Genomic DNA, 64,848 nt, shown 5'->3' with positions numbered 1-64,848 from the left:
AATCTAGCCTTTCGCATTGATGGTGTACCTTTGAGTTTTCTTCTTGATGGAAATGTCTAATACTTAGGGGGTGTTTGGGAAACCCCTGTTAAAGTTTAACACCTGTCACATCGGATGTTTGGATGCTAATTAGGAGTACTAAACATAAGCTAATTACAAAACTAATTGCACAGATGGAGTATAATTCGCGAGACGAATCTATTAAGCCTAATTAGTCCATGATTTGACAATGTGGTGCTACAGTAACCATTTGCTAATGATGGATTAATTAGGCTTAATAGATTCGTCTCGCGAATTAGCACAAGGTTCTGCAATTAGTTTTATAATTAGCTCATATTTAGTCCTCCTAATTAGCATCCGAACATCCGATGTGACACTGTTAAAGTTTAGCACCTCATATCCAAACAGCCCCTTAGTAGAAAGTCTTGGTGGCTAATCACCAAATGTTCTAGTACGAGTCCATCCCGTTCTAGGTTGTTCTAGTTCATTTTCTTCTACCTTATGGTACATGGCTCTTCACCATTGAATCAGATCCTTTTGATCATGCATCTAAATAAGTTCACACTAGTGTCTACGACACGTGTCTCCTACACATGGAGATTGATCGTTGGTTCGGGTGGGTGGTTGAGCCATGCAGAATGCTAGTGAGTGTGTGAGACATTTTTCATTTGATAGGAGTGTGTGGGACACTACTATTTCTTTGTGTGGTTTTTTGAGGTACTGGCCGGTTGTAATCTTGTGTGCTTCCGCTTAATCATCGATTTGAAGCCATCGATATTATATTGTTAGTTGTTGTTTTCTAATATCCATGACCTTTCACATTAGCTCCAAACAATTGCAGTGCCTTGCCCTGCTGAGAGGAAATAAAGAGTCTGATGTGTACCGCAGTTGGTCCTGGGAGATCCTAATTCAGGGCCAGGGACCTTTTTGCCCCCTCATCCTTCCACGATTGGGGGTATGCCAGGGGTGCACCACTAGATTCTAGCCCTTGACACATTATATTATTCCACAGCATTTCATTTCTGTCAGGAAGGCAACTCATTCAAGACACAGATTTATACTACAATTACATCCTCAGTACATATATGATTCAAGTGCTGGCTGAGCATTAATTACAGATTATTGAAGGACCTAATATTACACGGTCCGCATACACTCAAGGGGCACCCCCTTCATCTCCGGCAGGAACGCCGCCGCACAGATCGTCCCCACGAGGAACCAGCCGGCGTGGAACAGGAACACCCCGTACCTCATGGCGCAGAGCATCCTGATGAACACCTGCAGCTCCGTGAAGGTGAGGCAGAGCCAGACGGAGACGCTCATGGCCTGCCCGGCCGACTTCACCTCCACGGGGTAGATCTCACTCTGCACCACCCACCGCAGCGGCGCCCATGAGACGCCCATGCAGAACGTGCTTACCAGGATCAGGACCAGCACGGCGATCGCGTAGCTCCGTGGCATCGTTGCCGCCGCCGCCTTATGCCCGAGGTGAGCCGCCATGATCCATGAAATGGCCACCTTTGTCATGGATTTGTTTTGACAAGAAAGGCATGTCATATTGCATAATATGCGAGCACAAAATCACATGCACATAGATTTATATTAGGGTGTGCTTGATCGATCACCTGGCAGAGCGTGACGCACAAGCCGCTGACGACGAGCAGAGACCTGCGGCCGGTATGGTCCATGACAAAGGTGGACAGCAATGTCGCCGCCAGGTTCACCGCGAAGTTGATGACGGAGCCAAGAATAGCTTTCTGGCTGCTGAACCCGACCGTCTGGAACACCACCGGCAAGAAGACGCCGAGGACGCTTACACCGGTGAGCTCGTACAGCACGGGCACGGCCATCCCGACCAACAGGTACTGCCTGCACTGCCTGCTGAAGAGCCTCTGGAACGCGCCCTCATCGTTCCGGTTCGCCTCCTCGACAGCGCGGATGATGTCCTTCAGCTCGCTCTTGACGTCGGCGTCTGCCCCGCGGATGCGCTGCAATGCGGCTCAAGCTTGGTCATGGCGACCTCGCAGGACGAGGCTACTGGGCGCGTCGGAGACGAAGAAGGCCCCCAATGAAAGGAGGGTGCCCGGGACGCCCCCCAAGCCAAGGGAGACGCGCCAGCCCCAGCCGGGGATTGTCGCAAAAAGCGCGCCGAGGATGATGAAGGGGGTGTTTGGGAGACAGGGCTAAACTTTAGCCCCTGTCACATCGGATGTTTGGACACTAATTAGGACTATTAAACATAAGCTAATTACAAAACTAATTGTACAACCCCTAGGCTAAATCGCGAAACGAATCTATTAAGCCTAATTAATCCATGATTTGACAATGTGGTGCTACAGTAACCATTCACTAATGATGGATTAATTAGGCTTAATAGATTCGTCTCGAGATTTAGCCTAGGGGTTCTGCTATTAGTTTTGTAATTAGCTCATATTTAGTCTTCCTAATTAGTATCCGAACATCCGACGTGACAGGACTAAAGTTTAGCCCCTGGTATCCAAACACCCCCGAATGCATTGTAGGGCTGAGGCGAATGCCCCCCGCCAATTTGCTGGTGCTACCTCGGAGAGGTACACTGGAGCTGACTGTAGTAAAAGGAAAAAACACAATATCACTGATGTACAGGACATTTATCACTATTGGTTGTTGGATGTAAAAATACTACGTAGTCAATTTAAACATGGAACACTGTATTGCACTATTGCTCTATGAAAATCAATAGAAACATTTCGTTTTTGAGGCTAGAAGACCCCATAAATTTCTTTATTTGTATGATTGTATCATCCTACCTGAAAGGTGAACCCGATACCAAAGCCGAGCAACATGCGGCCAATGATGAGCATGGCAATGTTTACAGCACCACCATTGATGACGGCACCTGCAAAGAACAGCGCACCACCGAACAGCGTAAGGGCACATTCAACAGTTAGACGGCTGCCATCTGTAAGTCATACATAGATAGTGAAACTGACAGCTTGTACAATGATTTGTCTTTTAAGTTGTCTGCAAGTTATTTAATTCACTCAAATCAAGGTGATTAGGTATAAATATGATCTATGCATACCATTTTGTTGCTTGTTCACTCAATGCAATGCATGTTGCCTCGTTATGGACACATGAATTTGACATAGAAGCATTAATATAATATATATTTATAATAATTGATCTTTGCAATACATAATATGATAATATAATAAAGACTCAATATATTAGTCATAAAGACTCAATAGATTACTCATGTAGGTCTAGTTTTCCTTGCAGCCATAACGCTGCCAAATATGCTCAACCAAATCGTTCTTGAGCTGCTTATGTGTAGAGCGAGTACGGATAACCTTGTTTCTCCGAAGTACCTCTACGAAGTATGGGTTAGGATCATCACTTGTCCTCACTTCCGGTGGTAGCACAATTGTTGCACTCGGATTGTCATTCAAATCTAATGGAATTTTGACCAACTCCTTCTCATCTTCGACTATCATATTATGGAGGATAATACAAGCTTGCATGATGTTAACAACATCATCCCATTTCCATAACCATGCTGGACATTTAATAATATCAAAACGAGATTGCAAGACACCAAATGTGCACTCGACATCCTTCCTTGCCCCTTCTTGATGTTGTGCATATAATTTGTGGTTCTCCGTTTGAGGTTTTGATATTGTCTTCACGAAAGTAGTCCACTCTGGATAAATCCCGTCAGCAAGATAGTATCCTATGTCATATTGCGTTCCATTTACAATATATTGTACTCTAGGGGCTTCTCCTTTTATCGCCTCAATGAATAGGCGGTGACTTATTCAGCACATTGATATCATTATAGGCCCCAGCAGTACCAAAATATGCATGCCATATGCGAAGATCTCGTGATGCAACAACTTCAAGGATCATAGTAGGAACACGTTTGTCACCACGAGTAAACATGCCGGCCCAACCTTTAGGGTAATTCTTCCACATCTAGTGCATACAGTCAATGCTTCCTATCATACCCGGAAAACCATGGGACTCATTATCTTGTAGAATTTTTTCTAGTTCATCACTTCTCGAAGGTCACATGTACTCTACACCAAAGCACTCTATCACTCCTTGGGCATATTTTTCTACGCACAGTAAAGATGTGCTCGCTGCAATCTTCAATACCTCATCAAGTTGGTCAGCCAGTGAGCCATATGCTAGCATTCGAATAGCTGTAGTACACTTTTGAAGGGGTGAGTGTCCATCTCTACCAGTTGCATCCACTCTTCGGGTGAAAAAAGGATCCCAATTACTGAGCTCTGGCACAATTCGGAGGAATAAAGGTTTCGACATCCAGAATCTCCTACGGAACATTTCATCGGTGTAGATAGGATTTGCAGAGAAATAATTTGCAACAAGATCATCGTGACCAGCTTCTCGATTACGTGGTATGTACCTTCTCGGCCCACTTTGGCGACGGCGATGGCGAGGTGGTTCAGATGATTACTCTTGAAACTTAGCCTTAATCTTGTCCCCTATTTTCCTCCAAAATTCTTCTAATCTTGCGTCCTCAGCAATGAAATCTTCAAGCGCGTATACCTCTGCTGGATCAAAACCTTCATGTTTAGCGGACAGGCCCTCATCATCTTCTTCAATGGCTGCATCAGGTGCTTCATCACCGGATAGGGCTTCAGGTTCCAGTTCTTCATCAATGGATTCAGTCAACATTGATAGGAATGTGGAGAAAACAAGCATCTATGCACAATGCCACCGATGGCCATGTTTTTATACTGGAATATGTCACAATAAGCACAGGTTCACACCTCAAGCACAAGTTCACACCTCAAGCATAGGTTCACACCTAACGTTACAAATTTCACACAGCAAAGCACAACTTGGGTAGCCTGGTGGCCTCTGTCTCTGGTGCATATCGCCATAGGCAGGCAATGCAGATGACATGATCACAGTTGTCAGGTTTCCATGATGCTTCCAGCCATGGGATCACCAATTTGCAAACGGAGCAGAACCTTTCTGGGTGAGTTGAGAACCGGAGAACCTCTTCAGCCTGCGGATGCTCGGCCAGCACCAAATTGCGACGCCTAAATCAAAGAATAGACAGTGCAATTAGGCATGGGAAGACAACAGAAAGAGGGGACTGAAAACTCGTTGCAGGCATATCATCAAGCACTCGGTGTGCGCTGCATCAGCGCACCTACGTACTCACAACAAGAACGCGTCTACATTCAGCAACAACCAGGGAAGACGAGGTTCCTTGAACCGAATTTCCATCAGAACCACGCCATAGAGCCAGTAGAGAGTGGAAGCCAGAAGATCAAAGATCAAGCGCACTAGCTCCTTGCGCGGTGTGCGGCGGTGGCACCTCGCACCCGACCAGTAGCCAGCAGCCCTAGCGCGGCCATCGCGCACGAGAGGGGGCCGATTCGACAGCTGCGGAGGTCGATTTAGCGCCTGCGGAGGTTGATTCGGCGTCGGCGGAGCTCGAATCGACAGCGGTGGATGTCGATTCGGCAGCTGCAAAGCTGCACCTGCGGAGGTCGAATCGGCGACGGTGGAGCTCCTCCTGGCGGCCCGCGTGAGCATGCAAGCAGCTTGCTCGACGTAGGAGAGCAGCCTGGTGGCTAGTTGGGCAAGCTTGCCGGGCAAAGAGGCGAGGCGAGCAGTACCAAGCATGCGCCCAAATCAGCTGCTATCCGTGCAGGATCTGAGCGTGCGGTCGATAGAGACGAGGGTTGTACAACGGTGCTGCGGCGTCTATTCCCGCCTTGGAGCATGGGACGTCGCCGTCGTCTCGCAAGGCGATAGCGCGCCTGTCGCCTGGGTGAGAGGAGGTTGTTTTTATTAAAAGTGACGGCTCATAGTCACCCTTTGTACGTGCCCTAATGGCCTGGTGGCCCACCCTCCTGGTGACGTGGCTAGCCACAATTGAAGATAACGAGCAAGCAATGAATAAGGATGATGTGAACGCGGTTAAGCCAGTAGCCACTAGTTGTCCTATTTGCAGTAGAGACTGTGACAGAACCGCCAAATTAAAACTCTAATTAAGTATAATGGGCATCATTTGAACACATCCGGCTCATTAACTTAATGGTTTAATTTGACAACCTGCATTCCCTAGTATGCTGATCAAAACAAACACCTGTAATCTCACACGAAGGTGAGTGCAGACAGTACAAACATGACAGCTTTTTACATAAATATAAGAGATACAACACAAGGATGATACAAAAGTTTAAAAAAGAGTTTAAATACATGAATATTACATAGATTTAAGAGGTACAACAGATTTACAGTTGAAAACACAACTACCGACCAACTAACTCTAGAGCAATAATGGCGACGAGGAGACATCACATCAAGCCCACCGATATGACATCAAAGAGAATGACACCTCCTGAAAAGGGATCAAAATAACAACCCTGAGTATACTAATACTCAGCAAGACTTATCCGACTATGGTATATACATAGCCGACTCCTAGCATGCAAAGCTTTTGGCTCTAGGGTTTGTTATGCCAAAAAGCGACTAAGAGTGAATCCTTACTTTCAATATTTTAGCTAAGTTTAAATGTGAGAGTAGCTATTTTCTAAGTTTGGAGGACTACAACACATCAGTGTGGAAGAATAATTAATTGTACAAGCCACGGAAATCATCATCATATTCCACTTCTTTACTACGATGAGACTGAGAGATCAAGGGTCTCTTATCCGAGAGGTGCGGCGAATCGATTCGATTTAATCCTTGGAAGGAAAACCTAATCACACGACACATGCACACCCCGTCGAGCCGCACGTGGCAACAATTCTCTTAGAGAGCGCTGAATACTTGACCTGCCCCGTGACCCTCAAGTACTAGTCCCAACCAATACCTCGACGGGTCAGACATGAGTTTCTAACTAGCACCCGATGGAGAAGACGGTATCAGCTCATACCTACCAGCGCGCACCAAGGTACATAGGTTTACCGGTTTCTACTACCTCCTTCTCCTAGCATGTGATTAGTACTGTTCAAAACTTGATCAACTGTGCCACAACGAACAGGCCTTAATCGACATAGGTGAAGGTACACTTTCAATCCACAAGTCATATCCTTAACCAATCTCATCTCTGCCTGATCTCTCATTTTACCATGCAAACCACTTGTCCATAGTACAAGTATAAGTATCCAGGGATCCTATATCTCACGAGTGACAGGAAATCACCCGACTTCTACCGAACTTATTAGGCATGACAGAGCTAATGGGATACACATACTAGTACAATCATGAGAACCTATTGTAACATCCTGAAAAAATTCACCAATCGAAATCACTCGCTAAAACTCGTTTTCAAAATTTTTCACCGTGTTGAGCTCCCAAATCTCACTTCCCAGCAAATTCGCCATCGCGGCACCAAAGCCGACTGCCGTCCGTTCCTTTCTCCTTTTCCTCTCCGCGAGTCACACTACGTGCCGAACAGAAGACCGTCGTGTGTGCCCGCAACCGTTTCCTGCAATCGCCGCCGTCTCTCCCTCTCTTTTTCTTCTCTTTTTCCTCCCTCTTTTCCCCTTTTTTTCTTTTCCCTTTTTCCCCTTTTTCTTCTCCTTCTTTTCCCTTCCTTTTCCCTTCCTTCTTGTTCCTGCCGCGCATCGTGCCTGGCGCCTGGCCGCGCTCACCACCGTGGGCCCACGCTAGTGCCCCTCCCAGTGCGCACGCCACCCACTCCATGCCAGCACCCCGCGCACTCGCCCCACACCGTGGCCCCGCCTAGCCCCCCTGCACACTGCGCTCGCGCTCACCCCAGCACTCGCCGCGCTCACCCCGCTGCACTCGTCATGCCCCCACGCACCTACTCGCCCGCGCGCACCAACGCGCCACTCCCTACCTGCCTCACCGTGCGTGCCAAGCCCCACCACACCGCGCACGCGCATCACCAGCCCTGCACGCCACCGCCTGCTTGCCTCACCGCGCGAGCCCAGCCCCGCCACACCGCGCACGTGCATCTCCACCTCGCCACGCCACCACCCTACTGCCAGTGCGCCGCTCGCTACAGCGTTGCCCTGTGTGCCTCCTGTGCCCGCGTATCCCGACCTCCATTAACGCCGCATGTCGCCTCCCCATGTGCCGCCCGTTGGCTGCCCCCTCCCCCTCACCTCCAGCCTATAAAAGGGGCTTCCTCCACCCTTCACTCCACCACCAAGCTTCCCTGGCAAACTCCCTCTCGCTCCCGTGCTCCTAATACCGCCTCCCAGCCGCCTCCACGCGCCGCCCCAGCCCAAGGTGAGGAGGGGAATGGAACCCCCTCGGCCTCCTCTATGTTCTCCCCCACTTCTTGGACGCCATTGTGCCCCGAGGCGCCGCAATCGCCGACCAGCCGCCCCTCCCTTCCTCCTCCCGTTCCTGTTCTGTCCCGAGGAAGAAGAAAAGGGCAGCTTTGCATTTTTGCCCCTCCGCTTATCCCTTTTTATACCAAAGCCCTTCCACCTCTCTCTTTCCCTTTTTAACCGATAGCCCTCCCCCTCCCAAAAATAATTACAAAAAGGTCCCTAAATCCTTTCAAAACAGCCCTTAAACACCGTCTCACCAACATTTTATGCGCCAAATCCCCTCCAATGAACCCCAAATTCGACCACGTCATTCTCAAATATATTTCCACCGAGTCATCTACAAATTCCTCAAAAATACTCCTCCTTTTATATTTTTAGTTCACTCTCTCTCTCTCTCTTCAAGCTCAACGGGTAAAACTTATTTTCTTTTATTTATTGTGTGCCTGCTTGTGTGTGTCGTAGATCGCGCAGTGACCGAGGAGGAGCCCGAAGAAGAGCTTGAAGGCCAGTACCGCAAGCCGGAGCCCAAAGACCAGTACCGTGAACAGGAACTCCTAGGCGACTTTGAGGACGGTAAGTCCAATCTGACCCTTTGATGCATATTTATCCTAGGTCTCAAACACAACCTATTGGCCTATTTTGAAAATTGCATATTGTTTTACTACTAAAACATAGTTGGATAGCCACCCCTTGATTGTTATGATTATTCCTTGATGTCCTAGAATTATCTCTAAACATTATTTGCTCTGTTGGGATGATAATTACTGCTAGAATGCTTAGAGCCTTGTTACTTATTTTATTACAATTCAAATATGACTACAATGTGTTTTATCAAAGAATAAAGGTGTGAGTGTTTTAAAGGAGAAAAATAGGTTTTCGGAAAATAAAAGGAAAGGAAATTCTTAGATGAGATGGATGGGTGTTTCTTGTCTGAAATGCCAAGTTGGGCTCGTACCTTTGTGGTTGAGCAGGTTGGGAGATATCAATCTTGTCATCGTTAAGGACCGAGTTGATGTGTCATCTTGCCTAATCCAATTTATCGTGCAACCACTCGACCGTTGTATGCGGCAACGGCTTAGCATAAATCCCACTAGCTAGTCTGCTAGTCATCAGGAGAGCTGGTGAGCAACGGGAGATCATGGAGAAGGAGTAAGTCTATGTGACTTAGGTCCCGGTTAAGACCTCGTCGATAGGTCATTAACCCCTTGCTTGCTTCCATGTTGGCTAGGCAGGTTTAGCTAAGGTGGGTAATGGCTTTGATAGGATGCGCACTGACACCAAGGTGATCCTTCACAAGCTTCATCCCGACTAGTTGTTGGTGCTCTTCTGAGTACTCCGTCGAAGTTGAGCCTTCAAGTAACTTGAGTACTGCCATGCGGCTAGAATGTGCTCAAGCCTCATCTGATGCTATCTTGAATATCTATCCTTGAACTTATATATTGGAGTGCGATGAAAATTGCACTCCATATGGAGTAGCCCCCGAGCCTTAGATTGAATTGAAGAGTTAGGCTAAGGGTCAATCTACATTTGTGTTGTTTTCGCCTTAAATCCCGCCGAAAAAACTCTTTAGCCAACGGGCACGTGGCACGCAGCCCCCGAGCCGTTACCTGACTAGTTTCAGGAGGTATAAGAACCACCTATCATCCTGACCGTCACCAACAATAACCTTTTCTTTTGCAGTAACTTCGAAAATTGATCGCCAGATGCAAAATTAATGGCCAGAGGTGAAAACATCGGGCCATTCCCTCCATTTACTCTGCTTCTGTTATAAATAGACAAGGAAAGTTACCCTTGTTTACTCCGCCATTAGCATCTGCTATTTGCGCTTCCAGAAACCCTACTGCTCATCACCACCGCAATCCAATCTTAGAGTGTCGACGCCACCTCCCTCCTGTGAGCCCCCGAGCTTGTGCGCAAGAAGACGCTCGTGACATCCGAGATGGGGAGGAAAGCATCTACTTCTAGGGGTGCTTAGAATTCTAGGAAGAGTTCTGGAAAGGGGAAGGAGCCGCAGTTGTCTTCGCCCAAATAGGGGAAGATGAAACTGACCGCGCCGCCAACTCCTGCCTGTGCCTGGAAGAGATCAACCCTGAAGGAAGAAGAGATCCTGGCATTGGAGAAGGTGAAGCTGCTGCAGGACAAGGCAACCATAGGCTGGAGGTGTGCCTTCGGTAATGCGTGGCCATTTGAAGAGTACCCCGAGGAGACGGTAACCTTCGCCCACTTTGTTGAGCGGAATTTTGCCATCCCCTCCTCTGATTTTCTGTGGGCTCATTTGGATTATTACAAGCTTCAGCTAGATCACCTCAATCCTAATAGTATCCTCCACATCTGATAGAGTCGGAGTGCCCGATCTTTCGGTGAGTGGAGATAAATTCGACTTGGTGGAAGTAGACCCTCACGATTCGACTACGACGAGCGAACCCGAAGCGCCAATGCAATCGCTGAACCAACTCCCGATGGTTACCAACCTCGCCGGTGCGAGATCAGCCTGATCACGAAGATCGATTCCTGTCCGCAATCGAAGAACGAACAAGAAAAAGAGGCGAGCAATCTAAATATCACTCGAAGGTGGAGTTCTGAATCAACAAGGACAGCGTGTATTTGCGCGTGTTCAAGAGTAGCTAAAGCTAGATGTAAAACAAAACTCAAGTCGTAAACAAAAAGGACTCGGACTAAATAAAGGGGGCGCAGCCCCTGGAGTCCGAAGGGGTCACGTGCGCCCCACCTGGGCTGCCTTGTTGGGCCATCTTCTTATTCCGATGGGCCTTCGTTCCTTAACACCATGATGAAGTTTAATTCTCTCGCACGGGCCCGAGTGATTAGCCCAACTGGATGATCAACTGTAGGCGCCTGAGGTGGAGGAACAACTGGAGGCGCCTGAGGTGCTGCTGGTGTAGATGTACTTGTGGTGTCCTCATCATCCTCCCCTTCTTGAACTGAAGTCGTCCTCGACGGCAACTCCTCATCTTCGCCCACATACGGTTTCAAATCTACAACATTAAAACTCGTGGAAACACCAAACTCCGCAGGCAGGTCAAGGATATAAGCATTATCATTAATCTTGGTTAGCACTTTAAAAGGACCAGCAGCACGTGGCATCAATTTAGAACGACGTAAGGTAGGAAAACGATCCTTTCTCAAATGCAACCAAATCAGATCACCCGGTGCAAAAGTAACATGTTTTCTCCCTTTACTACCCGCAACCTGATATTTAGCATTAGCAGCAGCAATGTTTTGTTGAGTTTGCTCATGCAAGCTAATCATTTGATCAACATGTGCAGCGGCATCTATGTGTGGGGCATCCTCGGCATCAAGTGCAAACAAATCAATAGGCGCCCGAGGAATATAACCATAAACAACTTGAAAAGGACACATCTTTGTAGAAGAATGTGTTGCACGATTATAAGCAAACTCAACATGAGGCAAGCAATCTTCCCAACGTTTCAAGTGTTTATCTAAAACAGCCCTAAGCATTGTGGACAAGGTTCGATTAACCACCTCAGTTTGTCCATCAGTCTGAGGGTGACAAGTGGTGCTAAACAGCAATTTAGTTCCCATTTTATTCCACAGTGATCTCCAAAAATGACTGAGAAACTTAGCATCACGATCAGAGACTATTGTATTTGGAATACCATGCAAACGAATAATCTCGCGAAAGAACAATTCAGCAACATTGCTAGCATCATCAGTCTTATGACAAGGTATAAAATGAGCCATTTTGGAGAAACGATCAACAACCACAAAAATACTGTCCCTCCCCTTCTTAGTTCTAGGCAATCCCAAAACAAAGTCCATAGAAATATCAAGCCAGGGAGAAGTAGGAACAGGCAAAGGCATGTACAAACCATGGTTGTTCAATCGTGACTTAGCTTTCTGGCAAGTAGTGCAACGTGCAACAAGGCGCTCAACATCAGCGCGCATCCGGGGCCAAAAGAAGTGGGCAGCCAGCACTTCACGCGTCTTGTAGACGCCAAAGTGCCCCATGAGACCGCCTCCATGCGCTTCCTGTAACAACAAACGACGAACCGAGCTAGCTGGAACACACAGCTTGTTAGCGCGAAACAGGAACCCGTCCTGTATGTGAAATTTGCCCCATGGTCTGCTATGAATACAGTGGGCGAAAGCATCTTTAAAATCAGCATCATCCACATATTGATCCTTCATAGTTTGCAAGCCAAAGATTTTAAAATCTAACTGTGACAGCATGGTATAGCGACGAGACAAAGCATCAGCAATGACATTTTCCTTCCCGCTCTTGTGTTTAATAATGTAAGGGAAAGACTCAATGAATTCTACCCATTTAGCATGATGACGGTTCAGGTTTGTTTGGGTACGAATATGTTTTAAAGCCTCATGATCAGAATGAATTATAAACTCGCGATGCCAAAGGTAGTGCTGCCAAGTATGCAAAGTGCGCACTAAAGCATAAAGCTCCTTATCATAAGTAGAATAATTCAAGCTAGCACCACTTAATTTCTCGCTAAAGTAAGCAACAGGTTTTCCTTCTTGTAACAAAACAGCACCAAGCCCAATACCGCTAGCATCGCATTCAAGCTCAAACACTTTAGTAAAATCAGGCAACTGCAAGAGAGGAGCATTGGTTAACTTATCTTTCAAGGTGCTGAACGCAACCTCTTGCGAATCACTCCAAGCAAAGGGAACATCCTTCTTTGTAAGCTCATGTAGAGGCGCTGCAATGGAGCTAAAATCACGAACAAACCGGCGGTAGAAACCTGCAAGGCCAAGAAAGCTTCGAATTTGTGTGACCGTCGTCGGTGTAGGCCACTCCCGAATGGCATCAATCTTGCTGCTATCCACCTCAATGCCCTGTGGAGTAACAACATAGCCAAGAAACGAGACACGTTGTGTGCAAAACATGCATTTTTCAAGGTTAGCAAATAAATGGGCTGCACGCAACGCATCAAAAACAGCACGCAAATGTTCTAAATGCTCTTCCATAGACTTGCTGTAAATGAGGATATCATCAAAATAGACAACTACAAACAATCCTATGAAGGGCCTCAGAACTTCATTCATCAAACGCATAAATGTGCTGGGCGCATTAGTCAAACCAAACGGCATAACCAACCATTCATATAACCCAAATTTCGTTTTAAAAGCCGTTTTCCATTCATCACCTAACTTCATGCGAATCTGATGGTAGCCACTACGCAAATCAATCTTAGTGAAAATAATGGCACCACTAAGTTCATCTAGCATATCATCAAGGCGTGGTATAGGGTATCGGTAGCGAATGGTAATGTTATTAATAGCACGACTGTCTACACACATACGCCATGAGCCATCTTTCTTTGGAACAAGTAACACGGGAACGGAGCAAGGGCTAAGAGACTCACGAATATAACCCTTGTCAAGCAACGCCTGTACCTGGCGCTGGATTTCCTTTGTCTCATCCGGATTTGTACGGTACGGTGCGCGGTTCGGAAGCTGTGCGCCGGGAATGAGGTCGATCTGGTGCTCAATGCCACGAAGTGGTGGGAGTCCTGGTGGCAAATCTTTTGGAAAGATATCAGCGTACTCCTGCAAAATGTTAGCAACCGCAGGGGGAATATCCAAAGATGGTGCATCATCAAGTGAAACGAGCACACTAGAGCATATAAGGGCATAGCATGGCAAAGGAGCATCGCGTAACTCATCAAAATCAGCACGTGTGGCAAGCAAAACAGGAGCATTCAACTTGATTTCAGAATTAATAGATGTCGATGGTTCAAGTTGTGTAGCAGTTTTAGCAGCTCTAGCAAGATCATCTTTAAGAATTTGTTCAGGTGTCATTGGATGTATAATTATTTTCTGACCCTTAAACATGAAAGAATAGTGATTTGAACGACCATGATGCAAGCTATCAGTATCATATTGCCAAGGTCGCCCAAGTAACAGAGAGCATCCTTCCATGGGAATAACATCATAATCGACAAAATCAGAATAAGCACCCATGGAGAAAGGAACACGGACTGATCGAGTAATTCTAATTTTCCCACCATCATTAAGCCATTGAATGTGATATGGATGTGGATGCTTACGAGTGGGTAAAGACAACTTTTCAACCAGCGTGGTACTCGCCAAATTGTTGCAGCTGCCGCTGTCGATGATGATGCGAATCGACCGCTCCTGCACAACGCCCTTGGTATGGAAAAGAGTGTGTCGCTGATTCTTCTCGGATGGGGCGACCTGTGTACTAAGAACACGCTGCACAACAAGACTTTCATACCTATCGGCGTCACCCGGGTTGACATGTACCTCCATAGCTGCATGGTCAGTGGCAAGCATCGCATGTCGAGTATCTTCAGAATCACTAGCGGAAGAGTACTCACCATCGTCACGAAGAAGCAAAGTGCGCTTGTTCGGACAGTCCCGAATCACATGGCCAAATCCTTTGCAACGATGACACTGAATATCCCGTGTACGGCCTGTGGGAGGGGCGGCGCCTGTGGAAGGGGCAGCGCTGGCAGGTTTGGCCGTTCGCTCGCGCGGTGTAGTGGTGGGCGTGGGTGGCGCAGGGAGAGTGGGTGCGGAGTTGGATGTCGAGCTTCTTCCTGCAAAAGAGTTAGAATATGTCTTCGAGCGGCGTCCCTGCACTTCACGTTCAGCTTTGCAAGCATATTCAAATAATGTTGTCATATCTGTGTAGTCCTTATAATCAAGTATATCCTGAATTTCGCGGTTCAAACCACCACGAAAACGTGCCATAGCAGCGTCGTTTTCCTCCAATAACCCACAACGAATCATGCCTATTTGTAATTCCTGGAAATATTCCTCAACAGATTTGGAACCTTGCTGAAAACGTTGCATTTTATTAAGCAAATCGCGAGCATAATAAGAAGGCACAAATCTGTGGCGCATAGCAGTTTTTAATTGCTCCCAAGTGGTTGGAATGGTATTGGGATGTTTGTGTTTATATTCACGCCACCAAATTAAAGCAAAATCAGTAAATTCACTAATAGCAGCTTTAACTTGAGAATTAGCAAGAATATCATGGCATGAAAATTTCTGTTCAACTTCTAATTCCCAATCAAGATATGCAGCAGGATCATATTTGCCATTAAAAGGTGGAATTTTAAATTTAATCTTGGAAAAGGAATCATTACCACCGGGACGGCGTGGCACGCGGCGGGCACGGCCTTGGCGGTCGCCATCGTCCTGGTCCGAGTCACCACCATAACCCTGCTGCAACTCTGCGACTGTTGTGTGCAATGCATCGAGTCGTGCCACAACTGAGTCGAGTGTGGCCTTAGCGGCCGTCTGCGCAAGGTCGAGCTGATCACACCGCTCGGTCGTCGAGGAGATCGTCGAGTCCAGCCGTTCATGAATCGTCTGAATGTCGGTGACAAGCCCTTCAACTTGCGCCCGTATGCCCTGCATCTGGTTAGCCCCCGCGTCGACATCATCTGCCATGGTTAGCGCAAATACAAGAACAAAAGCGACGACAAAACATGGGTGTAACGGCTCACAAGGCGCTCACACTAGTGCTATTATCAAATTCTTATCCGTTCTTACCACGCACACAGGGGCGAACTGCAACCAACCGGTGGAACTCGCGAAAGATTGGAGGAGCGATTGCTAGGAGAAACAAAATATGATCGTCGTAGAACTATGTGGAGTTCTGGGAAGGCTGCACTCAAATGAAGGATTAGCACAATCAAACAATAATGCAAAGTTGAATTATAGTGCCAAACACGTAACAAGAGTTGCTGGTAACAAGGGAAAGCGAAAGAACAGAGGCAAAGGTGGAGAGGGCGCACCTCTTTTGTTTTTTTTTCTTTTTCTTTTTTTTTTACAGAGGGTGCCCCAAAACTGATAATATGAACACAGAGGATCTCAAACAGCAAATTGTGGCACACACTTTTTCCGAAAGGACAGGGGTATTCCGGTAAAAAAAAGAGTAAACCAAATCACCTTCCTTCTCCCTGTTTTTTTTTCTTCTTTCCTTTTTTTTTGGCACTTTCCTTTCTGTTTTGTGATTGCTTTCTACCCTTTTTTTTTTGGACAGGGGAGGGGCGATCGGAGGGGTGGGATGGCGCGGCGCGGGTGTCGCGAGGGGGGGGGCGGCGTGGTAGGGTTGGCGAGCAGCGGAACGGCGGCGGCGGCGGCGGCGAAAACTAGGGTTAGGGGGAAAACGAGAAACAAGAGATTAAACACAAGTAACCAGCAACAATTGAACGAGTAGGCACACAAATTCAACAAAGACACTTATTGAAAGAATGTGCGAGGCTAAACAGTTGCTGGGACAAGGATCTAACCTGAAAAAAAAATTTCTTTTGGTTTTTGTGGACTGTAGGAAGGGAAAAACACTCGGTAAAACTCACCGATCAACCTGGAAAGCTGATACCACTTGATAGAGTCGGAGTGCCCGATCTTTCGGTGAGTGGAGATAAATTCGACTTGGTGGAAGTAGACCCTCACGATTCGACTACGACGAGCGAACCCGAAGCGCCAATGCAATCGCTGAACCAACTCCCGATGGTTACCAACCTCGCCGGTGCGAGATCAGCCTGATCACGAAGATCGATTCCTGTCCGCAATCGAAGAACGAACAAGAAAAAGAGGCGAGCAATCTAAATATCACTCGAAGGTGGAGTTCTGAATCAACAAGGACAGCGTGTATTTGCGCGTGTTCAAGAGTAGCTAAAGCTAGATGTAAAACAAAACTCAAGTCGTAAACAAAAAGGACTCGGACTAAATAAAGGGGGCGCAGCCCCTGGAGTCCGAAGGGGTCACGTGCGCCCAACCCTAGGCGCCCCACCTGGGCTGCCTTGTTGGGCCATCTTCTTATTCCGATGGGCCTTCGTTCCTTAACACCATGATGAAGTTTAATTCTCTCACACGGGCCCGAGTGATTGGCCCAACTGGATGATCAACTGTAGGCGCCTGAGGTGGAGGAACAACTGGAGGCGCCTGAGGTGCTGCTGGTGTAGATGTACTTGTGGTGTCCTCATCAACATCGCTATCTTTGTGCATTTGTGCGAGGCTTTCTTAGGGATTCCGCCCCACTTTCAGCTGTTCCTCAAAATATTCTGGATCAAGCCGCAGCCAAAACTGGAGTGCAGTGCAGTAGTCAGGGGTGCCAGAATTCAGGTCCGAGATAAGAGTAGTAGTTTGTACTTGGACTACGAGTTGCTAGATTCGCACTCTGGGTGGAAGGAGAAGTGGTTCTACATTGCAACCACGATCCGAAGCTGCCAAAGGTGACTGGTCACCGCCCAGAATGGAACAACAGGTGGATTGACGAGCCGATGCACGGGAATAGTCTTCAAGTACCCGAGCTCTTGGCCAAGATCGCCCACCTGAAGGATCAAGGACTGATGGGCGTTGGAGTGGCGTTGGAGTGGCCTTCAATTTTTTGGAGACGAGTGCAACCCTTGCAGCTCTACCACACCTAGGGTTACGAGTACTCGGGCCTCGACGATCCATCAAGGATGACGCCTGAAGAAATCTCCGTTGACGGGGTGATGGTGAGGTTGAAGTGCTTCTTTAAGAACACCAATGAGATCCCCCGAGTAGTCCCAAAGTTCAGCACCACCAACCTGCCAAGAGCAGTAAGTACCCGTGGCCTTAGCAGCTTTCTTGGATTCACTCCTTTTTCTTCTTCTACGTTGAAGCTGCTTGACCTAAGGTTAGAGTAGTCCCGGAACTGTCCACACACGCTTTGTGATATTGTTAAAGCCTGGAACTTCTGTTGTAACCTTAATGAAAGCACGTACGTCTTGTTGATGAGATGTTGCTGTCTTGTTTCTTTGTCTACTTTGTTGTTGTGCCCTGGGAACCCGGAGCTGCGAAACTCATTAGTACGAGCCACGTTAAGACAGATTTGTGGTAAATAAGTAGTCAATCGGGTAGTTTGTAGACTCCTAGATGACTTGATGGCTCTTGCGCCGCTAGTTCGCTTAGCGAAGCGCCGAGTGAGTTGAATAACTCATGTAGACTTGTAATTAAAAGTCATACTGGGGCGTTGTGGCCCAAAGAGCTCAATGGCTCGTTAGGATGTTGCTGACCTACTTTTGCGAGCCGCAATGGGGGCGTGAATAAGTAGTCAAATTTCATCAAAGATAACTGCATTATTATGCTAAAAACTTACAACGGTGGCCAGTGGTCTATTTACAATGCTGCGTAGTCTTCTGACTACGGATAGAATCGATAGAGATGCTCGATGTTCCACAAGTTGTCGACATCTTCACCAGAGAGGTGTTGTAGCCTGTACGATCTTAGGCCTGTGACCTTGGATACGATGTATGGCCCTTCCCATGGCGAATTAAGCTTGTGTAGCCCCTTGGTGTCTTGTATATGCTTGAGGACCATATCGTCTATGTTAAAAGAACATTCTTTGACGTTACGATCATGATAGCGGTGAAGACCCTCAAGAGTACCTTGCAGACTAGATGAGTGCTGCACAACGGGCTTCTTCTAGACTGTCAAGATCTAGACGCCTTGCCTCCTCTGCTACCCCTTCGTCATATTGCTCAATTGTTGGGGATTTCCACATAACATCAGCAGGAAGGATAGCTTCTGATCCGTAGACTAGGAAGTAGGGTGACTACCTCGTAGGTTTGCACGACTGAGTACGTAGCCCCCAGAGGACGTTGGGTAGTTCTTCGAGCCACTTGCCTCCTTTGGTGTTGCCAATGTCATGCAATCTTTTCTTCAAGGCTTCTAGTAGCATCCAGTTGACGCACTCAACCTGGCCATTGTCCCACGGGTGAGCAATAGAGACGTATCGAACGTCGATGCCGTTGTTTTCACAGTACTCTCAGAACTCGTGATTGTTAAATTGGAACACAAGTCTGTGATTATCCAATTGGGAATCCATAGTAGTGGACGATCTCGTCGAGGAAGTCGAGTACTCTGTCTGCCTTGGGGCAGGTTACTGGCTTGACCTCGATCCACTTGGTGAACTTGTCGATGGCTACCAGTACTCGGTTGAATCCTCCGGGTGCTGTAGGAAGCAGACCAATCATGTCGAGCCCCCAGCATGCAAAGGGTCATGTTGGCGGTATGGTGATAAGCTTGTAGGCAGGGACATGCTGCTGCTTGGCGAAGAATTAACAACCATGGCACCAGTGGACTAGTTCTTTAGCGTCCGCTAGGGTCGTGGACCAGTAGAACGTTGTTCTAAAAGTCTTGCCCACGATTGTACGTGATGATGTGTGGTATCCACAGATGCCCCTATGTATCGACTCTAATATGTCCTTGCTGTCTTCTCGTGTGACACACTTTATTAGTACTCCTGAAGGCGCGCTTCTTTTGTAGAGCTTATCCCCGACTAGAATGCAGTTCTTGCTTCTTCATAGGATTTGCTCTGCCCGTGTCTTGTCTGAAGGTAGTTTTTGCTCCCTTATGTAATCGATGAACAAGGTTCTCCAATCCACGTCAATCATCATCACCTCCCGATCTGGTGCCTCAAGACCGCGATTGGTGGTTGTAGAAGGTGCCGGCTCAGCTATGGATGGCTTGAGTAATTCATGGACAAATACTCCTGCTGAGACTTGGGCGCGAGTTGAGCCAAGTTTGGACAAGACATTCGCAGCGACATTGTTGTCGCGGACTACATGGTGAAATTCCAAGCCCAAAAATTTATTTTCGAGCTTGCGTACTTCCATACAGTACGCGTCCATGTTCCCCTTGTTGCGATGCCACTCATCTTTGACTTGGTTGATCACTACCAGTGAGTTGCCATAGACCAACAATCTTTTGATTCCTAGCGATACCGCCAGGCGGAGTCCGTGTAGTAACGCTTCGTACTCAGCTTCATTGTTAGATGCCTCCCAGAAGATCTGCAAGACATATTTGAGTTGCTCACCTTTGGGAGATATCAAGAGTACCCCTGCGCCGGTGCCCTCGAGCCTAAGAGATCCATCAAAGTACATGACCCAATGCTCTGGGCGCTCAGCCGGCGTTGGTAGTTGATTTTCCCACCACTCTGCCATAAAAACGACTAGAGCCTGGGACTTGATCGCGGTTCTTGATTTGAAATCCAGGGATAATGCTCCAAGTTCCACTACCCACTTCAAAATCCTGCCAGTGGCATCTCGATTATGGAGAATTTCGCCCATGGGAAAGTCAGTGACGACGGAGATCTTGTATTCCTAGAAGTAGTGCTGCAACTTCCGCGAGGTGAGTAGTATGGTGTATAACAATTTCTGGACCGGTGGGTACTTGGCCTTGGAATCTAAGAGTACTTCGTTGACGAAATGGATGGACCTCAGCACTTTGTGTACATGGCCGAGTTCTGATCTTTCGACTTCTATCGTCGTGCTTATGACGTTAGTAGTTGCCATGATGTAGAGCAACAAGTCTTCATTGGAGCTAGGCGCCGTGAGGATTGGTGGCTTTGACAAGAAATCCTTCAACTCTTGCAAAGCTTGGTCTGCCTCCTCGGTCCGCTGGAACTTATCTTGCCACTTGGGTAATTTGAAGAAGGGAAAGCCCCGTTCTTCAAGTCTTGATATGAATCTGTTAAGGGCCGCCATACACCCAATTAGCTTCTGAACGTCTTTGATGCTAGACGGATCTTGCATATCGATGATGGCGGATATCTTCTCGGGATTTGCTTTAATGCCTCTGTGGCTAATGATGAACCCAAGTAGTTTCCCAGATGGTATGCCAAAGACGCACTTTGTTGGATTGAGCTTCCACTAAAATTTCCGCGGATTAGCGAGGGTCTCCTTCAAGTCAGCGATGAGGTCGTTTGGATTTCTGGTTTTGACTACCACGTCATCCACGTACACCTCAACATTGTAGTGTAGCTGTTTTTGAAAGCACATCTGGATTGCGCGTTGATAGGTGGCACCTGCGTTCTTCAACCCAAAGGACATCGTTGTATAGCCGAAAGCTCCATAAGGGGTGATAAACGTGGTCTTGGCCTGGTCTTCTTCCTTGAGAGCTATTTGGTGGTACCCCGAGTAGCAATCTAGGAAACAGAGTAGTGCGCATCCAGCAGTGGAGTCGATGACTTGGACAGTGCTTATTCAGATCTGTGTAATCAACGCACATCCTCCAGTCGTTGTTGTTCTTCTTTCAAACCAGGATGGGGTTAGCGAGCCACTCAGGATGGTAGACTTCTTTTATGAAACCCGCCGCGAGTAGTTTTGCCAACTATTTCTTGATGGCTTCCTTTCTATCCTGGGCGAATCGTCATAGTCGTTGTCTCTTTGGAGTAGCTTTCGGATCCACATTTAGTGAATGCTCGATTAGCTCCTTGGGCACCCCTGGCATGTTTGCTAGTTTCCATGCAAAGATGCCTCTATTGGCCCGAAGGAAGCTGACAAGCGCAATATCCTATTTAGGATCCAACCCTGAACCGATTAGGGCTATCTTAGAGGTGTCGCCAATCTCGAGGTCAATGGCTTTGATGTCCATGTCACTTGTCGGCTTGACCTTGGTAGCCCCCAACTTGTTCTCTAGAATTTCGAGTTCGGCCAGGGAGAGCTTTTTTGAGGCAGCGAAGACTTGTTGCATTGAATTGGGCACTTGAGAAGTTGTGGCTAACTCGACAGCTTCTTTATCGCACTCGTATGATTTCTTCAAGTCTCCACGGAGGGAGAGGACTCCCTTGGGACCCCGCATCTTAAGTACTAAATACACATAATGCGGGATGGCCATGAACTTGGCCAATGCTAGTCTTTCGAGGATGGCATGATAAGAAATCTCAAAATCCGCCATCTCGAACCGGATGTACTCTATCCGGTAGTGCTCCTTGGTCCCGAAGGTAACTGGCAGGACTACTTGTCCAAGAGGTATAGCCGCGTTGCCTGGGATGATCCTATAGAAGGGAGAGTTCATCAGGATGAGCATATCCGTGATGTTGAGGCCATCTTCTTCAAAGTCTTGGCGAACAGGGCATTGAGGCCACTGCCGCCGTCAATGAGTACCTTGGTGAGCCTGGAGCCAGCAACAACCAGGTCCAAGACGAGAGGGAATCATCCTAGTTCTGAGAAATTAGTCCACTGATCTTTCTGAGAGAAAGTAATTGGTACCTCAGACCACTTGAGGGGTGTGGGCATAGCAAGCTCAATGGACATAATCTCCCGTAGTACTAGCTTTTGGGACCGCTTCGAGGCGGTACCCGGGACCCCACCGAAAATGACATTGACAGTCTTGGACGGGGTCTGAAACTTGCCGTTGCCATCCTCGTCGTCATCTTCCTTGGCTTTTCCTTTGTCATTGGTACCCGATGGCTCTGGCAAGTCCTTCATTACTCTACGTAGGCTGTAGCAGTCTATCGCAGCGTGTTTATGGTGAGGATGCCACGGGCACTGTTTTTTCAAGAGCTCGCTGAAAGCAGACTTGTCTTGGCTTCAGCCACCACCTTTCTTGGACAATTGAGACATCGCTGCGACAGCATTGTCTGGCTTGCGCTTGCGGTTGTGACCTCCCGAGTAGTTATTTTAGTGATCGCCATTGCAGTTCTTGTCGTTCTCCTAGCCATTGCTTTGATTGTTGTTGTGCTAGCATTGATTGCGATTTGACTTGAACCTTTCAAGCTCTTTGTCTTCTACATCTACCCATGCTTGCACCATAGTCTTGAGTGACTCGACATCATGGGGGCACCGTCTGTCAAAGTCTTGGAACATACGGCGATCGTAAAGACCATTCTAGAAATAGTCGATCACGTCTTGCTCTGAGATGTCTACAATGGTGGCCTTCTTATCGATGAAACGATGCAGGTAGCTTCGCAGGGTCTCGTCTCGCCGTTGCTTGACTTGTGCCAAGTCAAGTCTATTGTTGGACGTTGCATTGCTCCCGCGTAGTTGTTGGTAAATGCCTTCTTGAGATCTTACCACGAGTCAATCGAGTTTGACTTCAATGATTCTAACCAAGTGAGCGGCGTTGATTCCATACATATGGGAAAATAGATGACTTCTGTGTCATCGTTCCCTCCTGCAGCTTGAACTGATAATGAGTAGCATCGGAACCAATGAACTGGGTCATGCTTGTCATCGTATTTGGAGATGCCCAGAGGTTTGAATTTCTCGGGCAAAATAGTCTTCCTCATCCGATTTGTGAAAGTCGGGAAGCTATCATTGTCATCGCCCTTGTAGTCAACTTCAAGTTCGCACTCATGATGCCGTCCTTCGATGATGTCACGAGCGTCGTAGTTGTTGTTTATTACCTCTCAAAGATCCACCATGGGATGCGCAGGCTCAGGATCGGATCTGTGGTGGCGACGGCCTCCCACACAAGGTGTCCGACTACCCTCGGGTACATCCCTGTTTTGTATGGCGCCTTCAGGTTGTTGAGCTTAAGGAGTTGTAGGGTCTCTGTAGCTACTGCCGTGTTGACTTCGCTGGAACGGAGTATGTGATACCGAAGCAATCGGATCTTCCTTGTCAAGTTGTTCATAGGTGTGTTCCGCCAAAGCTGCCAACTGTCTGGTGTATCTGTTCTGCGGCATGGTGTGAGTGATGAGATTGATGGAAGCAATGGTGGCGAGAGGCGTACTGTGTTGTCGCGTTTGGACTGCTTCGAAGGCGTTGTCTAGATTCATGATCAGGAGCCCCTCTGCAAGCCGGCGGCGACGGTCTACTCTCGCTGCGTTCCTTGCTCATCGCCAGGTTCTCTGAGCTTCGGTCTCCTCCTCGACGATGTTGGCGGTGAGTCCATCCTGCGAGATGTCATCTGGGTGATGGCTTCCAGAACTTGAGGTAATGACTTCTGTAGAGCCGTCGCCTTCACGGATAGGGGACAAGGGCATCCCTTCCTGGTATGGGAGAATGTCGAGGTGGGCGATGAAGCATGACTCATTGTCCTGGGAAAGGGCGAGTAGCCTCATGCCAGGCTAGTAGATGAATCTGCCTTGGAGGGTCGAAGTGATCACCAGGCCCTGCTGCGGATCTGTTAATGGTGTCTCCTCGTCGGAGTCCGAGTACTGATGTAGTCGTGATCCTCAATCGCACCCAAGTTGGATTGCAATCCGGACAAAGCTGCTTGATAGATGGAAGCCACGTTACGGAGTTCGAACAAGAATTGGCTTGGAATTTGACTTGATTCGCACGATGGCTGGAACACCGGCTCGTGGGAACTAATCCGAGTAGATGTAGAGCCCGAGTTGTACTCGAACTTGCTTCTCGATCCTTGGAATAGGCCAAAAATTTTGTTGAATCTCTCAACGAATTCCTCCAAAGCTTGGTGATGAAGGTTGATGTCATAAAGCTTCTCCTTTGGGGCCTCCGCGATGTGGCGGTGGAAGCCTCCAGCGCCGTCTGCGATGCAGATCCAGAAGCCGAAGATGAATGTCGCGCCTACTTCAAACATGAATTCGGGTTTGATGATGACTTCAGCCATCGAACTTGCAAAGGAAATCTCGACGACTTCCCCTACCTGGCACACCAACTGTTGGTGTTTAAACCTGGCAACCTACCAAGGGGACTACCCAAGGTAGAGTTTTGGTTGGTGGGTATCGCCGAAATTAGAAACTCGATGGCGTACATAGGCACACAATTTAGACAGGTTCGGGCCGCTAGATCGCATAATACCTTACGTCCTGTGTGTTATTTGCTTGTATTCAATTGAACTTGTCTGGAGGGGTCCTGTTGGCGCTAGAAATCGGTCAACCGAATTCCCAGCGTCTGACACACGACCCGGGAGAATCTGCTTATCTCCTGTTCGGGTGATCGCCCTAGTGCGGTTCGCGCGGCGTGCCAGCCAATCTGACCTGTTGATTGGCAAGGTAGAATACGTGTCAGATCCGGAAGTCGCGATCGGCTAGATTTCCGATCTCGAGAGAGCTTATCAGCGAATCGGCCGATTTGCCGTAATAAAGAAATCGGCTATCAAGCAACCGATCACTGTAGCAATGTGGACAAAAACTATTGAAGTAACCAACACAATGCTATAATAACAACACCAGGAATAGATCTAATCAGCTATGTATAAAATAAGTAAATTAAATAGCAAAATATAAGGAAAGCCGAAACTGCCGATTCCTAGCTGGATAACTCGTGATAAAACTAGAAAAACAGGTAAAACCTATAATTCTAGTAAATATCGATAACTAGTGAATAAATCTAAACGAAACAACAGCGATGCGCCCGAAGTTAAAGCTTAGAATTTACTCGATAAGCGGAACTTACAAGATTGGCCGGAGATCAAGTTGATGCAGCCCTGCCAACCCGTACGAACTCGTGAAAAGAGAAAGTATTTGGCGAAGTCGCCTGCTTGAAAGTAAGTACGAGGAAAAAGTAGTTGGTTGTATTGATTTGTTGATGATTACAGATTTACAAAGGTAGCTATTTATAGCCCCGTACAGATGACTCCTTAACTGACTAGAACTCTATCCCTAATCCAAATAGAAAACAAATATTTACAAGTACGATTCGTGCTAGGTTGGTTATTATACGCTTCATGGGCTGATCTCCTCCATCCTTCTATTCCTCTCCAAGCCCATACAGGCCCAATTATCCCAACCTCCTAATCGGCCGATTCCTTATCGGCAAAAGGTAACCGATCGGGAACCTGGCGTGACCGATCCGAACCCCAAGGGTTAAGCGAAGCAGAAGTCATCGACCGATCCCGCACTGTAGCATCTGGCCGATCTTGGACTGTAGCGCCATTCAGCTGATTTCCAACCGTACTTTCCCATTTCCTTTTCTCCTGGCACCGATTTCAGTCGTGACGAAATCTGGCGTCAACAGGTCCCTGCTCATCCTTATATATCGGAGGAGTAGGGTTACAGGTTAGTTACTTTACAAGAGTACTAGTCGGATTCGACCAACTCTAACTGCTACAAGTAGTCTGAGTCCTCGACTAGTTCCTGTCCTCCACGCAGACTACGTCGACCTGCACCATAGTCCCCATGTCTGACATGTCTCGGTATACAGCCATGTGTATGGGTCTGTCCAAACCTTCTGGTGGGCCCATAGATGTATGTACGACAGTACCCTACTTGTGGGTAAAGTGTACACCTCTGCAGAGTTAAAACCTATTCAAATAGCAGTGTCCACGGCATTGGATGAGTTACGACTTGGTCACATAACTAGCTTTTGGGAGTTGGATGATTTTCATGGCGTGTTTTGGAAGTGTCCGGCAATTGTATCATGAGCTACCGTGGACGGGAAGTTCGGTAGTATTAAAACTTAGATCCTTTGTGTAGGATCAACCCCACTTAATGATTTGGTTGCTAAAGAAATGCTTTGCGAAAACCTTTTCGAAAGTAAACCCTTGCATGTATTAAAATCTAGCTTTATTGCAAATAAACCTTAGCCTTATCTTTATATATCCTGTACATATTCTTGATTATATCCCCATCAGTGGATGGGGTTGGACTTGTTGAGTACTTTTGTACTCACCCTTGTTTTGTTACTCACCCTTTGCAGGATGCTTCCGCTGGTGCATAGTCCCGAGTGCTGTCTAGGGTTCATCTGGACAGTAGCAGGATGCTTCCGCTGGTGCATAGTCCCAAGTGTTGTCTAGGGTTCATCTGGACAGTAGCTTGGATCGTTACCGTTGTTGTTTTACTTATCATTTCCGCGTGGCTTTCGCGCCCACTCCCTCGGGAGTTCTACGGTTTATGAACCATCTGTTGAATAAATACATTATCAGCTTTCTGGGACTGATATTTGTATCACATTTAGTCTTTGTTTATGTAGGGACGCTTCATCTATGGATCATACATCTATGATTTCATCTAATTTCTAGAAACGTAAATGCACAAATACATAAATAAGAACATTGTATAGTTTTGAAAATAAAGATTATGCTCCGAGGCTTGCCTTTCTACTACTATGTTAGTACTTTCAAAGCCTTCGGGCCTTCCGGACCTTGGGCCGGGGCTTCTGGGTTGCTCCTGGGCTTCACGGCTACAACTACTTCACATCATGAGCTTGTACACCACGTCCTCTGTAGCGGAATCAAGCACCAAGTGAATGAAGGCGACCTCAGGCACGTGCAGGGTGTAGAAATAAAGAGTGGCGCCGGCTGTCGTATTTCATCGAACGGTTTGTAGGCGAGGAAGGCAATGTCATGGCAAGCAGGTCGTCGGCGTCCTGGCAGCTGCGGCTTGACGGAGGGGTAGCAGGTCACTTGGTGTCGTGGATGCAGTCCCGGTTGGCCAGCTTCCTCGGGCAGAGGCCAAGCTGGGCTCACCGGCCGTGCGGCGCTGGGGTGTGCGTGTGCTGCTGCTGCCGGCTTGTTCGCTGGACAGAACAACGAAGAGCTCCAGCTGCTAGCTTGTCCAGCATTGAAGAGGGAAGCAGCTGCTGTTGCTTGGTGGAGGAAATCAGAGAAGGTGATGGAGCTTGTGAGAGGGGCGCTGGTCTGCTTGCTCTGCCCGAGCAAGGGAGATGCAGAGGACCTGAGATGGCTTGGCCTCCATGGATTTGTGCTGCTGGTGCTTGACGTGTGAGAGGTAGAGATTAGAGAGGAAGGGGAGACCGATTGGAGCAGCTGGTGCCCTGTTTGTTGGATTCGAGGAAGAGCAGGGAGAACAAAGCTGCCTGTGGTGGCGATTTGAAGAGCCAGAGCTGCTTGCTTGCTGTTGCAAGAAAGAACAGAGGGAGGGAGAAAGGCTTGCGGCGGCAGCTTGGGAGGATAAGGCCGAGCGCTCGCGCGGCCGGTGCGTGCCGGCGCCGTGACCGGCGCGCGGGGTCTCGGCATGGGCCGCGAAAAAGGGCTGCTGGCCGTGCTCTGACGAGCAGTGGTCGAGGACGGCGAGGACGACGCGAGGACGGCCGAGGACGACGCGAGCAGTGGCGAGCACTGGGCGAGGCGGCGCTGGCGCGGACGTCAGCGGTACGGCGCGCGGCGGAGCAGGTGGAGGACGGGACAGCGGCGGTATGGGCGCGCGCAGGGGTTTGACGGAGCGCACCGACGAGGTTGACTGCGAGAGGGTCGTGGAGCGCTGTACGCGTAGGCCGGCGCGTGAAGGAGACCAGTGGCCGGCCGGAACCTCGGCGTCCGTGTGGCACACGAGCCCAAAGCCCCAAACGACTGATGGCATACACGGTGCTGGGCTGAACTGACGAGTTCGTCAGTTAGGCTATGTAAAGGCAGCAACTTTTGATCAAAAATTCTGGATATTTCCTATAGGAAGTTGATGACCTTTACAAACCGAAATTGGAGAGGATCCTCGAGCTACAGCTTTCGTAAAGGCCCCATGATAAACTGATTCATGGATTGGGAGATAAGTTGATCTCAAATTCGGCAACAACTCAACCCATAACTGAAAATTCGTAGGGGTAGTTCATTAGGATTTATTTTGCTTAGCCGAATTTGATTTGATTTCTTCAAGGTCCAACTCCAACCGTGATCTGATTTTAACAACAAGCTCATGCATGTAAAGTTCACACATAGCACAACCAGTTTTGATCTAGCTTTGGGTCATGTGTTTAGGTAAAAACTAGAGATCCAAAGCCGCAAAGATGGGCATTTACCACTGGAAAGGAGGACTTGGGCTGAATTCAGAGTTGGGTTGAAAAACAAAGGGTTTGACCACACATGACCAGGTTTTTGAATATTTAAACATTATTTCTTTTTTTTGGACTCGAACAATGTATCTACGTTAAAGTGTAAATTCATAGTCACATGTGCTCACATGCTAACAAAAATTATTAGATACATTTATTTGCTTAATTTTATTGTTAATGACTGTATTAACACCAGGGGTGTTACAATCCTCTCCCCTAAAAAGAATCTCGTCCTGAGATTCACGAGTAAAAGCAAAATTAGCGAAGAGATGTCGAAACCCTAAGAAGTACCGAGGTATAAAGAGAGGTCCAGGATATTTATATTAGAGGAAATTTCTTGAATTGGGGTTCATGGAGCGAGCTCCAATGATAAATCGAGGTAGCAAGGGTGTGATATATCTATGAATTGCATATTTTGAAAGTGTGGGTTTTTTTACCAACAATGGAACTAAAAAAATAAGCATATCCACTTTTATTTGAGCTGAGAACGCATTTTAAAGAACACAATGTGAGGAGGTTCCGCAAATAGTTTCTGGGAAGCATAAGTTTCAACAGAATGGACTTCGTTTAAGGTTGAGGTCATACGAGAAGACACATATGGGGATTTGTTTAAGACATTCTTGCTCACATCTTTTTTTTTACTTGAGTTACCTGATGCTTATTTGAATAGCTGCCAAACTAGAACAATGACATGATGCACCACACAATTGTTCCCATGCTATGAGCTAGATCAATGATGCAATTATGTATGGCGCAATGCATGGCTGCAATCATGTAATGCACCGATGAGATGTATGGTTGCAATGATCATGTATGCTTAACTGATGTTATCATGTTCCATTTTAACTCATTGATGTTTTAGCTGAGCAAGAAGAATGATACAAGATTTACGAGTCTAGAATTCAAGGTGGTCGATAAGAGGAGAATACCAAGCGCCGAAGAAAATATGGATGCTTACCATTATTGTAGATGTGTTGGTGGAATAGAGTGCAGGAAAATCTTGATAGAACTGATACGTTGCATGGGAAAGTGGAAATTTTGAGTGAAACGTCGACTTGCCTACTGATAAGAACATGACTTTTCATCCAGATGACCCACAATAGAAAAAAAGTACATTTGGAGCATCTAAACTTTGTCATTCACTTGCAAGGACAATTTAAGCAGCGCCTACGGGGGCGTCTATAAGAGTAGACTTTGTTTCTAATATAGCGTGTAACAGAGAAGCAAAATTATCTCTCTCTATACATTGTGGTATATAGTATATCAAGAATCAAAACATATTAGAGAGGATGGCCAGAAATAATAAGAAAATTAATAATCAGGGCAAAAGGCATAATCACACTGCTCGAGCTCGACTATAGTAAGTACGGATCATGCTTTTTTTCTCTCTCTTGGTACACACCTGAGACGCCGTTGTCATAGCCGTAGATGAGGCCGCATGATGCAGCCATGAGGCAGGTCACAAAGAATCCTTCTCCGGCCATTCTGTGTATGCCAAGACTAATTAAGCTCTCAAATGCTGGGGAGGATGCAAAGGCCACCGAGCTGCTCCGTATATATAGGTAATTAGCTATATCTCAGCCAGGTGTTCTTATGATTATGAGTTCCGACACATGGAGTGTATACTGTTTGAATTAATTCGTTGAAATCATTTTGTTGACATACATCATTTAATTTAACTTGTATAAAGTTGGACCGTTTGGGGAAAAAAAACTTGTAATTTGTACTTGGCATGTGTCCAGGCCATGTTACAAGTTGACCAAACAAATTCATACTCTCTGTTTCTTGATGGGCATCTTGGTATATTTAATAAGTACTTCCTACGACGCAAATTATAGGTCGTTTTGATTTTATTAGATTCATAGGCTTTGATATGCACTTAGATATACCCTATATATGTCTAGATGCATAATAATATACATGCATCTAGAAAAGGCAAAATGACATATAATTTGGAATGGAGGGAGTAGAAGATAAATTAAAATGGGACCCCAGATCTGAAAGGATATGATATTTCTCTAAACTACTAAGCCACTATTTGCAGTACACATGGGTCTTTCAAAAAAATATACAATTTTCAGTACATACTGACCAGGAACCCTGGAGCTGGCAATTAATTTGAGACCAAGTATATAAAAATGTTTGGCGTTATATCATCTTAGAAGTGTTTGAATTTCTAAATCGGAATAAAAAAATGTTCTCAATACAAGTTACAGGTCATTGATGAGGATGCCCTGACAATATGATTTTCCTTTAACTATTTCTATCTTTGGCGGTTTTGGACACAATACCATCCCCTATTTGCAGTACCAGTTCCACCTAACGTTTCTTCCAAGCCAATCGGACACTGAGAGGTGGGCCCCACCAATCACAGGCCAACCGACCTTGTTGGAATCAATTTCCAAAATCCTAACGTTCCTTCTTTAGGCACATATACACTAAGTAGAGAATTCACCTTCCATGCGTCCCCTTTTATCCCACCTTTTATCCCGGTTGCAAAAAAAAAGATCTTGAGAGACCTTTTATCCCGGTTTGAAACACCAACGGGATAAAAGATCCCCCCATTTTATCCCGGTTGGTAACACCAACCGCCTTTTATCCCGGTTTGAAACACCAACCGGGATAAAAGACCTCTTTTATCCCGGTTGGTGTTTCAAACCGGGATAAAAGGGTCCCAACGGGGTGGCTAAAAGAAGGCTAAATCCCTCGAACCCTTTTATCCCGGTTGGAAACACCAACCGGGATAAAAGACATCCCGGTTGGAAACAGATAAAAGGGTCCCCACGAGTTAATATAAAAGGATTGTATCTCCTATATAGTCAGATGTGTTATGTAGGTGGGATGGCAAGGAAGCTACGCGCGAGACTGGAGGTTGTGGGTTCGAATCCCACGCAGCGCGCACGCGCATATTTCGCGTGAAAAATCGTGTGACTTGTGACGTGCGCGTGTGGGACAGATGACTCTTTTGTCTCGATTGGTTTATCCCGGATGGATTTTCAAGTTATTGAGAACTCCATCAAGAAACCTAGTGAAAAAGATCCAAGAAAAGAGTGTGCCTTGGACATGGTCATCTGTAATTTCTACTATTTATTACACAACTGTCATGGATATTTGTTACACATTAGCCTGACGATGAGATGATTAGATGGATCGTTCTCTTCACTTCGTTGATGGTGCTCCTCCCCCCATGCACCTCCTTCACCTGCACCAGACAACGCTAGAGATCAACACTCCAGACTCCAGAGTCCCAGACACTATTGCAATGAACAAAACGCACATCGGTGCCATGAACGAAATTAAGGTTTCATGTCCCATGATGTTGTTATGCTGTAATGACCTTTGCGCGCAGCTCCACGAGCAGGACGTCGCCGGCCGACGAGGCCTGGACGGAGGTGACCTCCAGCCCGAGCTCCCGGTGCAGCGCCTGCATGACCCGGAGCAGGAGCCCGTCCCTGCGCGGGCACCGGAGCTCCACCAGCGCGTCGCTCTCGATGATGGACACCTGCACCTCCGTGCTCGCCACCGACGCCGGCCTGCCCGCGCCGCCGCCGCCGCCGCTGGTGCTGCAGCTGCTGCTCGCTTCCACGGCTCTCACCTTACTCCACGCCTCCGCCATTGTCGCCGAGCTCGTGCTCTGAGCTCTCTTCTCCTTCGAGGCTCGTGATGACTCCAGGTCCTGGATGCGTCGCCGCAGCTGTTTCACGTACTCGATCGTGTCGCCCAGGATCGACGCCCTGTCCATCTGCCAACAGAAAACCAAAAAAAAAAAGTTTCTTTCTGTAACTGTAAGCCTGTAACACGGCTATAAACAAAGTTGCTGATCATTTTTCAGATATACGCACCTTCGTCACGAACGGCACAAGCGACCGGAGGATAATGAACCTCTCATTGAGCTTCTCCCTCCTCTGCCGCTCCTTGAGAACATGGCTGGCACTCAGCTCAGCCTGGGCCTGTCCTTGTCCTCTCCGTGACCGGCCGGTGCCGTCGCCGTCGTCCCTGCCGGCGGGCTCCTCCGGTGACTGGGTGGCCTCTCCTCTGTGCCTTTGGTGACTGCTGCATCTAGTAGGGGCACTGGTGAACAGGATGCTCTTGAGCATTCTCTGTGGGGTGCCTTCAGAGATCAGCATCCTCTGAAGATCGCTGGTTCCTTTATTAGGGTTCCATCTTGAGAATGGTGAGTTCTTGGATATCGCCAGGTCGTAGGTTCTGGTGTTCGAGGCCGCTGCTTGCGCTTGCCGGCACGCGTTGTGCCGTAAGATTGTCAGGACTGCTTCGATGTAGTGCGCGTTTTCGGCTAGTACTGCTGGGTCTTGTGCCGCTGGCATGAACAAGAAATGGACATGAATAAGTTGAAGCATGAAACTGAAGATGTCTGTGATAGTTTGTGTATTTTTGTTTATGTTTTACCGTATAATACATCAGGATTAATATTTTAAGTTTTTTATTAAGAAAACTGTTTTAAAATACTACTAATATTTCAAACGGGATAGCTTGTGGACCTGTAGACTTTTTTATATTTTTATCGTTACGGTCAGTGTTTTCTTAATGAAAAGATAGGAGACAAAAATCTCCATGACCATAAAAATTACCGACATCCCCAAACCTGTAACTTATTTTCACTTAACAGATAATTTTTCAAATTTCTTTGTCTCTTAAGTTTTGTTGACAGTGTTTTTTCTTGTCGTAAACCATCAGGTTTAACCACATCATTTTTATTAAAAAAATTCTCCACCAATGTAGTATTATATTACTCGAGACAAAAGACGTGTCAATTGCGAAAATTAAAGAAGGCTGCCCCGTGAGGGTCATAAGAAAATGAGGAGAAATTTACTTTGAGATTCGTCCTAATATATATGTACATAACTCCAAATTACCTGAGGATTGTAGGCATTTATTGTTCATTAGGTCTTCATAGAGAAAATGCCATGAACCTAATTCATCCTGTTCTGGATGATCACCGTTCTGGCAAACCATGAGCATTGGGATCTCTTCATCCACGTGGTTTGTGCAACCATCCCTTAAGCTTTCCGACGTCTCAATCTGCATCGGTTCATCACTGCTCCGTGCATTGGGCCCTGCCTGACCATTGCCCACATTGCCCAGCGGCAGATGCCGGCATGAATCATTTTCAGTATTGGTTTCTGAATCAATCATGTGGTTGTCATCTTCCGTTTCAATGTGCTCCTCTTCTGGATTGAGATTATTAGGCCGTACATTTCTGCCGCCAATGTATTTTTCTATTTTTATTTGGGATGGCTGATGATTGATGTGTGTGGATGGGGTGGAAGTTGAATGCCCTGAGAGGGTAGGCATTATGGGAATGCCATGTTGATCCATGAAGATGCTCCTAGCATACTCAATTAAACCAATGTCTTCATCTACCTGAAATATATTCATATAGATTTTTCATTGTTAGATCGTACTGTTTTTCCAACCTACACATATAATGTTTGGCTGATTACTTTCATGACTGAAAAATATTTAGTTGAATTTATGCAATTATCGATCACTTTGCAGAACATTAACAGTTAAACAGTCACCATTTCTACAGTGCATAACTAAGTACCATTTCACCGATAGAGGATTCTATTGTCAGATTAATTAAAACATGAACTCACCTTCTCTGTAGTTCCAATTTCCAGGACACCATCCTCATTAACTGGAATGCATGCGACTGTCTGCATTAACATTGAAGTCAATGCATGAGCATTAGTTCATGACTGGGATTCAGTATTTAGTGGAAATCATGCAAATACTGAATGTTGAATAATCTCATTTGAAAAGGAATAAGTTCACTTCTAAGGATTTTACTTTGCTGAAGTGTTGGGATAAAAATGTATAAGTGATTTATCTAAGTGGCAAAGCACTGATACGGATCATACATCAAGTAGTTTCAGAGCCAAATTTGAATACCTGGATACCTGCACTCTGCCATATGTTGCCACAAATATTTGTTATCTCCACATGAAAAGGGTAACAATAAGGAAAGTTAGCTTCTTCTCTACGGTCAGGCAAAGGAAAATATTTTTTTTATCTATATTCGTTTGAGGTTGTCGTGCTCATATCGTGAAAGGAAAGTAATGGTTTTCAGAATTTCAACTCTCTTATCATAAGCCTTATCTTTTTATCATGCTTCTTTATGCATGGTTAGTCTCTGTGATTCCTGCTACGTATTAAGAGTTTTTATGTACAAATTTAGCTCCTTTTTTTCCTCAAGCACTCTAAAGTTCCTCAATTTCCCCGCGCACTGCAAACTACTCACTCTAGTCAAAACTATAGCTACAGTTTTGAAATTGTTATTTTTTCACTGTCTTCCAGTGCAAATTTGACCACTGTTTACAATATAGTTATGGTATCTAATAAATGTGTAAGATTATGAAAGTAGTTTTCAGGACAACTCTACACGCTGAACATTTTGGAAACTAAAGGAATGACAGTCTTGTAATGTTTGATCTGATCTTGGTTAAAGCATCGAGTACCTATGACAGGAGGGATTGCCAACAATTAAGAAAAAAGAAAAAGAAGTGACAGCATGTACCCTGGCAAGGATTGCCCTTGAAAACACTTTGCTGTTAACTTTGTTTGCCCCACAGAGCCACACATGACCTCTCCTTGCAAATGCCTCCCCAGGCAACCTGAAAAGTGAAAGCAGTGCACATGTATAGGACTCACACATGAAAGCCCTTCTTGTTGCAGCAGTGACCAATAAAGAACATTCTCTCTTTGTAACGTGAACTGTTTGTACTTGTCATTTAATACTTTACTGATGCATGTTGCATCAGCTATTCTGAAAATAATGACAAAGGAAAGAGTTATAATAGTTTGTTAGGGTCAAAACAAAAAAATTGCAACCTTGAACCATAGGTGGGGAAAAGAACTACACTTGCATTGTTACATTCTGAGAATTTGTTTTCTCTATATAAGTTTGGAAGCATCTGTTTGTTCTTATCTTCAGAGCGTTTTGTGCCTATATAGCCCTTTTCTTTTGGCATCCCTCCACTATTACCACTAAGCAAGATATTCTATATATCAATTACTTGACGGCTGTACTAGGAACAAGGAAAATACTGCCTTTCTTGTCGCAGTTGTCTCGGAGTTTTTGGGGCGATCTCAGTAGTCCAATTTGAACAGGAATTTGGCTTTGAATAATGGTGATCGACTAGCTAACTGGTCCTTGGCCAGAATGCCAAATACCAGCAGGTCCTCGATTCGAATTCAAAATTTTAGTTTTTCACCTAAACTGTCTGGAATTGGTATTTCTTCAAGCAGTGAGAACGGATGACTTTAAATTGCTAACCTTTGGAATCTTATATTACTGCAATCTTCCATGCAATCTTCGTTCTTGCTCTTGGCATGCAGCAGGTACTACATGCAAATCTAGGCAGCCCAAAGGAGCGAAGGCGGCATGCAGTCACGTAGCATGCCTTATCTTGTATGACCTAACTAACTTACGGATTCGCAAAGGTAAATTATGTGCAAGTCACATGATCTTGTAAAACCCTGACAAGGATCATGTTTTACAGGGGAGGGTGTGGGTAATGTGTGTTGATTTAATCTGGTCTATTGAACCTCTGGTCCAATGAATTATTACGGGTTTGCAAATTTGAATTATCCCAGATACTTACAGATTGACCATTTTATGCATAATATAGCCAGTAGTGTGCGACTGATTTCTGATTATAAGAGTTCGTCTACAGACGTACGTGCAAAGTATAATAAGCATGCAAAATGGAAATAATACATGATGCATTACCCGAGGCCCGGAGGGAAGCAGTAGGAGCCGCACATGAGGTAGAACCACTCCGTCTCCGAGAGGTCCTCCGGCGCCAGCGCGGCGCTCGACCGGCGAGCCACGACGGCGCCGTCCTCCCTGCCGCTGCCGCTTCCGCCACCTCCTCCTCCTCCTCCACCGTCGGCCTCCGCCCCCGCCGCCAGCGAGTCGTAGAGCTCCCGCAGCTGCCGGCTGCGCCGCCGCCGCGCCGCCGTCCCCTCCTCCTCTTCCTCCTCCTCGCCACCGCCGCCCGGCGCCACGGTGGTCTTGCGCGTCTTGATGGCGCCGTTGTAGTGCCCCTCCGCCCACACCAGCGCCCCCTGGCGCGTGCACAGGCGCCAGAGGGCGGCGTACGTCCACCCCGTGCCCTCCGCCACCGCCTGCAGCACCTTCTGCACCGCCACGGCCTCACCGCCCTCCGCCGCCGCCGCCGCCATGGCGTGCGCCCGTGCAGCCAGGTGCAGCTACCCACCCGCTTAGCTGCTACTGTGCGCTGCTGAGACTCGGAGGAGAGACAACTATCTAGAGAGAGGGGTTTGACTGGTGGCTGGACACCAGACGGCTCGGCGGAGCTCATGTACCTGATCGCGAAGGCACGTGCGGCAACGAGGAGGAGGATTTGGTGCGTGCAGCCCAGCTGAGTCTAAAGGATCGGTGCATGCCCGGCCGGCCCGGCCGTTAGAAATGTTGGCCGGTACGCTATTCAATGCGCAGCGCCTTTCCAAATGACCATTCTGCCCTCTGTTCCTTCCTTCATCTTTGCTATTGCTACCATTCTTTTTCTCCTCCGCTCCTTTTCCTGTGGACAGAGAAGAATGGGAGGAGGTGCAGGCGACAGAGGCAAGGCACAAGCATCTTCAATCCTTCTCCTGTCATCCAAATTTAAGTCCTGCCAGTGATGTTTCTCTCTTTGCAATAGTGTTAATTGTACCTCTTCTTAGTGAAAAACCACCTAGTTCTTCCTAGGTTGGATTTCATTTTTTTTATAGTGTTAATTCTACCTAATCAAGTAATCATGGCTTGGTGATGGCATCAGCCTAATTTTTTATACTTGCTGAAACACCTTTGGCATGCATGTTCTTACATTTCTTTTTTCACTGAACTAGTGCATTGCAAATTAAAAAGGGTCTTGCAAGGAAAATAAGCACAATGATGATCTACCACTGCAGTCTGCAGAGAGGAAAGGGACTGATGTGTATACCACAGCTGGTCCTGGGAGGAGTAACAAAATAAAAGGCCCTAATTCTGGGGCTGCACAAAGGAGTAAAAAGGACCCAGGACCTGCTTCCCTCCTCAACCTTCCATGCTGGGATAAAAGGGGGGTGTCAGGGATGCACCACTAGATTCTAGCCCTTGGCAGATCCCACAGCATTCCATTTCTGTCAGCCAGGCAATTGGTAACTTCTGAGCCCCAACCTTGTGTACAAACTGAAAGACGTACCATGCATCTCTAATAACTCCACCGAAGAAAAAGAAACCTACTGGGTGGTGGTTGGGAAATCACACCAGTTTTCACTTGGATCCATCTTCTTGTTGGATGCAGATTCTACAGCAAGGTAAAAGACTAACAGTGATGTGTGATGACATGCACCTCAACAACCATTATTACCTTACCTGCCAGGATGAAATACAAGGTGGGTGCTCAGCAACCCAATCCAGAGATCACCAAGTACAAGGCATATATAGACTCTAGCTAGAGGCACCAGATTGCACGCTATATATTCACTTTGCTCATATGCCAATACACAGATGATTCCAGTGCAGTTTTCATGCGAATATCACCACATCTCATTGTAAAAACAAAACGGGTGCAGCCGAGAGCGAAGCAAAACTTGGAGCTATAAGCAGCCGGGAGGATGATTCATGGAACGGGGTGTCTCGGATCCGACATGTCATTTGGAGATACAGGGATCTGTTCTCAGAATGTCGAAATCTACAAATACTACGGATGTATTGTCCTTGGTCCGCAAATTCCTAGCTTCGCTCAATATACGGTTGGCTACTTTATCCACAGAGGTGCCATCGTCGGTGTTCCTCTCTTTTCCCTGCGGATTGTGGAAGCAAGAACAAGCATGAGACTACAGACAAACAAGAAAGGTCAGCGCAGCTGCAGCAAAATTACAAGCATCAAAGCTTTTACCTCGGCAACAAGCTGTACCGCCTTTTTGGTGCTGATGACATCCCAAAGCCCGTCACTGCATACATACAAACAATCTGAATGGTGAGGATAGTTGCAATAAGTAGCATTACCTTACTAGCATTGACGAAACATTTACCTAGCAATAACGGCAAAAGCTGTACACGCTTTGGTGATACGAACAGCTTGGCTCACATATGGTTCCGAGCTGAAGCGTGAATCTTGCTCCTTTAGAAACTTATCTCCAAACATCCGAGCAAGATTTAGTCCTGTTGGAACAACAACAAACATTTATTTAATTTCACCTCCACTGTCAGTTGTAAAAGGAAAAAAAAAACGGACGAACCGAAAATGGGGCAAAGTATCATACCACTAAGGCGTACTTCACCATCTTTCAGGGGCTGCCCAGTTCTCGCTATCCTAGCTCTTTCAGTTGTACTAGCAACCCGATGATCTTCAGTCATATCAATCGTCATTCCATTGACACTGAAAAAAATAGGTCATTATCGTACTCGGAAACATCTTAGTCACAATGTTCTGATTCAACACAATATAGGAAGTTAATAGGAAAAATTAACATATTAGCTGGCAGTTTATACTAAAAATAGGTGATCTCTTACCTCATCACACAAGCTGAATCACCAAGATTAGCACACTGGGCAAAACAATCTTTATTCTGATCGAACCAAATAAGAAGGGCTGTTGCTGTACATCCCTGAGGTTAAAAAAAAACAAAAAAAAAACAGTCATAAGCCATAGCAATTTGTTTCACCAGGGTAATTCAAGGGAAGAGAATAAAACTACAACTCAGCATAATATATAAATGATGTAAGACCTATAAGAGGTGCCGATTAGACTGCAAAATTTCAGAAGAAAACAATCATTGTCATTTCTGGCTAAGCACTGTTTTCTAGAATAAGGGAAGATTTTACATTCTATGATAGTAAGGTACGTTCGCAGTACTGTTTTCAGTAGCTATTAGCAGCAAGATCTGAAGTTTGGGAGGAAAGCTAACTACAAATCTGTATCCTAGAGATGAATCCAGCAAAAAGTTAGCAACCAGACAAATCATTTCAGTTTAGGACCAAAATCACCTAATAATCTGAATCTTGGGGATGGGATCAGCAACAAGACAGTCTTATGAATGGTGAACTGAATTGTTGACATTACTAACACTGGTAGTTTCTTGACAATGCTGATATATAGGGACAGGTCAAAGACACTAAACATCACAACCTTGCAAACAAATAAGCCTAGTACAACAATAGCATTTAAGACATCATGAGATAGGGCAAACCTCATACTGATGGTCGATTGCAGCTTCTGTCAAAGTAAAAGCATATCTAAGAACATCAGAAGCATCAGAACATGATAGAACTCGTTCTTTTGTGTCAGGATGAGACAAAATGTTTGACAAACTTTCTGGTAGGATCCTAGAAATCAAAAGGGAAAACATTAGTTTTGCATTTCCAGATTAAAATATTAAAACACAAGAATTCAAACAGAAATCTTGTTTCCAATGAAGTTAATTAATACATGGATAAATCCATGTCATGCATAAAACAACAAATGACTAACTTGCTGACAGCTTTGGCAGCTCCATCCCCACCATGTCCATCGAAAATTCCAAAGAGTCCAAACTGCAACACAATGAGGCATCAAAAAAACAAAAGAACAAAGACTTTGAAAGAACTCTCTGATTACCCACCTGTTCAGCCCCCTGCAGAGGACACTGGCAAAAGCTTATGTCCTCCATTGGAAGTTTCTTTCCACTTCTACGGGCTACCATTGGATCAGATGCCATACCAACTCCAGCAGGAACTCGTTGATTTAGCAGTGAAATCTGAACCTTCAGAGGTAGCAACGAAATGCAAGTGTCAAAAAGAAAGGACGAAAATTGTTATCAAAGAACTAATGATTGAAATGTTCCTATGATGCTCAAAATAAGCTGAATAGCAACAAGCACCAACAAACACTAGAATCAAGTAACACGTGGATACTTCAACTGATGAATTGAGACCACATGAGCAAAAGTAATTGGACATATGATGGTTGGAATGTTTCAACCAAGCCTCAAAATGGAAACTATAAAAGCAAAGCAAGGAACCATACATACAAACAATGATGGGCAAGCATTACTTAGCAAGTGCAGTAAGCCAGTAGCCAGCGTAGCTTTCAGCTTTTCACTGTTCTAAAACACAGTCACCTAGCCTGCACAGGTGCTAGGCTCCTCCTACAGCATCCATCGTAGAACCTGTCCCCGACCTAGCCCACTTACGCACCAATACCTCCTGCATAGAGCCTTTTACAACACTAGCTCTACCAACTAATCAATTTGTTGACAATATGGTTGACACAAAATGTAGCATTGCTTACTTCAAAAAAATGCAGCACTGCCTCAGAATTTCTCCAATATAAACATACTAGACTAATTTTTTCGATTTTGACAGAGCAAATTCTCTCATGTACGGAAATTTAATGGACTGACTATGACAACAAGGGGTCTACAGCTCCACACAAGGGACCACCAAATAATAGTGATTGAGGACTACACCTTCTTCAAAATGAACCGGGTCACATATGCATAAATAAAGATTAAGGTATATAGAAGCTGGCAATAAGTGATTTATGGTTTGTCATACAGAATGAAAGGGGAAGCCACATGAGCAGAAGCATGAAATCGGAAGGGGGATGGAGCTCAGTAGTTTATCATGAATAATAGTAGGAAATGGAGTGGGCATTTTTTTATATTCAGTTTGAACTACACTTATGAGATTACTATTGCCATCTAAACCTACCAAATAAAAGTGTTTCAGATCAAGACTCATGAAGATATCATGCATAAGGATCAGAACATAGATCTGGTGTGACCATATACAATCAATTCCCTTCTAAAAACATGTCAGCTCAGATCAATTCACAAGATTCAGACTCCTATAAGACATAAAATGGAAGTCCAGTACACTGAATGTTGAACCACTGCGATGAATAAAAGACCCACAAAAAATGATATCAAACTTGGAAGAAACTAGAGATACTAGAAGCATATCAGGAACTTACAGATAGCTTTGATGAAGTCCCTAGAGTTATAATATCACCATGTGCAAGTACAGCAGGTTCACCCCAATGCCTGGACCCAACATCGGGATGGTGAACTGCCTGGGAGTTCAAGAAAGTTCCATTCAAGCTGCCCATGTCCACAAGTTCCCATTTAAATGTCTGCAATATTCCAATATATCAAACATCACTTTTTTTAATGATAGGAAGAATATTAAGTTTTATTGCAGCACATATCCGGAGGAGAGTAAGGGTCTCAAAGACTAATAACTACAGATATGGTCAGTACAGTAGAGACAACCAAATGAAGATTTGATGGCTCTACCCTACACAGTTGTCTAGTAAGTCAATTCTCAAGAATTATATATATATTAACTATTACAACCTAGCAAAAAAGGCTCAACCAATATATTTCTGCTCACAAATAAGCTGCCAACAATATGAATGTGCTTACCCAGAAAAAAAGGGGGACGAATCTTGCATGAACAGATTCTGCTCGGAACCCAGGAAAAGGGTGATAAAGTTTTGCATTGAGTTACTGAACTAATTGCTTCACTAAAAGGTGCTGCCATGGTATTGTAAGTAATTACGTTTGAAATATGTAGCTCTAGCATCCAAATTCCCAACATTGAGTCTGTCAGGTAATAAATGTGGACAAAACATAAACCTAAATTTTGATGATCACAAACATACAGGATGGTACTGTAAGGTTGATCGCTAGCATCACTTATTCAGTTTTGACAACAAGCTAAAAGTACAGAGAAAGAAACATTCAAACGGCATTAAGTTGAAGGGACAATAAATGCACAAACAGTTCCTGAATACTTACCTTTGCATTCCAGTTTATCCGAGCATGCTTCCCTGACACTTCCGAATCCTTTAACACTATATCACTTGGGGGAACCCTTCCAAGAGTTATTGGGAGCATAGAAGGTCTACTTGACTGCCGAGAACAGCTTATTCCATGAGATGGACCAGCTATGACCTCTAAATCAAGGCTGCTATCTGCATTTCTAACAAAAGGTTGGATGAAATGGGCATATAAATGCCAACATTTGCAAGAAATGGACTACTAAAGTGTCCAAATCAAGTTTGAAGGATAGCTTACGATATGTATTATCCTTCATAGAAATGCTACCAATATGGTTATCCTCTCCAGAAACCCTTTTCCTGTGCTTTTGATCAGGTGTTGGCCAATTTGCTGGTGGTGTACGCTTTAGTGTGCTTCCTAATTGGAACTCTTCAGAAGTATCATTTTCAACATTGATGACATGAGTTTCTCCTACAAAACCAGTAGCAATTTTCAGTAATTGGAAAAATGCCTTTGTAAATCCATGATTGGATATACCAGTTCCAAGCAATCCAACATAGATTCTGATACAGCTGATTTTCAAACTAGGATACCAAATGGTTGGGTATGATTATAAATCACCTTGTGTAGCACAACATTCAGAAGGATAAATCCTCCCTGTATCAGCAATTGCATGACTGCTAGGCGAAGTATTACTTCTATTTGTTTGAATCTTCAAAGGTTCTCCTACAGAACTGCCAAGAAAACTATTACTCTGGCTAGAGTGACCTTCCCAGTTTTCAGAAAGAAGAGGCCTATCTATATCCTCATCCTGCAAGTACAGAGTGTGAATCATTAGGGTATCCTTACAAGCATATCCACACTACAATAAATGAAAAGAAGAGTTTGATGTATATCCTTCTTATTAGGCAGTAGATGTTTTCTTGTTCTAATGGGGGAACTAGATATTCATTGTCCATCATGACCCATCAACTACGAAAACAACAAGTAATCTGTATCCTGCTCACTAAGCATAAAAATGTAAGAACGGTCTTTATCTTCAACTACTGGTCAATCGCTATGAGCAACAAAAAGAGCCTAATCAACCTTTACCAAGACTCAACTACAACGATGGAACCACAAACAGAACCGAACCATCAATGCAACAGTTCACTATCACAATCTACACAAGAAACAAGCCAATGGCCAAGAAAAACCATCCTTGGACCTCAACACTGGATGAATCGCCAATGTTGGAAGAAATCGCACAAAGGAGAAATTTCCCCATGGAACAGGCCCAAGAATTCAGCGCGAGCTGCGCGTCACCAAGAACCCCCAATCCCCACTCAATCGGCGATCCATGCCTCCACAATAATTTTCCAAGAAACACCGGGACCACCGATTCGTATCATAAGGACCGCCGTTTCGCCTCTTGGCGATTCGAAAGAGGAACAAGGAAACAAGAAAGCTCGGATCTTGACCTGGACAGCAACCGGGGTCGGGACCGCCGCGGAGGCCGGGAGCGGGCGGCGCTGCCGCTGCCTCTGCCGCCGCCGCTGCCACCATCGCCGAAAGGCGAAGACGACGAGGGCGAGGAGGGCGAGCGCGGCTATGGCAGCGGCGACGAGCGCCAGAGGAGGGGCGGCCATGGAAGGGAAGAGGGGGAGGGGAGGGGGCTAAGATGGCTGCATCGCCATCGCCATTTCTTCGCTGTGCGCGTGCGCGTGTGTTAGCTAATCTGTTGTCCGTGGGTTTCTTGGGGAGCCTATTTTTGGGCGGAAAAGCACATTTTGGGGGGGTTTTTTGGTTGCTGCACACATGAATCTTGAGCGCATCTCGTGTCACGCCCACATTTTTCTGATTTTCACTTTTCAGCTTTACTTCTTTAATTTGATCTCATTTTAGAACCTAATCTATTACGACAATTCATTCATTTCTACAAATAGTATACCATTTCCTATTTCTAAGTTCATAATCCTAAAAATTAACGATGCGGTGATAGAAAATATGATTTTAATTGTGCTGCACTTGGAGCATATAAATAGGTGATATACATATTGAATTAAAATTTTCCAAACACCATATAATTATTCTATTTATTATTTATAAATAAGGAATTTGGTATTGGCACAACCCATAAATACTACGAAAATTGCAAGTTTTGGACAACTATGTCTTGAAGGAGCATTAATCCCCGCTTGTGTCATCATGTATGGTACGTTTCTTTTTAGTTTTTTAGTTTTTACTTTTTAAAGTGAGCACACTTTCTTTTTTTGTATTTAAAATTAATCATTGAATATCTAGAGGTTATATAGGGAGAATATCAAAGACTTTTGAAGTGGGTCTATTCCACCCAAACATGTGAGGAAAAAGACGTTTTATTTGAGGGCAAAGCTGGATGGGACATGGATATTCATACATGTTGGTAGGGATAAAATCATGGATAAAATATGATTTTTTTTAAAGGGCAAGGACAGAAGGGGTAGAAATAATTAAGTAATTACAGTCTTAATCCCAAAATAGTCATTCATATACCAACACTTATCCATGGTAATAGCTAAATAGCAACAAAACAAGTTAACTACATTACAAATTGGAACAAAAGGATATTATACCACAAAAATGGAGGAAAAAAGAGGATGTTGGAGGGTTCCACAGCTACTTTACCCAAACTGAAAAATGGGATGAATATCTTCTAAAAAGAAAAAAAATCAATGTTCTTTCGGTTCTTCACACTTTCATGGCCCTTAATTAAGGCAATGTAATTACTGCGTGCCGTACACTCTTCTACGAAGTAGGTGACCAAACTGAATGAATCGCACCCTCACCCACTCGATACCTAAAAAAAAAAGCACTATAAACTCCATTGAAAAGTTAACCTCACGTACATTTGGAGAAAATCACCAGGGTGGTGACGTGTACCGTGGTGGGACCACGCCTCGAGAACCCACCACATGGAGCCTTCTTTGGCACGGTCCAGCCCTCGCTACATGAGTTGAGAGCGAGGTGGCGAGCAGGGATTGGAGAGCAGTCCAGGTCAGCGAAATGATCTCGCCTCGCGCCCCCAACCGCCCCAACCAAACCCCACCACCGACGCCGAGCGCCCGGATCACGGCGCGGCCACGCACCCCGGCCAGCCGGCCCGGGTGTCCCGGCGAGCCTTTGCGACTCTAAACCATGCCGGCCGGTGCAATGATTATTGGCAGCAGCTAGCTTAGCGTCGCTTTGGGCTTGATTTGGTTAACCTAACGTGAATTTTAATTTGATTTCGCTGGCAAAGGCGCGCCGGGAATCTTTGGGGAATGATGCGGGCCGGGTGAGCACGGGACAAGCAGAGGGCCGGGAACATGGAACAACCAAACCCAAAGCTTTAGAATATACGAGGAAGCAGCAGCTGCCAAAATGCCAAGGCTAGCTCCGACAGTATTTGGCTAGATTAGATCAAGTTCATTTCAGCTTCCTTTATTAAAAAAAAGGGTTCATTTCAGCTCTACAACGTTGGGTTTTATTTCTTTGAGTTAATTGCACTCAGCATATAACAACTTGTCAAGTGGGTGCAGATGAGTCCAACAATTTGTAAAATGCTCAATCTAGTACAATAATTTATCAGGTGGGTGCAGATTAGTCCAACAACTTATAAAATGCTCAATTTAGTACAATAACTTGGCAAATTGGTGCACCTACAGTTCAAACGTTACAACAAGAACGTAATAGGCAAAGTAGGTAGACATGTGAATTTTATTCCAATCAATAATTCTTATTTTTTATCAGTAAAAATCTTTGACCTTGACCTGCCTGTTGCTTCTCAACTGTGTACATAACTTATTTGTTCAATAGTTAAAATTGAATAAAATTTTATAATTACGCCATTGCTATTAGGGAAAGACTAAAGTCGAGAGACCATGTGACCGTAACTTTCTTCTGCGCTTCTGCTCATGTATTCAACAACCGTAGAGAAGCACGTATGTTTCTAGTTTAGTTCAGTTTTATTTTGTAAACAAGTACATGTGGCTTTAAAAAATATTTACGCCAAACGTCTTGTTAGTATGTATTAATATATTAGTTTTTTAGTTGAACAAAAATGCATATAATCAAAATGTAAAACATCAAGGGTGAACTTATCGATATTGAATATAAAATTAAATACTCCTAATAAAAATTAAATCCTTGTATAAAAAATAATTAATACGAAAACATAACATTAATTTCCTAAAACTGAAGGTTCTATTCGAGGCCAAATATGTTACCCTTACGACACGAATATCAGTGGTCAAATAATGCTCAATAACTTGTTCTCATGTGAATATCCTCTGACCCGACATTAGCAAATATGTTGCTTGTTACAACATTTAGACTACGGATGCACCAATTACCAATTTATTGCACTAATACGAGCTTTTTTACAAGTTCTTGACCAATCTGCATCCACATGCCAAGTTATTGCACTAGATTGAGCCTTTTACAATTTGTTGGACTCAATCTGCACCCACCTGACAAGTTATTGTACTAGATTAAGAATTTTACAAGTTGTTGGACCAATCTGCACCCACCTGATAAGTTGATTAAAAATTTTACAAGTTGTTGGACCAATCTGCACCACCTGATAAGTTGTTGTATGGTGAGTACAATTTACTCTATTTCTTTTGTGTTACAACATGTCGAGTCCAAAACTATACCTTTACATGCATTTTCCCCGCCAAAATCTTATTGATATTCGAGCTATCCAGAAGCAAAGATGGGATTTTTCTTTTATTTTCTTGTACCACTTGAGTGTTAAGTTTAAATTTTGAAGGATGACAATGGACACCATAGCTCATGTTAACAAAAAAAATATAATATGAGACCGACAAAGGAATTCCATGCCTTACAGCAAGTCAAACAGCCTACATACCAACCTATACTTATTCTTAAGAGTTGCTCCGTGTAACCTTCACCAAAAGTATACCCACCGAAAGTATACATGACACTATATGCCTTGGTACTGTCAAGGTGTGTATGACATGGTCACAGTCAACAAGACCTTTCTTCGGTTACTGGGTTAGTATTTACGGGCTCGGCATGGCAACTACACCCCACAATCTTATAAGTAGGTACGGACACTAGAGAATCAAAGAGTGAAACAAGTCAAGCTGAAGATGAACATGCGGCCGCACTAGCACCGCCAAGATTAAAAGCATTAGGTTCCATAGTTATTATTAGTCAAGTTTAACATGGTGTGCTTATTCTGGTTTTCTCTATTTTACTATTACCATGATATATCATAACTTGAAAGCATTGCTTTAAACATAGTTTAGCAAGATGAGCAAGGATTAGAAACTTGCCTTAGTCTCAAAAGCTAACATTAGACTTGATCTGATACTCCGTGGTCAGTTTGGTGCCTGAAAATTGAATCAGTTGAGATCATATTGTTTATTAAGACATTACTCATAGATCTTGAGTGAACTAGCATGTACATCTCTAACAAGACTTATGCTTACTACCCTTGGTACCCACATTGTTCATGCTAACAAGGCTTCTCTCTGACTTAGGGGCAAAGTTTGCTTTTGGAAATAAAAATTGAAACAATTTGAATAAATCAAATAGCTTTCACTACTATCTAAGTTTTTAAATATAATTGTTTGATAATTAATTAGGCATGTTTGTTTATTTTTCTGGAATAAGGAACAATTTTAAAGAAAACATGGGTTCATTGGGCTACATTGGGTTCCAAAAGATAGGGTAGCCCAACCTGGCGATGCCTAGCCGTTGGTTTAATCCTGGACCTACCTGGGCCTCGTCAAGCCCTTGCCTAGGCTCGATATTGACCCACATGGCCTAGCTCAATCCAAGACCATGTCGGCCGAAGTGGCCCCACCAGCCCACAATGATTCCTTCACCTGGCTCGGCCCTAGTTGGGCTCGACGCCTCCTCTTCTCTCCTCCCTCCCTTGTTCTTGCCCCTTCTCTCTCAGCTCCACCACCACCATAGTACCTCTATTAGTTACTTCAATTGCCTCCTCACTAGCGGCACACCACCACCATCTTCGACTTTGACTCAAATAATTCTGCTCAGCCGTCCTACTTGCACTCACCTTGCCATCATGAATTGAATTGTTAGGGTTAACCCTAGATTTATTTGCCCAGCCATGGTGAGCTCGACAAACAACTCCGCCACATGCATCTCCTCTTCCCTAACTTTCGTGACCTCATCAACGTCCTCCCCATAGCCGATTTGGGATGGTAGGCTCCAACCTTAGCCCCGCATGGCAAACAAGGTAGAGGCTTTGGCGCCACTTTCTCCTTCCCTTGGCTCGGCATGGCTCCGAACAAAGGGCCTAGAGTCAGTGCCAATATGTGGCGGCTATTGCCCCTGCAGTGGCACGCCGAACATGGAAGCAACAGTGAGACACCGGTGAGCAAAAGCTCGTCGACACTTCGACATGCCTTGGCCTTGAACCATGCTGTAGCTCAATTTGCATTCTCTCTAATCTCTTATCGATTATAATGAACATGCATATCCACCTCTCATGGCATCAACATAATAAAGATATAATATGATAAAGAGAGGGGAGAGCTCACCTTGACAAGCCCAAACCGAAATGGAGTTGGGCTTGCCATGGTTGCCTTCACCTTCTATTTATAGATGCAAAATGAACTATTTTATTATAAAATAAATGCATATCTTTTTAATGCATGTCATGGAAAGTTAGAAGGAGATGACACATAGGGTGGTTACATGTCATGTTGGTTAGCTTGGTGTTTAAGGAAGTGACACATAGTATGGTATGGTGGCATTTTCATGGCTTGATGGTTTAGGAACTTGACACCTAGTGTCATGATGTGGCATGGCAAAGCTTCATGGTTAAGAAATATGACACCTTTGTTTAATATGTGTTATGGTGCATGGCTAGCTTATATGAGAAAGTGACACCTCATTAAGTAGGTGGCAGTTGAGGGCAATATGGACATTTCAGCTACAATATGTGTGACTATCATAAACATGGAACTTAATTTGGTGGAAAGGAAATTCTAAGTTTGTTTCCTTCATGTGCGATATTTGACAACTTTCTTTTGAGTCCTTGATATGATTTTGGCTTTTATCCTACATGGTTGGCTAGGTTTGTTGTTTCTGGAAACCTGAGGGACTTTTTATGCAATGTGGCATGGCTTGAATAGGTAAAAGGACTTGAATGGGTATGTTTTTCGCAAGGTTTGTTGGACTTTTGAAATTTTGTAAAAAAACATATATGTTTATATGTGAGCTATTATTAATAGTCATGAGTAAATATTGAAAGGAGAGGATGCCAACTAAAGGGGAGTGAATAGTCAAAAACTAAAATTTACAATGACTTAAAAAGAAGCTTTGTCCATAATCTATGATCGTTTTGGAGATTTGTACATAATCTCCACAATTTGCAAAGATTCTACACAAGTATGCATTGTATCAAGATAATTTGTTGAAATCGAACTAGCGACCATGCAAGCCTCAACAAAAAATAGTGAACTATCAGTGGAATTTTCCAACCTATTCTACCAACTACTTGCAACCCAAATCTTATCACAAAGTAAACCAGGATGAAACCCTAGAAATGAACTCTCACGGTCACGAGCAATAAGTAGTGTACAACCAACAAATCAAGCACAAGAGACTCGAGGTTTTGTTTGCCAAAGTTCAATCTCATGAAAAGGAACCTATATCTCATTTGAGGAGCCCACAACGGGTGGGATTTTCACATTAAACCACTTTCTTGCCACCATGAAGATCAAGATAGAGTTTTCGTACTCAATTGTTGCGGTGATACAAACTTCCCAGGGCATACCACAGGCTTGGGTGCTCAATGTGCAATGCCTATCCTGTGGCGGAACACCTCGGATTAACTCAACTAAAGCACGGTTAAGTCGCTTAACATGCGATCCTCATGCCTTAATCGAGTTAACTCGTTGTGCCGTCGGATTTCATCCGATTTAACCACTTGACAGGACCGAGTTAGCATAACCCACACGAAGGTGAGTGGTTCCAGAGAATACAACAGATCCACAACGGTGTTTAATCATTCATTACACATTAGTTAAAATTAGAGTTTTACAAGGTTGAAAGAAAACAACAGAAGGCAAAAGCAAAGCGGAAGCTAATCGTCGGGGTCGGATGTCCCTGGTGAGGCCAGCCAGGACATCAGTGATCCCATTCCCCGCCGTCCGAGGAAGGATCCCATTCAACCGTCCAACCCGGAGGGAGCTGGGGCGGCCAAGTGCCAGCAGCAAACTCAGAAGTTGCAACTTCACCTGAAAAGAGAAGCCACAAACAAGGCTGAGCTTCTAAGCTCAACAAGACTTAACCGACCGGTGGGAAAAAGCTATTCCACCACTTCTAGACATGCAAGGCTCTTTGGCTAAGGGGTTTGTTTGCCAAAAGCACTATGTTAGGTCCTTGCTTTCAAGTTTTAGCTCAGATTCTAAGTTCATTAACCAGTCTACATTTGCAACTTACTCTAAGCAAGCATAGATCCAACTTTATGTATATAAGCTCATCATCAAGACCATGTCATCATCAAACTCTTTCATTACTCAGTGTAGCATTGCGATCAAGCAGTCTCAAACTGTGAGAGGCAGACGAATCGATTCGAGTTCTTTAACCATGCATGGTGAACCTAACCTCACGACATCCGTGCACCACCGAGGGTCGCTTCCTGTGTCGGCCTTCCCCATCAATTCCCTAACCCGTGTCGGGTCCACTTCCTTTAGTGCAAGGTTCCACAGACCCGGCCTCTGCCGTTCTGTGATCACACTTGCCACCACTTGCGGCCGCAGGGGAACTTCGTTCCAAGGACAGTGGAGCGACCGCTCACGTCCAGGTTCAATCAGGTACTAAGCTTCCCCATCCCATACTGGGTATGAGATTAATACTTTCAAACACTTGATCACGAACACCACCACTGTCGGGCCTTAACAGGTTCAATAAACAGACGGGGCGATTAGCTGACCACCAAAAGAGTTAACCAAAACCCTGCCCCGTCCATCGTCCTTATAGTTGTAACAGAAGGAAAACAACCAATTCCTATAACTCGCGAGTGGCAGGAAATCACTCGGCTTTTATCGATTCCTATTTAAGCATTGCAACTACTCAACCCAACAGACTAGTGTTCAGATCAAAGGAACTATGTCATGCATCTAGGGTTGCAAACAACTCCTATACGTAAATACACATTCATAAGAAGGAAGGCATGTGCAAGTTTAGAAAGTTGGGTTCATTTTCCGGGGCTTGCCTTCAAGCTGAGTGGAAGGGAACTGGTCTTCAGCGGGGACTGCTTCGGCTTCTGGGATTGGCAGCTCAGCTACCGGTCCGTCTTCAGGCGCCGGGTACAACTCGTAGGTGCCGTCGGCGAGATGCACCTCTACATGAATGCAATGCAGGAGTTAATGTTTAGACGGTTATTTCAACAACACTTGCAAGTTAAGCTCAGATACTTGTAGCGAAGCTACAGGAAAAGTGGGGAGTTCAACTTCAGTTGGTGGAGACAGGATAAAATGGTCGGATAGGGATAACTTGTGCTCTGACCCTTAAACTTGAGGAATAACTGCGCTGGGATCCTCAGACTTAACGCAGAGAAATCCCCGATATTTTACACAGATGCCCTCGGGTCAAGGGAAAAGGTACAGCCGAGCCCTCGGGCGAGGCGGATAGGGGTCGGCGAACAGACAGGGTCGGGCGAGATGGAAAAGGGGTCGGGCGAACCGGAAAGGGGTCGGCAGCTTACCTTCAGGTCTACTGGTGAAACTTTGGGGTCGGGAAGGAGCAGTCTTGGGCGGAAAGACCAAGGCACTAAGGCTTGGGCGGCGGTGAGGTTTGACGGTGTTCCGGCGGCGGCGGAGCTTCTTGTGGGCGACAAGAGAGCTCTAACACAGCGCTGAGGATCAGACGGCTGATGGGTTGGGGAGGAGCGGGCTTGAGCAGAGAGGGGAACTCTCAAGGGTTCAAGTAGCAGGGCTCAAGTGCGCTCAGAGTAGGGCGGCGAAGCAGCAAGGGCGAAGGAAACTCCGGTGGGACTCTGGTATGCCCTTTTATAGTTGCGCGGAAGAGAGAGAGTTTGGGCAGCATGAAGACCGGGAAGAAAAAGGGGCGGAGTGCGCTGCCATGGCGGTGATTGAGCAGCGATGGGCGGCGGAACAGAGCTTCGGAGACAGGGTCTTCGGTCATTGGGCACTGGAGACAAGGTGGCGCAGGCGCGGTTTTGCCGGGATGTAGATTTGGCGAAGTCGGGCGTGGTCTAGTCGCGTCGAGCGGCGGATTTGACTGGTGTGTGACAAGGGGAAAGGCGCCACAAGCGAGGTTGCAACATGCGAGGTGACAGGACGAGCGGCGGCGCGGGCGAGCGCGAAACAACGGCATTGCCGGAGCACGTCACTGGTGGGGAGAGAAAAGGAGCTGTCGCGGCCGGAGTCGGGGTTGGCGAGAGCGGAATCGTCGTGGAGCGAGTCCGTGGGCGGCGCGACTGTGGAGAGGCGGAAAAGCCGGAAGGCCTCGGGTCTTGCAGCCGGGGATCCGGCGAGAGGATGGGCGCGGGTAGCGAGGCGGTCTGATGCAGCAGCGGCAAAACTCTGCCACGGCGGCGACGAGCACCTTGGCGCGGCCGGCGAGGGCGCGAGCGAGACGAGGCGAGGCAGAAAGGGTTGCAGGGGGCTTCCGCTGCGATTGGGGAGGAGGGCGCGTTGATCCATCCTGTCGCGGTCGGCGACTGGGCGAAGCGGCGGGCGTCGGAGAGATCAAGCCACGCAGCGGAGAAGCTCTGAAGCGGGCGCATGCTGCTCGGGCGCGTCTGCCTTGGGAGATCCGGGGGAAGAGATTGCGGGTCCACCAGTCAGTCTTGGTTTCTCCACAGCTCCAAGATTCGAAGGAACACTGCCTTTGGGATTCAGAAGGAAACCGGCGGTTTCGGTTGGGTTCTCAGGGGTCGGGGCTGGGAACCGGATTTTGAGCGCTTGTGCTCAGGAAGAGCTGAGTCAGCGGAATTAGGGACTCGGATTAGGATTAACTCGGCTAATTTAACCAGGGTCGTTACATATCCGTCTAGTAGCTTGAAGCTCCAAGAGTAACAAACTAAAAATACTTCAGCTTGACGAATAATGAGTTACTCAAGAGATAGGGAATCAACTCATAAGCACTCCCACTTTGCTATCCTTGAGTCCCTCTTCAATTTCCTCACCAAATCTCATAAAAAAGGTAAGAGTAAAGAATAGCTTTGAATGCTTGGAGATGAGCTCAAGTTGAAATTAGGTAGTGGAAGGGATGGAGGAGTATAAATACCTTTTATCCAAACTAGCCTTTAGACTATGTAAAGTCTAGAAACTCAATCATGAGGTCTCTGAAAACTTGACAAGTTCCTGAACCTCAAACTCCAGAATCTTCGGAACATTATTTGGAAACTCCACAACTTCCAAAGTAGCACCAAGTTAAGATAACCTCAATGTTGTGCGTGTGCTAAGGTTTGTCAGAACATAAACCCCACAATCTTCGCATCCCTCTTCATAATATTGCAAACCTATACTCAACTTTAAAATATAAATCATGTATTTTAGAAGTAAGTTAGAGCAATTGTAATATAGTTCATGGGATTAAATTGAGCTGCAACTTCGTTCAAGGTTAGGTAGACGAAATGGATCATTTGAGGTAGCAAAGTAGATTTCGTCCTTTATTTACCTAGGCTTCAAACCTAACCAAACCACTTTTTGCTTCTACCTGAAAATGGTGGCAGCACGGCCGTCTACGCTTTTACCGATTTTCCTCACTTCTTTTCTTTTTAAAACGGATGTACTATTTTTTTTCAAGTGATTGGAACCGGCTTAAGTTTCGATCATATCATGGACCATGTGACCATGTCTCTCCAAATTTCAATTACTAGTTAGGTGCCACTTCATCTATTATAAGGGCATGTTTGGATGTGCTATTACTAAAGTTTAGCATGTGCTAAAATTTAGCCTATCTAAAGTTTAGCACTTCCACCCATTAGCACTCTCGCTGAGAGACATGGCTAATGGATAGGGCTAAAGTTCATAAAATATCACTTTTACCCTTTATCTCCTCAACTTTTTTCCTTCTCTCTCACCCTTTTTATCTTTTCACAAGCCATTAGCACCCATTAGCTTCTCCCCACCAGCTAATGCTTTCTGCACTTTTTAGGGTGGGCTAAAGTTTAGCCCTCCCGTTTGGATGGGCTAATGCATAAAGGTGCTAAACTTTAGCACTTTCACCTATTAGCACTTGGATCCAAACAGCCCCTAGTGCATATACACATTAGGTAACCAGGAGGCTGCTGGTCCTTGCATCTCTCCGTCTGCTCCATGATCTTGAGAAGGTTTAATGCTAGAAAAAACTAAGAGAGATCTAAAGTAGACAAGTAATAGTGGGTAAGTGGCTGTTTTAGCAACGACCTTTCATGGGACTTTCAAAGCGCAGTCCCAAAAGGTAAACCAATAAATGGTTAAAGAGGCACTACTACTTTAGGCACGGACGACAGTATATAGTTCCATGTATTTCCAACCGATCAATAGTTTACACCTCCCTTTGTTTCATACGGACTCTGCTAACTTCAAAACTTTAATTTATATAGCTTCTTTCTCAAGAACTTGAAAACAGTCCCCAAGAGCAAGTCCTCAAAAGGTTTTAGTTTGTTTTTCTAAATGGCTTTCGTTACAAGGTGATTGGCTCAAAAACAGCTTTCGTTTAAGATGATTGGCTCAAAAACAGATATGTGGCGGTTAGCACTTAGCAGAGGCTAGTATTAACGAGAACAAAGCGTCTAACAGTTTTACCGTAAAATCAATCAACACACCCATTGCACATACACATTGTCAGATTATGTACAGACGGCGGCAGCGACGAGCCGGCGGACAACGCCATCCCCGCGCGCGCATCGGCGTCACCACTCGCTGCCCAGGATCAGCTCGGCGGCGGTGCCCATCGCCTCTGGCCCGGCGCGTCGGAGGAGCGCCACGGCGAGCTCGTCCTCGCCCCACTGCCGTAGCCCGCTGCTCAGACGCTTGAGCACCGGCAGGTCCACCTCCTGCACCCAGCACGGGGTGCACTCCACCACCAGACCCAGGAACCCAGCGACGTAGGCGCGCCACAGGGAGGGGTCGCAGCCCAGGGAGATCTTGCCGTCCAGCGCACTCGCCAGGAACTGCAGGTGCGACCGCGTGACCCTCTCACGGCGCCGGGACACCGGCGTGGGGTCGATGCCCCAGGCGAACATCCCCGAGTACACCGCGAGGTAGGCCAGCGCGTGGCCGCCCAGCTTGTACACCATGCCTCCACTGGCCCCACCCTTGTCCAGGTCCTGCACGGACAGGAACCACGAGGGGAGCATCTCCTGGATCAAGGACTGGACGAGGGCTGTGCCGCCGGACAGCCAGACCAGCGTCGCCCCCAGTGATGCCGCTACCTTCACCTGCGTCATTGCAGCGGAAAGAGAAACCTGGCCATGCCTCATCCCGTACTTGGTCTTCTTCAGTTTGTCTGACCGTTGTTTGGGCACGGTTGTTTCAGCGATATCCTTCACTGAGAGCATCAGGAGGTTGAGTATGTCTTCGGCGAGTATGGAACAGTCCTTGATGCACCGGAATATCCGGAGGTAGAGGATTCCTGGCGCAACGGGTGAGAAACCACCAGGGCAGTATCCGTGACCCAGAAGGCTGGCGACACCACTACAGCCGCATACCGATGTGGATGACATACCAAGGGTAGCAGCAAAGCAGCTTCGGAGGAGCTGGACAACCGCATCGTTGTTGTGGTGGAACACCGTGCGTGAAGCTGAAAATATTAGGAAATCGCTCCACCGCTTCACCTTCTGGGTCCACAGTGCTGCAACAATAGCCATGCTTGGCCATGGGCAGCTTGCGGCGAGGTTCTCTAGAGCTGGGCCAGCAAGGTTTAGGAAACGCTCTGATGCCTTGTCAAGCTTGTATGTGATTGTGAGGCTCACAAAAGCGGCCAATGGCAATGGAAGTGTACCCGAAGAGCTTCCTCCTGAAATATTCAGACTTGGATTAATACTCTGCATGAAAATTGGCATGTTGGCTGTAGCACAACGCATGGCAGGAAATAGTAACAGGAATGAGCACCTGCAACTAGCCTTGGAACATCAACACCGGTAGTGGCTACAATTTTCTTGATGTGCTCTTCGACCATGGATAGATTCACAGAGGGGCTAGGCCAATCTGATCCATTCATGAATGCTGGCTTCCAAACACCCCGAGTTACCTCAGCTGAAAAGTAGCTTACTATTGTAGCAAGAGATGCAGGCAGGAAATCAGCCAGATCCTTCAGGCCTGGAAAATGGAAGGACATAGTCAAACACACTGATGAGAATGGCGGTTTAGTATTCTTTACTCTTGATTCTCAAATAAAAGTTGCTCTAGTTTCTAACATTGCATTAAACTGAACACGACCAACCTGTAGCCAGTTCACGTGGAAATAGTCTTCCATGGGAACAAGCAGTAAGAGCAGCATCAACCACAAATGGAACAGCTTCCAGTATCTCCCAAGCAGGCAACTGAGGCCAAAGATGTGAATCATCACCACCAGGACCAGAGGAGTTACTTATGCTGCTACTTCCAGATAAAGAACCTATAGATGTGCCTCCTTTATTGGCCTTTCTGAACATCAGATTGAGAAGGCTATCCACATTGTTACGTACAGGTGTCCCATGAGCAAGTCCAGAGAGAGTTGAGGCCAGACAAGCTTGGTGCTGCCGATACCATAACTTCAACTTTGGAAACGAATCCATAAAAATAGGATGCTCGCATGATGGGTGTGAAGTAGGAATTTGTAGTTGCCTTTGTCCATTTCGTTGCTTTGCCAAACTGCTGGATGATAAAACCTGGGAATTTCGCAACAGCAGAAGATACTCAGGAGTTAGCTGTGAGCCAACTGGAGCACCATCTCCCATTACACAATACTCAAGTGGTGGATGGTTAAACTTCCAGAGTCTCAACAGAAGAATGAATGCAGTTGAGAAGACTGTGTGAGCAGATATTTCCTCTCCTGTTCTCAGAGTCCAGGAAACACTAGGAGAAAGACATCCAAAAACTTCACATATTGCCATAAGAGCAGCAGCAAGCTCTGGAATCTGATGATGTGGGGAGGAAACAGGTCAGAATCAAAATATAAATATAAACTGGTAAGTGAAAGTCAAGGTATGTGGCTTGTTAACCATACCAATCCATGGAATGAGAATATTGGAGCGTAGTCCACAGCTGATATTCCTGAAAGAATAACATTGAGCATTGGACCAAGCTTTATCAATTGGCTCTCTCTTCCAGAATAATCATTTGGATCAGACGGTGAAAGCAGTTTAACAACTAACCGAACTGTATGCTCCTACAAGACAGGAAACCAAAGTGTTTGAATATTAATAACCTGAAAACTGCAAGATGTTAGATTGATTCTCAAAGAAAGCAAAAGGAGGCAATGCATGCTGCTTCCATGTACATAAATACATGATTGTTTTCAAATTAATCAATGATATTTGATAGGGTCAACAGAGTAGTCAAACTATGGATCTGAAAATTGCGATCTCTAACCTGAAAATTCCAACCACGTAGAAGAGTGGCTCCACATAAAACAGAGGCAGCAGAAACGTTATCGTCATCTGATCCATTAACTGCAACTTCAAATAACTTTTCGACCTCTGCCAAGCTTCCATCAAGTTTATGAGCTTCATTCAGTGATTTATTACCAACAACGATGTATGAGAATTAACAAATATGCTGATATTGAGATATAGAGATATTAATAGCTCAACTCCACTGTGATTTTTTTAATATACATCCTTCTACAATGCGGCTGTTTATTTCTTGTTGGGTTTCAACTCTAGCCTACCCCAACTTGCTTGGGACTGAAAGGCTATGTTGTTGTTGTTGTTGTTGTTTCGTTTTCTTTTCGGAGCAAACAAACATAGCACGTGCATGACGATTATGGTCAAATACTTTTTTGTTATTTCTGGATCATGGGTTTCTGGTAAATGCCAACTCAAAAGCTTGGCAAATTATACAAAGCTCCCTTTTCAAAGGGGAAAAAGATACACACCTGGGAGCGGGAGTTGATGCCAACATATTAACCAGCGACTGAGTCAATGGCGCACCCTTCATGAAAGATGACCACCCAGCAAGTTGACTAGGGAGTGTATGAGAAAAGGAGTTGACATGATTACTGATATAACCAGGCCAATAGTAAGCTGACGTATCCAACAAATTCCTTGAGATACATGACTCCACAATCAAATGTCGCATATTTCCAGCTGAAAAAAAATCAAAACAGAATTTATATTCAGACTAGCTTACATACATGATTAGAAGCTTAAACTAGATTGCCAACTATATATGTAATTCAAAAATAAATGTTTCAATAGCAGCCACATACCATAATTCATCCCATTGACATTTTCAATGTAGCCATTATTAATACTGATTCCTGAAATGAACATTGCAGCTTTGGTAGCAGCATGGTTGGCTGCTTGGATGACACATGGAGGAGGAGCAAGCAAACTTTCATAATCACCAAGTATCTGCAAGCTTAGCATCAATTCGTCCCGTAGATTACCAATTGATTTCTTTTCTTTTGCATGACTGTTGAGTTCTTTTTCATTGCAAAGTGAATCTGCTTCCCCAATTATGTCAGCAACCACAAGTGTTGTGATAGACAACAACATGCATAGTCGTGTGTCTAGGTGAGGTACAGGACCTTCAATCGGTTCTCTTTCCTGCTTGTTTCAAAAGACCAAAAAATAGGATGTGAAAGATTACAAGGTTGTCTGAAATCTGAATAACCATAGTGAAAATTGAAAACTCACCCTTTGTACAAGGCGAAGTGAAGCCACCCAAAGGGCCAAGAAAGCATCATGCCAAGTCGATCTATTGACTGATTGAAGAGCCTTGACCAAACCTGCAATTTCCACTAATTTAGCAGCAGTACAAAGGAGAAGGGCTTCATCATTCAAGATAACCAAGGAGTTTATTTCTATTTATGGATGAAATTACCACTTAAAATCTCAATGGAATTTGTTGCAGCAATTGAACCATCAAGGCAATCTTCAAGATACAAATCGATAGGAATCCATTGTGCAGAATAGCTCGCACCAAGGCATCGCCCATTTGGTGAAGATAGAGGGTTAGAAGCCAATATTGGGTGGAACCTTTTACGCATATTATGTTTAATTTCTCCATATACATTGCAATCACCAAGAATCAACTGCTGAAATGGTTCCAAGGATATTGCTGAATTTTGTAAGGTAGATGAGTTTGTTGCAAGCAAATGCAACCGGCTAGTAAATGTCCCCCAGTGAGAGTGCCTGAAATATTTGAGATTGTCAACAATGTTATTTAAATAAAAAGTGCGACCTTTTACACATACACAAAAAAAAAATGAAAAACTGCATGTATATTTAACTGGCATCTTCAGTGAAGTTATTTTCTTCACCCTTACATTTATTTATGAACACGAGATGACTAATAGGTTTCAGTCATGAACTTCTAGTGAACTACTGCAGTACTTAATGCTAGCATTCACCGATCATTGCCACAGTTTGTATCAAAAACTTTCTTGGTTATTTAAGAAGTAAGACAAATTAAATATTACAAGTGTAGAAAATGTTACCTTTTTGTTTTTCATTTTGCATAACCCTAAGTGCTTCTAGAACACCAAGTCAAATGTTTGCATTGTCACAGAGAAAAATAATGCAGAGAACATTCCATGAATATATTGTTTACGATGTTAAACTCGGCCGGTGCTGGGAGTCAAACGGGTCTGCTGGGAGCTACTTAGGCGCTCTAACCACTAGGCTAGAGGCCCTTTTGCTTATATTGTTTACGATGTTATGGCATAATCTTGAGAAATTACTTGTAGCATTCAAAAGCTGAAACCCACACAAACAGTTTTAAACCAAGGCTTCTTCCATAAGCTTGAGTAAAGTTATTGAGGTCTATGGGCTTATGAAATGCAGAGGCAGTACAGCTATTTGACTAATTCATTGGGAACAAATTACTAATGACCCCTCATTGCAAATAGATCAATTCATCATTTTCAAGAGATAAGAATAAAGACCTGAAACAACTCGGTAAAAGAGTGCTTAAAGTTGAAAAGCCATACATGTTTTCGCGTGCCAATGATAGGATACGAGTAATTACTTTATCACGAAGAAGATGCTCAATGAGCTCCACAGTTGTCAGAGTGTTCATCTTCTGTAACTTCTCGATCTTCTCAGTTCTTTGTTCAGTAAAAGTTCCCTCAAATGTGCTCATGTCCTCGGGCCTGGTTGGCCATTGAGCTTTCTTCTCTGGAGTTAACTCTAACAGGCCCTCATCATCCAAAACAACATCAACCAACTGCCATAAAATACAGAGAACAAAATGCACAACAAAAACCCCTGGATGACATGTAGAAACGCCAAATATCTTGGAAAGACTAAGGTTTCCGTCTATTAAATCCATGATCCTGCAAACATAAAAGGGGCCTTAGCAAGGAACTCTTACCATTCCAGCAAATTATTAAACCCAACAAGAAGGGCTCTATTTACCATTGCAGTTGAGGCTGCTAGAGGAATAGAGTGTAAGATCAGAGAAGCATGGAAGGCACAAGCATGTGACACCAAAAAGATCACACATGGAAGCACTTACAATCTTATTTACAAGAAATGTGCTCAACTTATGTTTAACAATGAACTAACAAAAGTAATGGGAATTGAAGAATCTAAGGAATGGTCTAAAGATGAATATAAGGAAATTTGCATAAGAACTTCTGGAACACATGCTGCCTTGACAAGTTGAACAGAATTAATTATATGCATTACTGCATGACAAGCAGACTTCCCATCAGAAGAAAATTGGGGCCCTTAGGGGGAAATGATGGATATAGTCACTTATCCAGTACACAGTTAGAAGAAGATGACTTGTATAAACCTTGTTATAATTACAAACACCTCAAACTGAAATGTAGATTTTTAATTTTGTTAGGAACAATGTTAGATCAAATCAATCACTGCACCTGTGGCTCCGATTCTCATTCCAAATTACCGACTGGAACATACAGCGAATTATGAAACTACAGGGAGTCCGAGGGAAAACGCACTTTCTGAAATTTGCCGCTTTCATCTGATAATGGAAGTTGAACCCATGTCTTTTCAAGAGCTCCAAGTAGAGTCTGTACTCCATTGGCCTGGAAAACCGGTGAGGAATGACCCTGCAGGACCAGAAGAGCACATAAAGTCCATGAAAACAACTCTGTGGAAAGTCATAACTCCACAGTACCACACGATCCATAGACTTTGCATGACAGCATTAGCGGCCAATAAAACAAATTAGTGCTAAGTGGATTTTGCCACTCAGTAGTATAAAAACATTCCAAATTCCAAAGCATAAGTCAAAGTGTTGGCTATCACAATACTCTGCTTCTCTCGGAAAAAAACAGGACGAGGTTTCCAGTGAAGACTTGAATCAGCCTACTCAAGTACCCAGTCTTAAAATAGGTACTTCTCCCCTGTAATGATCTATCTACAATGCCGTTGCATTGACACTGTCAGACATCATATTTTCCCCTAAAATTTTTGGGGCCAAGCACACCAGCTTCCCCTCAATTCCGAGTTTCCGACGTCTGGTTGAAATCACCAATAGGAGGGAGGAAAAACGCTCGCGTGTATTCGAAGTCGAACGGATTCGTTCGCGATTCCCGACAGCTCAGCACCGATCCCACGCGCATTCGCCATTCCGATCCCACCACCCGCCACGGGCCACACCACACACACCAGAGACACAAGCCGCCACCGCGAGGCGCCGGGACCGTACCTGGTGGAGAGGAGCGCGAGGAGGAGCGCCGGGGACGCGAGCCGCGAGGCGAGCGCGGCCTCGGCGTACTTCCATGCGGCGGCGGCGGCGGGCGCGCCGCCCCCGCCGCCGACGCCGGAGAGCAGCGGCTGCGCCAGCACCTCCGCGAGCCCCGCGGACCAGGGCACGTCCGTACTCTCCCCCGCTGCGCCGGCCGCCGCCGCAGCCGCCACCCGCGCCGCCCACTCCGGCGGCGGGCGGGACTCGGCCTGCGCCGCCTTGGTGTACTCCGCGGCCCACTCGAGCCACGCCGAGGAGGAGGAGGAGGGGGACGGGGCCGGCGGCGGCGCCGACATCGCCATGTTCGCCGGCGTGGGCCCCCGCCGGTGGCGGCGGGTGGTGGTGCTCCTCGCGCCGCGCTCGCCGTCGCGTGGAGGGCCGCGGTTAGACAGCGAGCCCGGGAGTGGTGCGGTGGTATCTGCCGCTGGGTTGGTGGGGGCTGGCGTCGCGTTGTTGTAACCACTTCGCCCACCGCACCACCGCGCGGTGGGGCCGTCGCCGGGATCTTCTGCGGCTTGGAGGCTGAAATCCCCTGATCGATCCCTGGTTTTCTTTTTCTTGATATGTATACCGTGTGACCGAAAACTGCGGCATTCATAAATTTGGTACCTGGTTTGAGAAAATGCTCCATATTAAACAATATACTTCTTATCATAGCAGAATGGCATTAGAAAAGAAGCAGTGATTGATTAATGAGTTTCTAAGTCGGGCGAAAGGCTACGGTTTCATATTGATCCATTAATACACACATGATTCGTAAAGATTAATGAGATAGAAATTATTTTTTTTTAGTTTCGTGGTGATCTACATGCTTCCCATTTTGGATGACGTATGATGGTATTTCCAACTCATACAGGTCGGCCCGCCAACCCGACAACAAAAAAAGCAATGTATGCGACCTGGATACGCAATGTAACTGTAATTGCAAGGATATATGATAAATTGAACTAACTTTGTAAATTTCAATATTGCTAATATAGGCCACCTCAATGAATAATATGGTTTTTAGTATTATGGAATAATAATTTTCCATACTAGTGCGTTTTATGTGATTATGTATCGCCATTGTCAGTTCTTGTTTACCCTACACATCATCGAGACATCAATAGCAAAATAAAAGGAATTATAATTTCTAATAATGGGAAATGTACAACAAATATCTTGCGTATTGGAAGGACTTGTCAATTTTTTGAACATGACTCTGTTGCATCATTATACTTTGCTGGAAAAATAATGCTTCAAGCCAACTATATTTTCCCATCATTGTGTGCAATACTCATTCCATCCTAAATTGTAGGTCGTTTTGATATTTCTATATTCATAAATTTTACTATGTACCATTATGGTGTATATCTGAATAAATATCAAAATTTATAAATTTAGAATGAAGAGAGTAACGCAACGAAATAACTAGATGCGTGTGTTATGTTAGACCTGGTTTGGTTACTCTGGCTTATTTTTAGCACCCGTCACATCGAATGTTTAGATACTAATTAGGAGTATTAAACGTAGACTATTTACAAAACCCATTACATAAGTGGAGGCTAAACGGCGGACGAATCTATTAAGCCTAATTAGTCCATGATTTGATAATGTGTTGCTACAGTAAACATTTGCTAATGATGGATTAATTAGGCTTAATAGATTCGTCTCACTGTTTAGCCTTGTAATGAGTTTTGTAAATAGTCTACGTTTAATACTCCTAATTAGGGGGCGTTTGGTTCCCTTTGCTATTTTTAACACATGTCACATCAAATGTTTACATACTAATTAGGAGTATTAAACGTAGACTATTTATAAAACTAATTGCACAGACGGAGGCTAAACGGCGAGATGAATCTATTAAGCCTAATTAATCTATCATTAGCAAATGTTTACTGTAGCACCACATTGTCAAATCATGGACTAATTAGGCTTAATAGATTCGTCTCGTCGTTTAGCCTCCACTTATGTAATATGTTTTGTTAATAGTTTATATTTAATACTCCTAATTAGTATCTAAACATTCGATGTGCCGGGTGCTAAAAATAAGCAAGAGTAATCAAACCAGATGATATGATACGTGATAAAAATAAGTAAAGAGAACCAAACATCCCATAATAAATAATATAATTTATATATAAAGACAGTGCCTAGGTCCAAAAGAAGAATAGAACCGGGAGGGCACTGCTCACCTCCCACAAGGCTTGCGTTCGATTGGTGGCGCAGTACGAGAGTGGTGGAGCCCATCCCAAGTCCCCAATCGCCCGCAGTGGATCCGACTGGTGGCCCCACCAGTCCCGCCGCGGTGGACCCGCTCAAACGTGGCGCCGTGTGGGTACACGAGGCGAAGTAGCGACCCCGACCGACCGACGCGGGGCCCAGCGGCCCCCGCCCGTTGACACGTGGGCCCGCCCCCCTTCTTGACCCCGCCGCCGAAAGAGAGAGCCCGCGGCCGCGGTCTGCCCGCGGCCGCGGTCTGCAAAAGCTGCCGCGCCCCGCAGGCAGGCGGGTCCGTGGGGCCCAGCCCCCCAGCCGGCCTCCCACTATCCCCGCGGTGGGCCCCGCCGCGCGATC

The 64,848-nt window shown here is 45.5% G+C and overlaps 3 protein-coding genes and 2 pseudogenes across 4 annotated transcripts; all 5 read right to left on the bottom strand.

Annotated features, from left to right (window-relative positions):
- Positions 1–1,137: 1,137 nt before the first annotated feature.
- Positions 1,138–7,352, bottom strand: LOC117844038 (sugar transport protein MST1-like; annotated as a pseudogene).
- LOC140221972 (uncharacterized) lies at positions 3,246–4,425 on the bottom strand (annotated as a pseudogene).
- A 24,459-nt stretch (positions 7,353–31,811) lies between the features above and the next one.
- LOC117845495 (basic helix-loop-helix protein A) lies at positions 31,812–38,011 on the bottom strand. The gene is made up of 8 exons (XM_072291779.1): positions 36,444–38,011; positions 35,229–35,325; positions 34,604–34,618; positions 34,309–34,368; positions 33,565–34,072; positions 32,533–33,008; positions 32,028–32,432; positions 31,812–31,892 (listed from the first exon to the last, which is right to left on the bottom strand). Exons 1-8 carry the CDS (start codon positions 36,896–36,898, stop codon positions 31,812–31,814), a joined length of 2,097 nt encoding a protein of 698 aa, XP_072147880.1. The 5' UTR covers positions 36,899–38,011.
- Positions 38,012–38,155: 144 nt separating this feature from the next.
- On the bottom strand, positions 38,156–44,199 carry LOC117845494 (protein phosphatase 2C 70). 2 transcript variants are annotated; one of them, XM_034726553.2, is made up of 13 exons: positions 43,927–44,199; positions 43,088–43,277; positions 42,764–42,937; positions 42,485–42,660; positions 41,659–41,817; positions 40,307–40,441; positions 40,177–40,238; positions 39,896–40,031; positions 39,219–39,313; positions 38,969–39,084; positions 38,738–38,867; positions 38,602–38,656; positions 38,156–38,506 (listed from the first exon to the last, which is right to left on the bottom strand). In XM_034726553.2, the coding sequence occupies exons 1-13, from the start codon at positions 44,092–44,094 to the stop codon at positions 38,354–38,356; spliced, it is 1,749 nt and encodes a 582-aa protein (XP_034582444.1). In that variant the 5' UTR covers positions 44,095–44,199; the 3' UTR covers positions 38,156–38,353. The 2 variants fall into 2 exon arrangements, with proteins under 2 accessions (XP_034582444.1, XP_034582442.1); XM_034726551.2 differs by having other exon boundaries at positions 40,307–40,447; positions 43,927–44,198.
- Positions 44,200–55,006: 10,807 nt separating this feature from the next.
- Positions 55,007–62,718, bottom strand: LOC117843816 (mediator of RNA polymerase II transcription subunit 33A). Its single transcript, XM_034724532.2, has 12 exons — positions 62,254–62,718; positions 61,541–61,651; positions 60,563–60,907; positions 59,455–59,765; positions 59,268–59,359; positions 58,838–59,177; positions 58,505–58,715; positions 58,000–58,114; positions 57,635–57,796; positions 56,870–57,545; positions 56,539–56,745; positions 55,007–56,443 (listed from the first exon to the last, which is right to left on the bottom strand). Exons 1-12 carry the CDS (start codon positions 62,592–62,594, stop codon positions 55,338–55,340), a joined length of 4,017 nt encoding a protein of 1,338 aa, XP_034580423.1. The 5' UTR covers positions 62,595–62,718; the 3' UTR covers positions 55,007–55,337.
- Positions 62,719–64,848: the final 2,130 nt, after the last annotated feature.

Source organism: Setaria viridis, chromosome 2 (genome assembly GCF_005286985.2).
Source record: "Setaria viridis chromosome 2, Setaria_viridis_v4.0, whole genome shotgun sequence".
Classification (NCBI taxonomy): domain Eukaryota; kingdom Viridiplantae; phylum Streptophyta; class Magnoliopsida; order Poales; family Poaceae; genus Setaria; species Setaria viridis.
This window is presented reverse-complemented; position numbering and strand designations above follow the sequence as displayed.

What these genes read in the sequence shown, in the direction of transcription:
- LOC117845495 (XM_072291779.1), bottom strand. Translation starts at nt 36,898, where the DNA reads ATGGCGGCGGCGGCGGCGGAGGGCGGTGAGGCCGTGGCGGTGCAGAAG. An exon ending in TAAATGCCTACAATCCTCAG is followed by an intron (nt 33,009 to 33,564) that starts GTAATTTGGAGT and finishes TGTTCATGCCAG; the next exon opens with CGGCACAAGACCCAGCAGTA. An exon ending in TTGTGCCGTTCGTGACGAAG is followed by an intron (nt 32,433 to 32,532) that starts GTGCGTATATCT and finishes TTCTGTTGGCAG; the next exon opens with ATGGACAGGGCGTCGATCCT.
- LOC117845494 (XM_034726551.2), bottom strand. Translation starts at nt 44,094, where the DNA reads ATGGCCGCCCCTCCTCTGGCGCTCGTCGCCGCTGCCATAGCCGCGCTC. An exon ending in CGACCCCGGTTGCTGTCCAG is followed by an intron (nt 43,278 to 43,926) that starts GTCAAGATCCGA and finishes CTGTACTTGCAG; the next exon opens with GATGAGGATATAGATAGGCC. An exon ending in TGGTGAAGTACGCCTTAGTG is followed by an intron (nt 38,868 to 38,968) that starts GTATGATACTTT and finishes TTGTTCCAACAG; the next exon opens with GACTAAATCTTGCTCGGATG.
- LOC117843816 (XM_034724532.2), bottom strand. Translation starts at nt 62,594, where the DNA reads ATGGCGATGTCGGCGCCGCCGCCGGCCCCGTCCCCCTCCTCCTCCTCC. An exon ending in TGTCAATGGGATGAATTATG is followed by an intron (nt 58,716 to 58,837) that starts GTATGTGGCTGC and finishes ATTTTTTTTCAG; the next exon opens with CTGGAAATATGCGACATTTG. An exon ending in TCCACGTGAACTGGCTACAG is followed by an intron (nt 56,746 to 56,869) that starts GTTGGTCGTGTT and finishes TCCATTTTCCAG; the next exon opens with GCCTGAAGGATCTGGCTGAT.